General features: G+C 48.2%; 1 protein-coding gene and 1 long non-coding RNA gene across 2 annotated transcripts in view; one reads left to right on the forward strand and one right to left on the reverse strand.

Moving 5' to 3' along the window:
• Positions 1–2,507: 2,507 nt before the first annotated feature.
• On the reverse strand, positions 2,508–31,030 carry LOC146191724 (uncharacterized). Its single transcript, XR_014706683.1, has 3 exons — positions 30,971–31,030; positions 25,414–25,550; positions 2,508–6,986 (listed from the first exon to the last, which is right to left on the reverse strand). It is a non-coding gene; the product is annotated as an uncharacterized LOC146191724 (long non-coding RNA).
• Positions 31,031–37,336: 6,306 nt separating this feature from the next.
• Positions 37,337–72,089, forward strand: part of LOC146191725 (acyl-CoA synthetase short-chain family member 3, mitochondrial) — a 52,703-nt gene continuing 17,950 nt past the window's right edge. The window contains exons 1-11 of the mRNA XM_084600367.1: positions 37,337–37,490; positions 43,681–43,963; positions 45,989–46,133; positions 48,847–49,035; positions 50,483–50,617; positions 52,399–52,539; positions 54,900–55,076; positions 63,268–63,378; positions 64,478–64,518; positions 66,800–66,903; positions 70,523–70,618. Coding sequence (XP_084456493.1) covers positions 37,337–37,490; positions 43,681–43,963; positions 45,989–46,133; positions 48,847–49,035; positions 50,483–50,617; positions 52,399–52,539; positions 54,900–55,076; positions 63,268–63,378; positions 64,478–64,518; positions 66,800–66,903; positions 70,523–70,618 — 1,576 coding nt within the window. The remainder of the gene's footprint in view (positions 37,491–43,680; positions 43,964–45,988; positions 46,134–48,846; positions 49,036–50,482; positions 50,618–52,398; positions 52,540–54,899; positions 55,077–63,267; positions 63,379–64,477; positions 64,519–66,799; positions 66,904–70,522; positions 70,619–72,089) is intronic.

Consider the following 72,089-nt stretch of genomic DNA (forward strand, 5'->3'; position numbering starts at 1 on the left):
TTGACCAGGTCGTCCAGCTCCAGATGAAACTGTTTGTGCGACCGCTCAAGCTCCTCGAGGGTGTCGTTGCGCTCCTCGAGCTCCTGCGTCAGGGCAAGGATGCGGGTCTCCTTCCTGCACCACTCTCGTTCGGCCATGTCCCTCTCGGCGGCCAACCGCTCCGACACAGCTTTCTCATCCGCCAGCAGCTGGTTAAACCTACACGGCTTCTTTCTCAGCTCCGAAAGCTTGGCCCTCTGGTTCTCAAGCTCAACGGTGACGTCCTCGACCTCGGCCAGGAGCTTGCGCTTGGACTTGTCCAGCTTGTCGTTGAGGGACTGCAGTTCCTGGATCTGCCGCTGCTGGGCCTCCATGTCTTTCAGGAGCCGCTTGCGGGTATCCTTCGCCTGGGAGCCACCTCGCCCTCCTCGTCCGCCTTCTTCTTGAGCTCGGCCACTTGCTGCGTGAGGGTGGCGATCTGCTTCTTCAGGTTGCGCTTGGCCTCCTCCTCCATCTGCTCCTGAAGGGCCGTGCATTCGCTCTCCAGTTGGCGAAGACGCGAGCTCAGTGCCAGCTTCTGCTTGGTCTCTTCTTGCAGCCGTTCCTGGACCTCTGCGTTCTGCCTCTCAAAGGCCTGTGTACTCTTGACAGGCTGGTAGGTACGCGACTCTAGCTCCTCGAGCGCCCCGTTGGCCTGGTCAAGATTACTCTGCAGCCTCTGGCAGCGCCCGCTCCAGGTCGACCAACTTCATCCGTAAGTGTACCTCTTGATCGCCACCGTACCACCACCGCCACTTGCCGGTCGCGATGGTGAGGCTCAAAGCGGCGAGGATCGAATCAGGGCGTCCGAGACGTACCTGGCGCCGGACCTCGGGATCCCCGATGGCTGCGAGAAAAGCCTCGGTGCCATTCAAGGCCACGGCGTTATGAGGCGCCCCTGGCAGCGACTGCAACGCCAACTGCTGGATATCTGCGGCGAGGTCCTGGAGGCTTTCCCCGGGACCCTGCCGGCGAGCACGCAGGAGCTGGTATTGGAGACTGGGTAGCGGAGACCGACCGCCAGTCTCGTATGACGCTCGGCGCTAGGCGGGAGTGAGCGCCATCCCACCGCTGCCAATATTAACGAAAGAAAAGTGCTTCTCTCTTACGAACCGACTGTTTTTCTCCGTTTCCCATCCGCTCACAGCTTTCACCGCAGTCCTTTAAGAATGTTCTGCCTCTGCCCGCGTTGTGCGCGCCGCGTAGGGTTTTCGTTTTGCGCTTCTGAGCATCCCATGTAGTCGTCACAGGAGAATTGTGACTCGCAGCACAGACTTGTTTTGGCACACCCCCATCACCGGCAGTAATCCTACATTCGCCTGGTCTTTCGTTGCGATTCAAAGGGACTCCAGCAAAAAGCGATTCCCTGACAGTGACGTTTCATTCAGGCAATTTCCTCTGGTTTCGTGCAGATAACTACAAGGGGGAATCTGGTTTGGTTTATGGGGTTTAACGTCCCAAAACCACTCAGGCTGACACCGTAGTGGTGGGCTTCGGAAGTTCGGAAATTTCGACCAGCTGGGGTTCGTTAACATGCAATGACAACGCACAGTACACTGGCGCCTTGCTCTTCGCCTCCATCGAAAAGCGGCCGCCGCGGCCGGGGTTCGAACCCGCATTCTTGGGCACAGCAGCCGAGCGTCTTAATCACTCCGCCACCACGGAGGGGTTCAAAGGTAAATCTGGCGAAAGAGGAGTTAGATTTTTGTCTCGGCGTTTCATGAAATTTTAAGAACCCAAATTGCAAGATAAATCTCGATGCATAAAACTCCAAATGGATGCAGTTTTAAGCTACTGCTGTAAAAAAAAAAAAGGGGGGAGGGGGGGCTGAATAGAAAATTATGCATGTAAATTTTTGGTTATGAAACATAGCAGTCGATGGCTCACTCTTGGTTCTGCGAGTGTTTTTCGGCAGCGAAAATGCGCTTTGAGTGCGAAGGAAACTGAATTAGAAACGAAGTATTTTCTTCTTGTCACTCAATTAGAATTCGTGACGCAGCGCTCAAAATTGACTCCTAAATTCTTGCCGAGGAATTCGCGCGCTAGAAGCCCTTGGCGAATTATAATTTGCTTCTAAAAATTTCCTTCTTTGAGCTCATTAAAGGAAATTTTCTTCATGTGAAAGTAGCCATTTCGCCATAGGACTAGGGAGTTTACCAAAACAGAACAAGCTCAGTTCGTCCCCAGATTTCTTTTAAGACGTCTCATCGGTGCTTTATCCGTTCTTACCTGAAGTAATCGCTGAAGTGTGCTTTGTAGCACTCCATGTGGTTCAACTATTGTCAAGGTCTTCGCTGCAATGTTTCTCTTTCTCTGCATTCATTCTCTCCCTCCTTCATTGTTTCACTAATGAAACGCCCTCATTTACTGCGCCGTTTATTTCCAGATTCAGAATGTGCAACCCAGAAAACACTGCGAACCCTAATTATCCAATTCTTGGTTTCGTCAAGCACACCAATAGGATCGAGTCATGTGTTTTTGGACTTTATTTCGAATAAAAACTTTTAAGGGTAGTTTTATTGACAGATGCTGAAGCTACATAAATTCTTCGTTCAATCATATATTAAAAACAGCACGGTACACTTGATATATTCAACTTTAAGTCATATTGACAAAAATAATACTATTTACGGAAGAAAATAACACAATGTTCACAACATAACACAAAAATCCGAATATACATGCGCTACCTTTATTAATGTATATACACCGACAGCACATCACTAAAAAACGAAACGTTAACATATTAACAACGAAATATTAATATCTCAATAAATTAAATCATGTGAGTGCACTCAAAGTACGTGTGTCTAAATACAACCGATGTGCAAAATAATGACGCACATCAAATACACACAATGGCGCCACAGTGAACGACAAATAAGCGAGAACTGTCCTACGTCACCTTGTACACCTTCTTGTAAAGTTTTAGCATCGCCTCTATTTTTAGATAATCCGAAACCTGACCGTCGGTCAGCAGCATCGGGTCCTTGTCTTGAAGACCGCTGTAGAAGCTGTTGAAGTGCAGCACCTCATCTCTTGCGGCGACTAACTTGTCCATCGTGACCCTATAGGTATTCCGTATGTGCCTCACCTTACACGTGAACTCCCTGTGAACTCTACGCTCTCGCATAAGCAGGTCGCGTGGTGGAGCAGAAGTCCTCCGTTGAGACAAGCCCCTGCCCTCTTGAGAACTGCGCTTCCTTTCGCCCCGTTTCACGGCTTCGTGGATGCGGCGCAGACCTCTCTTTAGCCTGGCTTCAGCCTTCATTATTTTCCTCTCTTTAACTTTCTCGGCTTTTTTAATCTTGATGTCATAGATGTCGGTGACCAGGCATGGGCGCTTAAAGCTATAGGACGAGGAGTCACTCACCAATTCGCGATTGCGACTATTTTTGACCGAGACATCGGCAGGCAGTCGCAGATTGTTGCCGCTATCGTAGGAAGAGGAGACGCTTGATGTTCTGCGCTTGCGATAACTTCGAGGCGGCCGCACCACATCTGGGCTTTTTGGGCGCATCAAACTTGGGCATTGGTTGGACTCTGTGATATCTTCTTGAGGCTCTGAAATGCTGGTGCTTTTGCAACCGTTACGTATGGGCTTGCACCGTTCTTCACATTCTAGGCTTTTACTGTTAATGTCTCCCTCGATTTCTTGCTTTTTCAGCTGAGAAAGTGCATTTAAAGGCTCTGTGCTTGGAGCTTGAGGCTGTTTTCCAAGATACACATTGTTTCCAGGACCAGTATTGCCAGTGGCAATGCTTGGCATTTTAGAGGAGAGTTCTTGGGACTCGTTTGAAAGGAGTGGTTTTTGACGTATCTTAGCAAATATGTCGTCGAACAGCACCTGGCATTCATTTCGGAAGCCCTCTTCCTCCTGGCTATCTGACACCACTTGCAAATAGAGCATGGAAGAAAGGGGCACCATTGGTTGATCCAGGCGCGTTCTCCCAGTGTAGATATGAGGATAAGGAGGAGATTCGGAACACTCTTCAGAGTCACACGTTTCCCCTTCGCTCAGTGAAGTCAGTGTAAAGGGCGACAACGGACGGAAACTGCCAGGACTATATGCAGAACAAGAACTTTCGGTCGATGATGACCTCGAAAAGCGAGGTGGATGAATTGGGGAACCGGAGTGATGTTCGGAGCCTGTTATTTCACCGTCTTCTAATTGATACCATGAGTTCGGAGATGAGGGAGGTCGTGTCATGGAGCTGCAGTCCGAACCTGCACAATGACGAAGCGCTGTGAAAAGGTCTACTTTACCCGTTATTTCTTTCAGGTCTGGCCTTAACGGCCTTTCCGATTCACATGAAGATGAAGCGGTTAGCGTCGTCGGTAACCTAATAATTGCTGTTGTATCTCTGCCAATTTCATCATCGTCATCAGAGCTCAATATTTCGCTATGTTGGAGCAGATCTTCAGCAGGAACTATAGGATTCGCTAACTTGTCAATGTCAGACATATGTTCAAGGTGGAGTCCGAAAAGCACAGATTCCATGTCGTTAAAGAGGTAATCATCATCACAGACGTCAAGTAGCGCACATATATCTGCATTAGGTGGCGTTGAACGTTTAGGAGAGTTTGCCTGGCAGAAGAATATATCGGGTTCATCTTTTTCAGCTGCTGCTGCCAGCCTAGCACCTTCTGAATCTGCATCCGCGAGGCCGTCAGGTAGAACACATGTGTCTGCAGTAGGTAGCGACGTTGACTCAGAAGTCATAGGCAGTCTCTTTTCACAAGTATCCTCACGAACAGAGGGTCTTAAGGTTTTATCACGCTGTACCTGGCCCTCAACCGAAGCTGAAGGTTCAGCTGCCTTGTCAACGAATGAGACATGCTCAAAATGGCTAGCAAAAATGTCCGATTCTGTCTCATTACAAAGATTCTCGTCCACACGAACGTCCAGGAGCGCACACGCATTTGGAATAGGTGACTTCGAACGTCGAAGAGATTCTGCTCTACATAAAGGTGTCTCGAGCTCAGCTTCGTCAGTTGCTGCACATGTTCTAGCATCTTGTAAATCTACATACTTGAAGACGTAAGGTGGCGTGAGGATATATTGTTTAAACGGTGGCAGACATCTAGGAGGTCTATTTTCGCGAAATATCTCGGGTTTATCGTCAGCTGCCGCAGCCGGCGTACTAAAATCTTGAAAATCTGTGCCCTGGAAGACGTCTCCGAGTGCGGATGCTCCGTACTCGGAAAGTGATAACCTTGTTAGGGAACAGTTAATGTTTGTGTTGTCGCAAATGCTATTGTTGAATGAGGAACTTAGGGTGTGATTCTGCTGGAGTTCGTCTTCCGTAGAATCTACAAGTTCAGCCAGTTTGTCAATGTCAGAGAGAGCTTGAAGGTGCCTTTCCATGAGTTCAGGTTGAATTTCAATAAAGCCACTGCCATCATTAAAAACATCAAGTAGCGCACAGTCACCTGACGTACGCGATAGACGTTTAGATGACCTTTCCTCATGAACAAATATACAGGATTTACCTTTGTCAAGATGTGCAGGCGTTTCAGTGTTTAGTTTATCAGCATACTGAAGGACTTCATGTAGTACGCATGCGTTTGCAGAAGGCGGCGGCATTGACTCGGGAATGGTAACTGTCGTCGCAGAAATGTCATCCTCGCCTATCTCGGAAACATGTTCGAGCTGGTTTACAGAAACTCCAAATTTAGTTTGACGAAGACGTTCGCCATTTCGGCTGCAAATATTTGGCAAAAGGCATGAGTTATTATCCGCCTCCCAAGTGATGTGGAGATCCTCCAAATGAGTTTCCTGGCATGCCGAGAATTTGCGATGGATGTCGAAGGTCATCTTCACTGTAGGCTCATCGACAGGGTCCTCAAGCCTTACGTCCACAGGTGAAAGCGGTTCGGCGCCTTCAGCGTCGGTGTTAATGTCAGAATTCCTAAAGCAATGCTGAGTTTTCTGATTAACGAAAGAAGTGCTGGCTCCCGATTGCTGCGGTTCGTCTGGAAAACATCGAGTGCCAAAGTTGCACGCAGCAACATAAGTGCTGGTGCCACACTCTTTGTAAGGAATGGCGAAAAACGATTCGGCTGCACGCTCGCAGCCGTGAACATTAAAAGATTCCTCACTTTCGCTACTGTCTATAGTTATCGGAGAACCATGTTCAACGTTACTCTGCCATGATTCCTGATGGCAGTCTTCAATACCAGGGGCACATTTAACGTTACAGCTGTTGCTGTGAGCCCGTTTTAACACGCTGCAGCCCTTGTTTTGCTCTAGGCATATATTTGCCGCATTTAGAGGTTGGGTTTCGTCGCACGTACTGGCAACATCACCTTCACCTCGTAAACCTCCAACTGACCTACAAAGTCCCCTTACGAAATCGGCATGCGTCCTGCTTTCCGCATCAGTCATAAACTCTAGGGGGAGCCAGGACAGGCTGTCGTCACTGGAATAGAGGTTCTCAGAAACGCCGGGTCCGAGTCCGTGTATGCTCCGCCGCCGCACGCTGTGATCAAAGTAGAGCCCATGGAGAGAACTCTCGCGCGGCGTATCGTCTTCAAGGGTGCCAGTACAGCGTCTTGGCAACAGAGCTGGCCGTGGCGAAGGCGCATCCCACCGTTCGATGAATCCGTCCAAGACAGATATAAATGACGAGATGTCACTTTCAGCAGCCTCATCACTTGCGTGATAATCAAAGTAGGGCCCATGGAGATAACTCTCGCAAGGCACATCTTCGAGGCTGTTTGCAGCGCACTCCGGGAATGGGGCTGGCCGTGGCGAAGGCGCGTTCCATCGTTCCAGGAATTCGTTCAAGACAGATATGAACGACGAGATGTCACTTTCTGTAGCCTCATTGTCTGCGTGGTCGCTGTGACATACGGACACGCTGGAGATGCTGAGGTTTGTCGCCCTTCGGTCTGGTGCCTCAGAGGCCATCCTTGTGGTTTAGCACAGGCCGTTTTCTGCGTCTTCAACGGCTATGGCCATCCGCCTACAAAATAAAAGAGAACGCATAAGTTCTTGTAACTCATGCAGCGCCTAGTATGTACAAATAAGTGAAATACACGGTACAGTTATTTGCCTCAACGCTCGACAACACAGTACACTTAATAAGTGCCGTTGTGTTATGCAGTTGTACTTTCGTTCGCACGAGATACATGAAAGGAATCTCATGAGTTCCATGCCGCTTACAAGCGGCGATTCGTGTGTGGTTGCTTTAGCGGGATATGTTGCATTCGGTGTTGTTGCCGTTGTCAGCACAATAAATTATTGGGGACACTTAAGCGTTGCCTTTAAGGGCATGACGCGATAGCGTAGGCATGCTAATACAAGAAAAAAAAATTCGAGGGTCTCAAAGTCTTTTGAGGGCAGAATGGCGAAAGCCTACCCCTCTCCTATATCATTTGCCTCTCATCGTTAGCTTCTTGTCGGCGCTCGTTGGAGTGCTACATGTAATTATAATTGGCTTACAGGAAAGGAAAAGCGCAGCATCTGTCACACACTCTCCGGCAAGTGTGTTTGGACGGTACACCAGTGCTCGCGTGGCGTTTCTTGGCGCGCGTTCAAGTGCGGGATTGCATACGACAGGAATGCTAGACAACGAGAACACATCTCGCGGAATCTCGTGCACAAATCTCGCGCAGGAAATTTCGTTCCACAAGCCTAGAAATGCTTTCGCTTTATTATAAAATCCCGCTCTAACAAAGCCATATGAATATGCTTGCGTGGCACACGGGTGAGGCAAATGTAAGGATCCTGGGAGGCTGATTTTGATATCATCCTCCCATATGAAAGGAGACGCCACAGCTGGCAGCTCCTGCCACATTAATGTCGGACAACCCTACATCCGGTTAGTACATCGGCCACGTCAGCTGTCAGCTACCACCTGGCAGCGCCATGCTCGGCATTTTTCGGTGGCAACGCCGACGCCGAGTTTTCGCTGAAAAGAACCTTTAACGTCATCGCGTTAGCAGGTGGTAGCCAGCAGATGACATGTCGGGCTTAAGTGGTCATCGGGATGTGTATGAAGTGACGAGGTCCCAATACACGGCTGGGTCAGTACGAGTTCCACCTCGGGCATCTCCTTTGAGGCGCTCGAGTAAGATTAGAATTGAACCTTCTGGGACACATGGATCCTGAATCCGACTCACTCCTAGCTGGCGCAGTCACGTTCGTATAGACCAACACCGATCTGTGACGTAAGCACGATGCGGGGCGCTTTTATCGCCAGCGTGGGCCGACTGGGGGTGAAAAATAGGCTTAGCGCCCATAGAAATACATGGAAGCGAACTATTCCAAAGCAGGTTTCTAATTTCATGGGTCATCTGTAATGTCGTTGTTCGGTACAGAGCAACCATGAAACGCCCTGGAATAGATCGTTGAAGTGTGAAATCTCATTACCGTGGCGAAGTATATTTAAAACACCGCGAAACGTATCGGGGTGCGAGTTGAGAGGGCGACCCATAGAAATACATGTAAGCACAACTTACCGCAACATTTTACTCGGTTTAGCAGCAATGAACCCTTCTCATTTTTTGGTGAGTGTCACGTCCCGACATCATGCTGCATGACACACTACATTTTCTTGCAAGTAATGCAAGTCTGACGACTTGCGGGACGGCTCATAGCGCAATAAACTGACCGCGTACAGTTGCAGACGGCCATGCACCACCCGCTGTCGCTAGCAGACGCTCCGGAGCTGGAGGCGGCCGCGGTGGGTATCGCCAGCTACGCTGTCGTCTGCTGCAATGCGCGAATCTCGTTCGGTCCATAATGTCGTATGGCGTTTGAGAACTGACTTTTAAATGTAATTCTGTCTAGGACGTATCACTAGAGCGACAGTATTATCAAGCTTATTTACCTTATGCGGCAGCATATCAGACTGCAAGCAAAACTGCGCGATTCGCTACACCCAGCTTGCCTTTTGGCGGTGTCTGGATTCATAACACAGGTTATTCGGGGAGTTTTAAAAGTAGGCTGCCTTCATAATGACGCACCATACTTTATCACACACTTCTTCAAAGCGCTGGTCAATGTTTAACGACCGGCCACCACTTGTGATGCTCTGCGAAACGAGAAAAATGTTCCGGTAAGTTGCGTTTACATGTATTTCTACGGGTCGCCCTCCCAACCCGCACCCCAACATGTTTCGCGGTATTTTAAAAATACTTGGCCTCGGTAATGAGCTTTCATATTTTGACGATCTGTTCTAGGATGTTCATAGTTGCTTTGTACCGAATAACGACATCACAGGTGCCCCTTGAAATGAGAAAACTGCTTTGGAATATTTCTATTCCATGTATTCCCATGGACGCTAACCGCTAACTCTATTTTTCACCCCCAGTCGGCTGCGGCGCCGCGAGCGCACCCCTTTGTTTGTAAACACGGTGTTGGTCTATAAGCTATGTGCGCATCTAAATCCGGTGCGACGTGCGCGCCACCAGCGGTTCTTTCGGCAGCGTCCACAGTAATAATGCGCCTCATAGGAATACATGTAAACAGAAGTTATAAACACACATTTTATGATTTCGCAGTGCAAGTGTACGGTGTCCTTCACGAAGAAAAACCCAGTACACCTAAGAACAGACTGAACAGTTATGCAACCTCATTTCGAAAGATGATGCGTTTGAATCTTTAAACATCGCGATACGTGCGCGTGGGAGCCACCCGGCGGCCACTGGTACCGCACGGGAGCGTGACCCGCAGAAACAAAGCATTGTTTTTCCCTTTTCACTTTGTACTTATTCATGTAGGAAACCATTCGTTCATAGTTGACGTGCGCTTTGAAGAGCACTTTGACAAAATATGCACTGACATGTAGAAGCTTTAGTTTTAAAACAGAACAAGTGTGTGCTACGTGGCCGGAAATACCTCTGACAGGTGCTCTGCGAGCTGGCGTTGCACAGGCTTCTCAGTATCACGAAATGCTGTTACGTGCGCTCTACTGGTGCGTAGTACTGTTGTTGAAACTGAGCAGCCTAGATGTTCTACCCGAAAAGCAGCTCTCGAACAGCATGACTAACAGAGCGCCATTGCAGACGGTGGCGCAGACTGAGGAGGCTCGCGCGCCGACGGCGGAAACGGCCGGCGTGTCGTCTGCGCCGTCGACTGCACAGTGCGAGACACTGCAGTGCATCCTGTAGTACAGTGCCTGCAGCGTCGTGACCGTTACCACCATAGCTCTTCAATGCAGTGGCAAAAAGTTTTTGAGAGAACAGCAGTAGAGTTAATTAAGATGGAAAAGAAGAAAAAAAAAAGTGATTTCCAAAAGGCAATGGCGCCAATAGCAGAAAATATCTGTTGGCCGCTTCTAGATGGCGCGACAATTCATAAGCACCCGAAAAATGCATGGAACGTCTAGTCACTTTTTGAAGCGTAGTTTAAGTTGTTTCCATCCATCCATCCCATCCATAAAGTTTGTCGCCACCACCACCACCACCACCTCATATTCAAAAGCTCTGCGTTGTCACAGCATTGAGAATGTCCATCTGTTTCACTGAGAGACAGTGTGGTGGCGCTAATTTAACGCCCACCCTCGTAAGTTTTCTTTTTTTTTTTTTTATGCTTAAGCATTGTATGGCTTCGTCGACAGTTTCGTGAGACCAGAGTTTGCCATTATGATTACGATCGAACGAAACGAGTTATAAGAAAAATAATAGTTGAGTTAGATAGAAGACATCTCGCTGGAGAAACATTTGGTGCATGTGGGTTAATTAGATAATTTATTAGAGCCAATTAAGCATACAGGTTCTTACTCTTACCTATATGGAAAGCTGGAGGCGCTGCATTTCAGCCGTTGTGCTACTTGGTGCGGGACAGTAGTAATTTTTCGTGAACACGGAGTGGCGCTACTAAGCTTTCTCATCACGATCATCATCATCATCATCATCTCGAGGCGCAACCATAGGGTGTGTTCCAATACCCCCTAGCAGACGTCTACTTAATCGATGCAGGCTACTCTGCTGTCTAAACGTGACGGACAGTGCACGGATCGCGTTGAGCGAGTCATGCTTGCGATGTTTGCAGTAGCTCTGCGGTGGTCGTGCTCTTTCGGAGCGCCGGGGAATGCCTATGCACGATCTTTCAAATGTGAGTTGTTACGTCGATGCATATGCTAGCTAAAGGATAATTTAGCTACTTTCATCGTCGTGAGATTCATAGCAGTTTAGATTCTTGAATCGCGCAAGAGGAAAGCGTGTGGTTGAGATTTTTAATTAAGAGTTGGATGCTGTTGGTCTTCTTTTTTTTTTTTTTTTTTTTTTTTTCACTTGACGATGACTGCTGTTTGAGTCACTTGAGTCTTGATGTTTGACGAACTCGTCGCTTCCTGGGTACTTCGCCGGTAGTCAGAACGGTAGCTGTACGGCACGCATGTGTTTCTCTCTTGGTGTAGTAGCCGTGGCAAAATCATTCGTGCATTTTCAGTTATTCTCGGAAGAACGAACTCCCTGACGATGTCGGCTTGTTGCGCATTGATTTTAGTGTGCCTGTATATTATTAAAACGAGTTGCTGTCTTTGGTTTCCTCGCCTAGTGACTGCAGACGACAGGCGTTAAAGCACAGTTTTTCTTTTGCTGTAGTCGGTTGTCACCTTTCGTCCGTAATCCTCTCAAGTTTACAGCCTTTTGAATTTTTCATGCTTACAGCTGTGTACATAGAAAAAGGAAATGTGCAGTATCTGCAAGACTTGAGAGAAGGAGGGAGTGAAAAAGGAGAGAAAGCGGTCCTGTAGTGGAAGGTTACGAATTAATTTGGCCACCTCTGGGCCTTTAACGTGCGCGGACATAGCACATCCCAGGCCTGCCTCTCAGTTTAAGCTAGGTATTGGGGAAAGCAAGGCGCAGTATACATTTGGGGACACTTTAATCGCGCCGTAAGTGAAGAAATAGGGAGTGAAGGAAGGAGAGAAAGAGCTGCCATGGTGGGAGGCGCCGGAAAAATTAAAGAGCTCTGCAGAATCTGCATTGGAGTAATGCGAAAGCACGGATACTGCTGTTGGTTGCTTCTAGTTGCTTAATTCACTTCTTGCTTACCCATTTTAGCCTTTTGTATTTTCAAATGATGCGTCAATCCCTTCCTATGCCCTTTTTCGACTCTACTTCCGGTTGCGGGACGCCACATCATCTACGTCACATTAATTCACTTCTCAATAATAATATCAATAATTGGTTCACAGGAAGGGAAAGGCGCAGTATCTGTCACAGTTGCTATGTGGACACCTGAACCGCGCCGTAAGGGAAGGGATGAGGGGGGAGTGAAAGTGGAAAGAGAGAAAGGGGAGCCGTAGTGGAGGGCTACGGAGTAATTTCGACCACCTGGGGATCTTTAACGTGCGCTGACATCGCACAGCACACGGACGCCACTTTGACATCGCACAGCACACGGACGCCACTTCGTTTCGCCTCCATCGAAACGCAGCCGCCGAGGTCGGGTTCGAACCCGGGAACTCCGGACAGTAGTGGGCGTCTTACCACTGCACCAATTCACTTCTCGTTTATTCATTTTAGTCTTTGGTAGTTTCAAATTGCGCGCCAATCCCTTCCTATGCCCTTTTTCAGCTCTATTTCCGGTTGCGTGACGTCACATCCTTGACGTCACCCTAATTGACTGCCTTAATTAACTACTTTAGTCTTTGCTACTTTCAAATTGAGCACCAATAATTTCCTATGCCTTTTTCCGGCTCTATTTAAGGTTGCGTGACGTCACATCCTTGACGTCCCCCTAATTGACTGATTTAATTAACTATTTTAGTATTTGATACATTCAAATGTGGCGGCACGCTATTAGCTAATGAGACAATTTTCGCCTTTACTTTTTCATTTTTCCTCACTAATTAACTCACTAATTAATTACTTATTAAATATATTGGCCTAATTATTATTTCGGACACAACATTGCGTCACCCTCTGTCGATTGACACCCCTCATTAACCTCTACCTCTTCTCAATAACTCACAACTGCTTCGGACAACGTCTAGACTTTTTGCCTGTAATTAATTACCTAATTACCTAATTGACCTAATTATTTTTACGCAGCAACATTACGTCAGCCTCAATCGATTGACACCACTCATTAACCTCTACAACTTCTCAATTACCCGCAACTGCTGCGGACACGATTTGCGGACGCGGTCTGCGGACAGAAATCTGTGAACATAGCGAAGTAACGCTTTAGCGCGACCACCTGGACCTTTAACCTCCACTGACATCACGTCAGCACCACTGCAGCATTCGAGGAAACCCCGCTGCAGTGGCTGTGGTTAAGACGCCCGGCTAATGAATTGGATGTGGTCCTCGGGTCCGAACCCGATTGCAGGCGGCTGCATTTCGAAGGAGGAGAAAAGGAGCGGCTTACGGGTGCTGTGCGATTTCAGTGCACGTTAATGATTCCCAGGTGGCCGAATTTACTCCGAAACCCTCCACTACGGCACCTTTTTCAACTTTCACTCCAACCATCCTCCTACTCCACTTACCCGCATCCTTCCCCACCAGAGATGGCACCCACTGGACTCATGTCGAGCTCATCATTATACCATCAGCGACAAACTGGCCACTGCCACTAACTGGCCCTCCAGAGGTACACCAATTTTAAGGGTCCTCGGGACCTGTTGCATGGGCTCCTCCCAAAAGACCATGAGGGAGCTCTGCCCCCACCTACATTTTTAATGAACAATAAAGATTACACAATCACCGCCGGAGTTTATGACTAGGAGGAGACTATTTGCCCATGGATGGATGGAAAAACTATTTCTTCAAACAGCACGTCCGGACTGTTACTTGCTAGGTGGACATCAACGCGTGTTTGACAGTGACCTGGGTGGCCCACTCTACAGCCCTGGTCTCGACGAACAGGTCTGAGCTGGCCAACATGGCCTCCCACTGTTCGAGAGAAGGATCACGCATAATATCCGCCGGCGGCGGCGCTATGCTGCACATAAGACGTGGTCATGTGTTGCCTGCTCCTGGCACCATCTACACTCCGGACTAATGTCCTCCGGGTGTATTTTGCTCAATACATAGGGATTCAGGCAAGAGCGTCTCTAGGCTCCTCTTCTGGCGCATTTCTGTGCCTTGACGAATTGCTTGTCCGGAGGCGAATCAATCTTTTGCTCAAGTTTATAATTGTGATGTGAAACCCAGCCCCAGAACACCAGTCCACCTAGTGCACTTCCCCGGATACGCCGGGTCACCTGCTCGGCTGACGAAACCTCGAACGTTCATGTGAGGTTCCTCGTTCCCAGGGTTCCCAGGCTGTGCCGATACCCAGACAATTTCCATCTCCATATAAGCTCTGGTCTTGTGACCTCATTAAGCAGTTGTGCCGCTGTACCAGATATGCTGCCCCACGCCACATTTCAGATGACTGCTTTTGAGTCGCTGAATATCAGATCAGCATTAGTGTGAGATATAGTTAATGACATAGATGCCTCGTCTGTAGTTTCTGAGGAGCAGGTTATTGATACAGAGGTGACTTAGCATCCTCGTCCGTCCACCATCCCAACTGAAAATGCGCCCTTGTCCTTATAATCTCTGATGTCTATATAGACGGCCCGGCCCCCTTTTTAGTTCCCATACTTCGCCTGTAAAGCTCTGGCTCCTGCCTTTCTACGACCTTGACATACCGGATGCATATTCTTGAACAAAGGCTTTATGCAAAAATTTGTTTGTGCATTTTCCACCTCACCTCAACCCATGTTCCCGGCTGGAGCCTCAACCTCAATGTCGATCTTCTGCAATATATCTCTTTCCGCGTTTGTTTTCGAAAGCCTGTCGAGTTGCAAGGTGCGCCTTCTGTTCTCCCAGGGTATTTGAACACCTAATCCCAATGGCCTTTCGGTGGATGCACTGTTAGGGAACCCAAAGGTTGCCTTAGACGCCTGCCTAATTATAGCATCCATCTTGTTTTAAGGCGAAATGCTTTCAAGGGTCATGGAACGAAATCCTCTGCGCGAGATGTGCGAGGGATCTGTGCGTCGGATTTATGCGCTGATGTGTCACTTGTGAATCATGCTGCTGACTTCGCCAGAAAAATAAAAATCCTATCTCCACAGGCAATCAAACCTCCATGCCTCAGATCCCCAGCTGAGCGCTTTAACCAACTGCGCCACGCCCGGGATCGTGAAACGCAAATCATAGTTTTCCTTGTCTATCGTGAAGGTGATAGCACGATTAGAATGATGCTGCCATTACTGATAATGACAATGATGAAGTAGCAATGATAATACCAGAGAATTTAGCTGATAATGAGAGCAACGTGATGCACCGTGTGCAGCAGCAACGCTCCGGCTTTCGCAATTCTGCAGAGTAGATTCTACAGTGCTCCCGAAATTTTTTCTCCGTCGCGTACAAATCCATATAAGGCGACGCACAAACTATTCTACTGATCACGAATGCCTGTACGAGCTGACATACCTTTTCCCACACAATTCTCTTACCATTGGTGATTCTCCTAATAAGCCTAAATAAGTCTAACGGTGGCGTTTACCGCATTCTTAATCTTCCCTAAGGCCTCCCTATTCTTCCTGTTAGTCTACAAATACCTTCTCAGCATCATTATTGTTTGTACCTCAGCGACCGGTACACGTGCACCTTTACCTCTAGAGATGGTGGCGGCATATAGTACCGTGCGTGTATATTTGTTTATAACTAACTACAACAAACTCGGACTAGACTGATAGCACGAGAGTCCTGCCTCTCTAACTAACACATATTGCTACGGGGTGACAAGCGAAGAGGACAGCACAACATGGCAATAGGGTGAAGGATGATTTAATGGTTGGCCTAGCGCGAGGGCTCCTCTCGCGCCACTGCCGATCTTCTTCGCAACACTTCCCGGGGCCACCGAGTGATCGTCCCGATCGGTTCGCTTGAAGTTGATGGTGACGTGACGATGAGGATGTTCAAGGAAAGACAGAAGTGAATGACTTGCTTGCCACACCGATGTCTGATGCATGGGTGATCTGCCTCCCCTGGAGCTGTTCAACCATCTGTCACCAGAGTCCATGGGACCGATGGCTCGAGGTCACGTCGGGCGGCTTGGGCGGGGGTTGCGTGTTCGTGTCCATCGGTTCCTTCGGATCATTCGGGTCTTTGGGGTCCTTCGTCTGGTTGGTCTGTCTGTTCTCCTTGCCTTCAGGTCTGGGCTGGGGCTAAGCTGCTCGGCGATGTTCCTGGGCCCTCGGTCGATGGTCCCGGCTTACAGATGGCGTCGATGCTCCAAGGCGAGGATGGGGCTAACGTACGCCGCACCTCCAACCAAAATGTTACGTGGTGACAAGCGAAGAAGACAGCATTACATGGCGATAAAGTGAAGGATGATTTAATGGTTGGGCCTAGCACGAGGGCTCCTCTCGCGCCACTGCCGATCTTCTTCGTCACCAACACACGCAGAAGAGGTTGCCATCGCACTCGCAGCCTCTGACTCCTCCTCCAAATACATCATAACCGACTCGCGAGGGGCTTGTCGGAACGTCCAGCAAGGGTGGACTGCTCCTCTAGCTTACCGCATATACAAAAATTGCAGTCGAGATTCGGATCCCGCGTACCGATCTCTCGTTTGGGCTCCAGGTCACCAAGGTCTCCAAGGGAATGAGGCAGCCGACGCCGCCGCCCGCGCGCTTTCTCTCCGGGCATTTCCCACGGGACCCGACGCGGACCGGGATTTTGATTTCAGCCCAGTGTACAAATTTAAAGAAATATGTGAATATTACAAATCTACGCACCAAACTCTTCCCACCCCGTGCAAAGGGCTGGGGAAGGCTAACGAGCGGGTGCTCCTGCGCCTGCTCACCAATACAATGTTGTGCCCGGCTATTCTAAAACATTTTGATCCTCAATTCGACGGGCTGTGCTCACACTGTGGGGAGGTGTCTGACATCTACCACATGGTGTGGGCCTGCCAAAAAACCCCATCTTTGCCCCCTATCCCCAACCCCACCCGAGAGAACTGGGAGGCGACCCTGTCCGGCTGCTGCACCCTAGAGGCCCAAAAGGTCTTAACGCAGCGCGCCCGGGCTGCGGCAAACGCCAATGGAGTGCCTGTCTAGGCATCCCACCTAGTGTACATACCTATATGTATTATAATAATAAATGTTTTCACCACCACCACCACCATCTTCTTCGTAACAATATCTACTGCCTGCTGTAGCATATCCTCAAGTTATACGCCGTTACACGTGGTGGCCCATAGGGTAACGCTGTCCGCGTAAAATGTGTTTCAATTTCGGCATTCTTTAAAGCATCGGCGGTATCTTGATCAAGGCTAGATAAAGAGAAACACATAAAACGTTGGAAGGCAAGGGGACACCCTTCCAACATTTATCAACGTTCACTTGCCTCCCCAACGGGAAGGGATCCGATCTCACTTCTCCGGTCGCAGTCCCGATCTGATATACTGGAAGGTTCCACCCTTCGACCCTATGTTAAACAGTTTCCTCAATACTACCCCATGGGCAACGTTATCAAAAACCTTAATTACGTTGAGCCCTAATATAGCCTTGGTGCCCGTGTCGTAAACAGGATCAACCACGTCCTTTTTGAGTCGTGTCATCACCTCCTGCATTGACAAATTGGCCTGAAACCAATCATTCTTACAGGAATCAACTCCTTGTACTCCACATAAGCCCCGAGCCTGTTGAGGACCATGTCCTCCATCACCTTGTCCACGCAGGAGGTGAGCGAGATAGGGCGCAGATTCTCAGCACATAGCTTCTTTCCTGGCTTAGGAATAACTCTAGGTTTTCTTTCCCCGAGCAATAGGGCAAGCAACTATCCGACCTGACGTTTTTGTAACGATCCCGAAGTTCCTTTATAAACTCCCCAATTGTGCATTGATTCTGATTAACTAATCTAGTCATTTTCACCTATTGCGCCGACTTCGTTGCTGCCGGATCTAAACATTGCTTTAACTGCCATGTATTTTGCATCCGAATTTGTTATTCATCCGATCACAAATCTGCCCAAACTGCCTATTTGTGATTGTGTTGGCTCCCGCTAGGTTGCGCGATCGACGACTACCTTTTGCGGACGTGGCCCGGGCGCTGGGTCCCCGATGTCGTGCCGCTGTTAGGCGCTGCCTCTTGCATTGTGATGATGTCAGCTGTGTGTTGTTTTGCTGGAGGTGTTGGCGCGACCCCATGTAGCGCGTCATGACTGACATCTTCGGTTGACGTGTTAACCACACCATCCGGGCGTCTTGTTATTGGGGGCCCTTGACCTTCTCAGTGGGCCCGCCGGGTGATTGAATTTTTCGGAATTTGTTTACATTCACGGGAGCTGGCGAGGTGGCTACCCGGCAGACCAGGCATACTGGCTTCCAATCATGTGATGTCATGCCCTCTTTAGTGGCGCAGACATTCTGGCCGCACAATCCGCAGCGTTCGTTGGCTGGAGTCGGACAGATGTCGGCCCATTTCTCCACACCGCAGCAGGCTGGGATCGTACGTTTGTACTGACGAACTGAAGCAACCTCATAGTTGTAGTGCACAAAGCGGGGGACAATGGATCCCCCGAAAGTGAGCACGCCTACGTCGGTGGTTCCTAGCCTCCGAATGGGTTGAATGGGCGCAAGTTCACCACCATACCACTGAATTTTGGGTTGCAGTGACTCACTCGCTTCACGATTTTGCACTGTAATAACCCCACGACACACATCACCAGTCAGTTTCCCGTGTCCAGGCATGGGAATTACTTCCTGACAAGAGAGAACCCCCACTAACTCCCCTTATCCGCTCGAAGCTGAACACTCCGCGATTCAGGAGCCCGCGGAGCCGAGCCGACACCAAACCCACAAACTTTCCACTCTCCAGGGTGACATACAAACCTGCATCCTAGTCCACAAAGACTACACAGCACAAAAGGTCCCAATTCTATCGATCCCCGAATACTCCTATGTCATAGTCATGGTCTTACCTTAGTGGTGCTAAGACCCTCCGATTCATGTATTAATGTATACTGCTTCAAAACTTAAATATGTATCTTTTTCTAGGCTTTTTACAGAAGCAATGTGCGCTGCTGGACGCGACCCCCTACTCACTGTAGAAGATTTCAATGAACCGTGTCGGCAGTGGAACTACCTTAGGGAGGAATCTCGGTGATGAAAATTGGCAGAACTAATTTCGGCTCCCGGTCTTACCCCCCACACTGATCCGCCCAATACCACTCGCATGAACAACTCAGGAACTAGGGATACATGCTCTCATTTTACTCCTACCCGCAGTATTCAGCACGCCGACTGGCTTAACACGCCCTGGGTAATTATTACTGTATTACTAATACCACTATTTACACTAGGGCATTAACGCCCCAAACTCAAGCCCATATCCCCGATTGGATGAAGTTCCGCGTAACACTTCCCTCTGTTGACATTGTTCGCTCCGGAGATCACCAGTGAGTGACCTCTCTCATGACAAATCTCCGCATCGCGAACAACGCATTCAGCTCACTGACTGCACCCCAGAAGTAGACAACCATGCTCTTCTTCTTCTGGAGGCCCGCCACAGTCTTACCAAACAATGAAAAAAAACACACAAGAAACTCAGACACCGCATTATTGAACTCACCCAAAACGTTCCCATCGCTGTAAAGCGAGGCGCTTTATAGCCGGCGAGACAAAACAAAGTTGAACGGTGCGTGCCCGTTGCGCACACACGGTTCGGGCTGTTCGGTTCGAGAAGCCTGCCACGCTGGTCGTTTCGTTCTGGTGCTCCGCTGCAATCCCGTAAATTCGCTACAGTGGTGACTCCGGCCTATGAGTGACCGACCCCAGCAACCTACCGCCCACAGGCGACCTTCCGCCTGACGCTACCTTGCGCCCACAGGACGTCGCAGCTATCCAGCTCTACCTGCCGACATTCTGGCCCAAGCATCCGCAGATCTGGCTCGCCCAGATGGAAGCCATCTTCCATCTGCACCACGTCACCTCAGAGGCATCTCCGTTTCGTCACTTTCCGACCTGCTAACGGAGGTGGCTCAAGAGGTGGCGGATGTCATCCTTAGATAATGTGGCGATACTCCGTACCAGCGACTTAAGCAGTGCATTCTGGACCGCACCACAGCGTCTCAAACTGCGCGGCACAAGCAGCTGCTCACCTGCAAAAAACTTGGAGACCGTCGTCTCTCCCAACTACTCACTATTTATTTAGAACATACTGCAGGCTGAGCGCCCAAGCAGGAGTGGCATGCCGTTACATACAACTCAAAAAAGCATGAAAGCGCAAGGTACAAAATACATCAATGCATTTAGTAGACCAGCGGAAGCGGTTATTACTAAACATGAGATACGATCACAATAAAAAAACTGACAATCAAAACCGACCCCCAAGAACTGACAGGAGGCAAAATTTCATAGCTTATACTTAATTCCAGCAAATCTAAAGATTGGAGAGAAGGAGCAGGCAAACTATTCCAATCTGAAATTGCATTAGGGAAAAAGGAGAATTTGTATAAGTTAGTCCTTGCAAAATGAGGCGCTAAGGCGAGGGAATGAGAGTGGCGTGTCTGCCTAGTAGCAAGAGGACGAACGTAATGGCTAGGATCAAGTGTGAGTTTGAGATTAAGTAAAAAAATAAAAACATTAAACGAAGGAATTTTCTTCTTGTTCGGAGAGTGGCAGTACCATTTTCTGACATTAGTTCAGATACCGAATCAGTGCGACCGTATTTGGAATAGATAAAACGCACTGCCCGTCTCTGAATTTTTTCAAAAGCATTTATATTACACATCGTATGGGGGTCCCACATAGCGCAAGCATATTCAAGCCTAGGCCTTATAAGAGTTGTGTATGCGAAAGTTTAACATGAGCGGTAGCAACCTTAAGCTTGGCAGGCATAATTCGCGAAGATGTTATGAATATGTGTGTTCCAGCTGAAGCGGCTATTTAGCGTAACGCCGAGATATTTATCTTCCTGCACCTCTGTTAAGCTGCCGTCCTGGGCAGAGCAAGATTACTGAAGGTGGTATTTTTTCCTGGTTATGCAAACCAAGACAGATTCTTCTGAGGTAAGAAGCATGCCCCACTCGTGATACCGCTCTTGTATGTTAATTAGTTCAACATTGAGTGCGTACAGGTCTTCATGTACCACAATTTTATTAAAGGTAACGCAGTCGTCGGCGAAGAGACGAATTTTCACGAGATAATGGATCACATTACCTATATCGTTGCAAAATATCAGGAAGAGGAGTGGCCCGAGAACACTACCTTGCGGAACACCGGAAGAGACTGGAAGATAGAGTTTGAACCATTAATATATACGTACTGAGAACGATAGGTTAAACAGGCGGAGACCTACGCAATGCGAAAACTGGGAAGTCCAAGTTGCGTTAATATGAAAATAAGCTTGTCATGCGGAATACGATCAAAAGCATGCGGCAGCTCCTGGGCGAAAGCAACGCCAACTCGAATGGCGCACTGTTGGGAGAGCTCTTCCTGCAGCGTTTGCCACAGTCCACCCGCCTCGTCTTGGCTGCTGCGGGGGCTTGACCCTTGACCCCCTCGCCCAGCTAGCTGATCGAGTTCATGATGCGACTTCTCATCCGTCGCCGCCCTCTCCTCTCCACCTGAGTCCACCGGCATTTCACGAATCGAGACCCAGATTGAGCAGCTGACCGCTTCTCTTGATGGCCTTCGGGCATCCTCTCATGCCCAAGATGGGTTTTCCTCAAGTCCTTGCCGCCGTACGTCTTGACCGAGAGGTTCGCACTCTTTCAGTCCTCGCAGTCAGCGTATTTGCCAGTATCACCGCACTTTTCAACACCGCGCCCGCCAATGCACTCTGCCATGCAATTGGTCGGGAAACGCGCTGCGAGATCACAGACGGCGGAAAGTGAACTCGCCCTTCACCCTGGCCGCCTTTTCGTAGTAATGGACCGCATTTCTTGCTTGCGCTTCCTCGTCGACACTGGCGCCGAAATCAGCGTTCTTCAATCCACCAAAGCTGAGTGTACTTCCAAGTCACCTGAACGTACTCTCCGTTCAGTCAACTCAACCTCCATCGCCATGTATGGTCTCTGGTCCCCCACTCTGGACCTTGGCCTGCGGCGCACGTTTTGATGGGTCTTCATCGTCGCCGACGTCCATCAACCCATCCTCGGATCCGATTTCCTGACGCATTTTGATCTGGACGTCAGCATCGTCTCATCGACAGCGCGACGCGCCTTTCCATCACTGGCGTTATATCGGCTGTCGCATCAACTAGCATCCACAAGCTGATCTCATCATGCCCGTACGCCCAAGTCCTCGCAGACTTTCCCCTGGTCACGAGGCATTGTAATCTCCACCAGTCACTCAAGCATGGTATAACTCACCACATTGTGACGCTTGGTTCACCCGTCGCAGCTCGTCCGCGCAGCCTCTTCAGTGAATGTCTGGCGATTGCTAAACGGGAATTCGACCACATGCTCCAGCTGGGTATTATTTGCCCTTCATCCAGCACTTGGACTTCACCACTCCATCTGGTTCCCAAGAAAGAACCGGGTGACTGGCATCCGTGCGGCGACTACAGGGCTCTCAACGCTCACACGGTCCACGACAGCTATCCCCTTCCACACATCCAAGACTTCACTAGAAATCTGGACCGATGCAAGATCTTTAGGGAAGTGGACCTTGTAAAAGCGTACCATTAAATTCCTGTTGAACCGGCTGATATACCGAAGACGGCCATCACTACACCCTTCGGCCTGTTTCAGTACGTGCGTATGCTCTTTAGGCTACGCAACGCAGCTCAAACTTTCCAGAGATTTATTGCTGAAGTGACACGTGGACTCCCGGCTGTTTGCTAGATCGACGACATCCTTGTCGCGAGTCGTACTCTACAAGAACAATTTCAATGCCTCCAAGAATTTGGCTTGGTCGTCAACGCCCTGAAATGTGTCTTCGACTCTTCTGAGCTTGAGTCCCTGGGCCACCACATCTCGTCGCAAGGTATTCATCCATTGCCTTCGCACGTCAAATTTGTTAGACTTCACAGCCCCCACTACCATACGCAAGCTCCGCGAGTTCCTGGGCCTACTGATGTTTTCCCGACGCTTTATCCCACACTGCACCGAGCTTCTTCACCCCTGACTGGACAGACGGGCACCTTCATTAATTTACACATATTACACATGATGCATCCCACAACATTCAGAGACGAGTGCCCGGGGTGCGGGAAGACTCCTACCCTGTACCGCATAACATGGGAATGCAGCTCACATCAATTACAAAAAATTGAAAACCCAAATGAAAGACAGTGGGAGGCTTTGCTGGCCAGCTCTGAACAGGAGGCTCAGATCTACCTGGTCACAAGAGCTCGCAAACTGGCGAAAGCCAGTGGTGCCCTGGACTGGGGGCGCCAACCGCTCGTCAGCCTCGGTTCAAGAGGCGAAGAAAAAGATCCCCTAGCACTTAATAAAGTTCTCTCACTCACTCACCCCTGACCGACCTATATATACATATTATAGCGCAACAAACTCACAATGGCAAGGAAATCGTGGCACTGGATTTGAAGAGAGCCTTTGAGAATATTAAACATGAAGTCATACTCAGTCACCTTCAAGATACTAACTGTGGTCAGAATAAATACCGACACATTTGACAACTTCTCACAGGTCGACGGGCCTATATTCAAGACAAGGAATATGGAACATATACCATCGGATCCCTGGGTACACCGCAATGTGCAATATTGTCTCCCGTCCTCTTTAACCTTGCAATGAAAGACCTTCCCGCAAAATTAAGCTTTATGGTTGGCGTCCGATATGCCCTATATGCAGATGATATCTCTACCTCAACAACGGAAGGCAAACTTCGATACATGGAAACGTCCTCCGCTGCCTGCAGGCAGCGGAGGTGACGGACGCTTACGCTGCGTACTCTGGGCTACAGTATTCTCCCACCAAATTAGAATTTTCCTCACCCGCATCTCCTCTCGGAACAACACTTCAATTCACCTCACACTCAATTTGGGTTCAATTAGAGCGGTCAAGCAGATGCACATCCTCGGGTGCACACCGCTTGTTCCTGTGGTTTCTTCCTTTCGTCCCCGTTTGTTCGCGCTGTTTTTTGGGATGATGTATCACCAACTGCCCGCTTAACTATCCTGTCGGCTTCTTTATTCACTAACAATGCAGACCGGACACAACACTGGCAAAACTCTGCATGTATGGCGATCAAGTGGGCCGTATGGTCGGCCGGGTCTCATATACGAAGATGTCATTTGCGGCTGGCAAATACCTTCGTTACCATTATACCTCTACTTCTACCTCCACATGCGCAAACATGACGAGAACCAACTGGAGGTCATACACAGCAAATTCATCGAACCGGCTCTTGACCTTCCCATTGCCACATCCAACCAGCGCTTGTTGGACCTTGGGATGGCCAACACCTATCGGAATTTCCGAGGTACTCACCGTCTCAACCAATACACGCGCCTATCACAAACGTCATCCGGTCGGCGCATTCTTATTGACTACGCATCCAATCCACTATCATCTTTGAGGAATGGGTACCCTGAAGAACCCTGTAGACGCGGTCTCGGGTATGACCCATTCCCTGCAACACAGTCACACTCTGACCATAATGGCCATCGAAAGCCGCGTAAGGAAGCATAGGAGCGACATTATTGTCGACAACATGTATACTACGTGTATATTGCCTGTCCCTACCAGCAACACGCCTGCAGGACTCACGTTTCTCGCCCACAACACACGTGGAGGCAATCCCTATAGTTCTCGCTCTCTCCCTCCCGCAAGTGAAAAACATGATTACCGACTCCAAGGAGCCTTGTCGGAATTATGAGATTGGTTGGATACCTCCTCTCGCCTGGTGTATCCTACAAGATTGCTGTCGGTCCAACGACCCTCCAAATTTAAATCTCATCTGGGCTCCTGGCCATCGGGGACTCCTGGGAAATGAGCCGATCACGTGGCCGCACGCTCTCTTCTCGGGCACTCAAACTTTAATTGCTAGGTAAATTGATCACATTCAAAGACATAACTACATACTATTGTAGCGTGTGCAACAGCAGCCGCTAGGCGGCTCCTCATTGAGAGTCTCGTGCGCGGACTTGAAGAACTGGCCCCGTGGCATTCGATTAAAAGAGGCTGAAGTTGGTTGCTGTCTCTCGGAGCTCTTGACCTGCTCTCCTGTGCCTGCTAGATCAACCCCCCATTAAAACCCAACCTTCTGGTTACGTGGCCTAAATGGCTACCTGACACTATAGACAGCCACCACCGCTTTCGGAACCCTGTGTCTCCAGAGTGGACGAAAGGCTCATTTTCAAAATTTTTACAAATACAATGCTGTGTCCGACAGTCTTGCAACACTTCGATACAGACTTTGCTGGAGGCTGCGGCCTGTGTGGAGCTAACTTCTCGGATGTTTTCTGCATGGTCTGGGCCCACCCATCCAGTTACGACTGCTCGCAATCCTTCGTCACTCACCTTTCTGGGGAGGTCTGGGAGGCGGCGCTGTTCAGCTGTCATGACCAACAATCCCAGCGGACTTTGGTCGCCAGGGCGCGAGCGGCGTTGGACGCCACCACGGCTCCGGAATGGAGCCCACCTAGATTTGTGAGGACCTGGGCGAATAAGGCCAAACAGCTCCTTGCAGAAAACAGCTAATAAATATTTTCCACCAACCATCCCGACTTCCGGACGTTTTGCACCGGAAATAAAATTGTAAATCGATGTATCGGAAAGGAAAAGTGCAGTATATGTCACATTCCTCGATAGGTACCTGAACCGCGCCGCAACCGCCTTAACGTTTCGCGCTAAAATGGCATGATTTTAGTGTAGTTAAAGTAGCGTGTCAAAGCTTTTACGCGTGGATGAAGGTTGGGGATGACGACGTGCAATTCAGAGTACAATTTACCACGTGAGGTGTCGGCTGCAGCTTAAGTTACGACATCCGTATTGGCTTCTCACGAGAAAATCCTGGGCTCGAATTCGCACCTCTACAAAGTCTCCCTCCCCCATCGAGGCAGTGGCTTGATAGAAGATTCGTGGTTTGGTTTCAGAACCGATTACCCCTCAGTTAACTTGTGCCGCGAATAAGCTGACCTTGAGGGTTTTGCTCTGCACTCATCTCGACATCTTTATTCCATCCACTGCTATACGCCAGGGTGGCGGAAACTATTGAGGTACATTCTGATCTTTGGCCAAGCTGCTATTTTTCAAGACCTCGGGTAGGCAGCTTAAGCTGCCGTAACGAGCAGCCAATACGGTAAATGCGTGCTGCTCGGATGTCCACACTTTTATCTCTCCTTCGGTTACGTTCTTGGCTTGCATGCAAATGACACTCGTGCTTCAACCTCAAGATTATACTGCTAAGTACAGTGGCATTTCCTTTAGGCTCCGCTCTATTGTACCCGTTTGACATTTAACGTGCATTACATCGCATAGATAACAGCGATTTGCTTTTCGCCTCCATCAAAAAGCAAGGCGCCCGTACTGAACGATGCCAGTGCACGTTAAAGGAAAACCACGTGGTCGAACATTCCGGAGCCCTCTACTACGAAGTCTATCATGAAGCCTTTAAAACAAATAAACAAATAATAATATTAACTGGTTCACAGGAAAGCAAATGCGCAGTATCTATCCCACTTGTTCTGTTTGGTTTGGTTTCGTTCGTGGGGTTTAACGCCGCAAAGCGACTCAGGCTATGAGAAACGCCGTAGTGGAGGACTCCGGAAATTTCGACCACTTGGGGTTCTTTAACGTGCACTGACTTTGCACAGCACCCGGGCACCTTGCTGTTCGCCTCCATCGAAAAGCGGCCGCCGAGGCCGGGATTCGATTCCGTGTTCTTAGGTACAGTACTCGAGTGCCGTAACCACTGCACCACCCCGGCGGGGCACTTGGATACCTGAACAGCCCCATAAGGGAAAAGCGGAAGGTGGGAGTAAAAGTAGAATTAGAGGAAGAGGGGATGTAATGGAGGGCTGTGGAATAATTTGGACCACCTGGGGGTAACTTTCTGGATGAGAAAACTGGGCGAGTTGGGTTGGGTACAAATGGGCCTGAATGAACAGCGCGAATAACACGAACCAGGTAGGGAAGAACCGTCGTGTTGTCTCACTTCTACCCTGCCTGTGCGTGTTATTCGCGCTGTTAAACCGTGTCTCACCTGGGGATCTTTAACGTGCACTGACACGCACAGTACACGGACGCCTCTCCGTTTCGCCTCCAATGAAACGCATCCGCTGGCAGTCAGGTTAGAACCCGAGAACTACAGCACAGCAGCCGAGCAACTTCACCAATGCGCCACCGCGGCGGGGACTATAAAACAAACCAAACCAAAAATCTTTGACGCAATCACAAATTCGCAGTAATGCTGGCGACTGCTTCTTTGACATGGTTTGTGTATTATTAATGTGAAAGCATTAGTAAGCTACGTTGGTGAGGAGACGGAGGGTGGCTGCTCGTTGCCCTGATGGGGCTGAGACAGGTAGGTCCCCGCCGCTTGCGGTGGGGTCTAGCCTGCGACCGAATATTTATCTGTCGTGGCCGTGATTGCACCCGCCACCGCTTCTGTGGTGGACGACGGCTGTTGCGGCGCGCGTCTTTCTCTCTCTCTTCTTTTATTGCGAAAGCAATACTACTTTCACTTTTCAGCCCTTCGCGTAGCGAGGCGGTAGCTACCATTGACATTTAGCGTGACCTTTGGCGCGCCGCCAAGCACAGCTGCGCAAAAACCGGGGCCCCAACTCGCGCCGTCAACTCGCGAGGCGGTAGCTACCAACCACGGCCTAGCTCCCGCTCCCTCCGTGAGGGAGCGCTACAGCCGGAGTGACGTCATCCCATCTGCCGCAAAAACAGGGGCCCCAACTCGCGCCGTCGGCTCGCGAGGCGGTAGATACCAACCGCGGAGCTGCAGTTGTGCCACATGCTCCTAAAGCTAAGAAGAATTATGGGGCTGCAGGTGGAACCAACGCAGTCTCCAGGGATGCTTTCATTTCTGCTGGCGTAAAGAATGCCGTTGCAGCCAGTGCCGGAGCGGCAGTTGTACATTCTGCCTTAACCTTACCCACAACCAAGTATATCGTTGCAGCCGCGGCAGTCCTTGCCTCGCTACTAGTTATACATAGAATAACCAGGTAGCACCCCGCAATAAACAATAGTTGAACCATATGCCGTGGCCAGAGTGAATCACTGCATAACCATAAGCATACCCACAAGCACCACAACCAGCTACACCACCAGCTGAACCTAGGCGTAGCCATAGCTATTGCTTTCGAAATTACCAGGCTTAACCAAGCTAAGCCATGCACTGCCATTTTTTTTCCTTCTTCTCTATTTCCCCTTCTGTCCGCACGTCCGCCGGGGTGGTGCAGTGGTAAGACGCCCGACTACTGTGCCGGAGTACCCGGGTTCGAACCCGACCTCGGCGGCTGCGTTTCGATGGAGGCGAAACGAAGAGGCGTCCGTGTGCTGTGCGATGTCAGCGCACGTTAAAGATCCCCAGGTGGTCGAAATTACTCCGTAGCCCTCCACTACGGCTCCTCTTTCTCTCTTTCCACTTTCACTCCCACCTTACTCCCTTCCCTTACGGCGCGGTTGCGGTGTCCACAGAAAACAAGTGAGACAGTTACCTCGCCTTTCCCTTCCTATAAATAAATCAGTTTATATCAGGCAGCGGAGGTGGCTCAGCTACAGAGCCAGTAGCAGGCCTGTGCATGTTCTTTTCCTTCTTCCTACAGTATACAGAGGAAATGATTACGTGCTCCCACTGTACGACTCTAACGCGCGGCAGCATATCTCATCTACTCTGGAATTGCCCTGCTTTTTCTACTGGACGCTCCGAGATCGAACCCTATCACCTGAACTACCGTTCCCTTCTAGAAACTGAGGCTAACGCACAGATGATATTTGCCAAGTATGGCTCCCTTAGTGGCTTGGTCAGATCAATATGATTTGAGTGAAGATCTGTGTAACCAATGGAGATTCTGCCTACTCCCCTTTACCCCCCTCCATGGCTCTGAGCCTTCCTCTTCAATAAAGGACGTTCAATCAATCAATCCTACAGCCACAACAGGCCAAACCATGGACGCAAAAAGTAAAGCCACGACGGTTGAGGTGTCCACAGAAAGTGTGACGGTATGACGCCTTTCTTTTCTTGTAAACAAATTACTGACGAACTGTGTAAAATTATAATTAGCGTTGATGGTAATTAATAATCATAATATTAATGTACTAATCAATGATGATGATGATTGGTAATGAAAAATTAAGATAAAAAATTAGAATAACACAAAATGACAAAGAATAAACATATTACAAAATAAAAAGTACAAAAACGTCGCCGCAGAGCTAATGCTTTTGTTTTCTTTCAAAGCTGTTTCTACAGATATCTCTCAATTTTTATCTGTAAAAATGTAGAGCTCCTCCAGGGTGGTGCAGTGATTAAGGCGCTCCACCGCCGGCGGCTGTGTTTCGATGGAGGCGAAACGAAGAGGCGCCCATGTGCTGTGCGATGTTAGTGCACGCTAAAAATGGTTGGTTGGTTGGTTTGTGGGGTTTAACGTCCCAAAGCAACTCAGGCTATGAGAGACGCCGTAGTGGAGGACTCCGGAAATTTCGACCACCTGGGGTTCTTTAACGTGAATAGGTGTTCGAAATTACTCCGCAGTCCTCCACTACGGCTCTTCTTTCTCTCTTCCACTTTCACTCCCAGCTTCCTCCCTCTACGGCGTGGTTCAGTTGTCCACAGCTCTTCTTTCTCTCTTTCACTTTCACTCCCACCTCCCTCCCTCTACGGCGTGGTTCAGTTGTCCACAGAACAGGCGTCCGTGTGCTGTGCGATGTCAGCGCGCGTTAAAGATCCCCAGGTGGTCGAAATTACTCCGTAGCCCTCCACTACGGCTCCTCTTTCTCTCATACCACTTTCCCACCTTCCTCCATTCCCTTACGGCGCGGTTGAGGTGTCCACAGAAAACAAGTGAGACCGTTACCGCGCCTTTCCCTTCTTATAAATCAATCAATCAATGTCCACAGAACACGTGTGACAAATAATGCTCTTTTCATCTCCCGTGAACCAATTATATATAATTAGATAGCTTTAACTCCTTAATGACAATGCATAAGGACTTGCGACATTAGTCGCAGCCATTTTATAGCCAACAATGCAATCCAAAATTCACATAACAAGCCAACCCAGGCCAACACAAGACGCAAGACGCCACTCTGCTTTCGCATTACCACACGAAAGGAGACTTCAGTGCGCCCCTTGAATTTTCTCTCTCTAGCAGACGGCTGTAAAGACGCTCAAGGAGCACTCGAATGTGCTGCTTTTACAATGTTCTTTTCAGGCCCTCTTCTTGGCCGCGAACGAATATGCACCGTTCTGCATTTCTCTGCCGCCATGGTTTGAGCTGCTTATGGCGAGTAATGGAACCTTATGAAAATAGAGGAAGGAAGCGTTTAGCGGAAAACGGTCGCTTTGCATGTTATGAAGTCTGCTCGCCCCTGTCGACAACGGCATGATTATGCAGCCGGTCAAGAACATGACAAGGCAGTCACGTAGCGCGGTCATCCACCCAAGGCAAGCGATCACTTCGACGCGACAAGAAAAACCTGCGAGAACGATTAAGCGTGCTGCCTTGTTTGCAGAAAACTTCGTTGTGTGGCGGGGTTGTGCACCAGACCCATTTCATGACTGTTGCTACAATATCTACAACCAATACGCTATGCCCTTAACCATTTCATGCTTACATCTACCCTCGATAGTATTCAGAAATGTGGCGCAACAAACACAAACACAATGTTATCTTGTGTTTGTGTTTCTTGCGCCACATTTCTGAATACTATGCAGCACCAACTAGCCCCTCAAGCCGTTATTTTGATCTACCCTCGATTACAGGAGAAGTAGTAATTTTTTTCTTCCGTTGATTTGAATTCTAACAAGATGCAGAAACAAATCCCCGCCACACTGCAAATCCCAGAATGACTATAGCTAAACAGGAGAACTGCCAGAGGGGAATAGCAATATTCTTTTACTCACCTGTATTCGCAGGTGAGGTCCGTCATCATTCTGACTGATGCGCAACAGAAACATCTGTATTGCACATGGAAAAACAACAAAGCAACGGTGTACACCCAGCGTCAACAGCAATGAGTACAGAGAGGTTTCAAGTCATTAATAGCCAACAAGTGCGGTACAAGTCACAACTACATATTCACTATATAGTGACTCTATTGTCGATAAGCCCGCAACGCCACAGCCATCAAAATGCCACAATAGAAAAGTTGCACGCGCGTTCACCTCAGAAGGTGAAAGACCTGGCCCTGAGGCGCTTGCAGCCGTACCGGCAATGTTTTTTCACTTGCCTGAATGAGCACAGCAGTTCGCACAGAAACCGCTATTGGCAGTCATCGGGCTTTCTTGCATCTTCGTAACTACTTCGAAGGCTCGCTGGTTATGTTGAGGCGCCCGAAGACACCTAGCTGAAGAACGGCCGCGGACGGCCTCGTCGTTGCTATCTCGCGTTGTTGACGTTGGAATACAGTGAACTAGAGTTGGGGCTTTCTTCTGATGCGCCCGTTCAAATTTCTCCTCTGGCGCGTGACGTCACCGCACTACGACGGCGGGAGCAGCCACCCGGCACCTCCTGGCGGCCGCCACCGCCGTTCTCCTCCCGCGCTGCGAACTTCAAATCATTAAAATGCGGAATGCTCTGAGCCACATTCTCGTATAAAAACTGAAAATAATAAATTTGACTGTTTTACAAGACGTTAGAAATACCTCGCTCAATAAAAACAATGTTCATTCGCCTTGCTGGAAGCTGTGACATTTTAAAAGCTACATTTGTGAAATGTTTGGCAAACTCTTCAAAGCAATCATTTCAGAGAGAACATCGCCACTGCTGTAAACATCATAGTCATCGTGTTGGAGTGTTGGTCAACGTTGTGTTGGTCGTGTTCACGATGGTACAGTCTAGCCACTGTAACGGTGGTCGTGTTTGTGTTTGCACATGTGCTATGGTGGCTATATGTGCTGTCATAGCCTAGGAGTGCGTCACGTGCGTTACATGCTGTTCCTCCGTCGTTCTTTCTTCCTTTGTCATTTGCTGAAGCTTCGTTGCTGGCTGTAAATACTTCTAGGGCAATCCTGTGAAACGTCTGTGAAAGTGAAGTGTGCGCGTGGAAGTTCCTAAGCCATTTGTAAAAATGCCAGGGCACTGCTGTTTTCCCGGCTGCTACGGGAATTACGATGTAGAGAAGACTGTGTGTGTCTTCACTTTCCCAGCTGGTGCTGACAGAAGGAGGTGATGGTTGAAAGTCATTCCACGAGCTGATTTCGAACCCGGAAAGCGGTCAGTGCAAGTAAAAAAAAGCGTGATAATTATTCTGCAACGTTTCTGTTTACATAATGCGCTACAACATGACCTGATGGGCGAGTTGAATATATTGGAAACATGAAATATTGAACTACGCTAAATGCTGCTTCACTTATAGAATTGCCCATCTTAAATATGCTGACTTTGCAGGTCTGCGAACAGCAGTTTAGGGAGTCAGATATTCTGAGTTCTAGGTATGTGGATTCAAAAAACGGGCAAAGTCGTCGAGGCAAAATTGAACCTCGCTCGTCTCAGCTCCGACGCCAATTCCCAGTGTATTCCCGAACTGTCCCACGTACCTTTCCACACCCGCCACTACGTCCCGAGAGGCACCCGCTGAAAAGAGGACGCGCCTTGAAACAGCTTCTTTGCGAGATGCCATCGCCATGCCACTGCAGACACATGAGGAGGAAGAAGCAAAGAACAAGATTGGCACTTTCCAGGCTCTACTCGAGTGCTTTCCTCAAATCAAGGCTTCTATTTTTTATAATGTTATTTCTCGATCCGCCTGCCTTCTTTCTCTCAATCTTGCTGAGCCCAACCCTGTTCAACCGTGATCTCATCGGCCTAGTCGATTTGCTGCCACAATTTTCTCAGATGTCCATCTATGCCGATGATATCTGCATTTGGGCGTCAAATGTGAGTCGTCCCCAAGTCCGTGCGAGACTTCAAAGGGCAGCATCAATCGTGATGTCTTACCTACATTTGCAGGGCCTTAGCATTTCAAGTGAGAAATGCTCTCTTGTGGCCTTCACATGAAAACCAATGTCACACACAGTTCAGTTCAGCCGTTCAGTCGTGTCCGACTCTTCGTGACCCTATGGACGATGTCACGCCACGATTTCCGGTCTCTCACTGTCTACCTAACATCACATAACTTCATCTGCAGTGCCTCGAGGATGCCATCTAACCATCGCGTTCGCTGCCTACCCCTTTTCCGGCGACCCTCAACCTTTCCCAACATCAAATCTTTCTCCAGCGACTCCTCTCTTCTCATCAGATGACCAAAGTAGCTAAGCTTTAACTTTAGAATTTGACCCTCCAATGAGCAGTCAGGGTTTATGGTCGACAATATCGACTGATTTGATCTTCTGGCAGTCCAAGGAACTCTCAAGAGTCTTCGCCAGCACCACAATTCAAACGCGTCAATTCTTCGGCGGTTAGCCTTTTTCACAGTCTAACTCTCGCATCATACATCACAACTGGAAACACCATAGCACGAGTTATACGCATCTTGGTTGGCTGACTAATGTCTCTGCTCTTTACTAGGCGGTCAAGACTAACCATTGCTCTCTTTCCCAGAAGCAGGCGTCTCCTAATTTCATGGTTGCAGTCTCCTTCCGAGGTAATCTTGGAGCCCAAGAACAGAAAATCTGTCACTGCTTCCACTTCTTGTCCATTGATGCTCCAGGACTTGATAGGGCAAGACGCCATGATCTTTGTCCTTTTAATGTTCAGTTTAAGCCCAAACTTCTCACTCTCTTCTTGTACGCGCATCAGAAGTCTCTTGAGTTCCACTTCGCTTTCTGCCATTAAAGTGGTATCATTCGCATATCTAAGGTTGTTGATACGTTTTTCAGCAATCTTCACTCCAGCTGAAGACTCGTCCAGACCGGCCTTCCGCATGATGCACTCTGCATATAGGTTAAATAGGGAGGGCGACAGTATGCAGCCTTGCCTCACTCCTTTCTCAATCGGAAACCAATCAGTAAGACCATGCCCAGTTCTGACTGTGGCCTCTTGTCCTTCATACAGGTTCCTTAGGAGACAGATGAGGTGATTTGGAACTCCCATCTCTTGGAGAGCTTGCCACAATCTGTTGTGATCTACGCAGTCAAACACTTTCGCATAATCAATAAAGCAGTAGTAGATGGGTTTCTGGAACTCTCTTGCTTTTTCCATGATCCAGCGAAGGTTGGCAATTTGGTCTCTAGTTCCTCTGCCCTTGCGAAACCCAGCTTGCACGTCACACTACACCATATCTATAAACGGGAAAGCCATTCCCTATGAAAAAAGCCATTGCTTCCTGGGAGTTGTCATCGACAGGAATCTCTCGTGGAGGCCACATCTGAATGACATGAAAAAGAGACTACTTGCCATTGTCCATATTCTCTCCTTCCTCGGGGGAAAGTCATGGGGCGCATCAGTGCACTCGATGCTAGAACTTTATCGATCATTTTTTATGATGTACATGCGGTACAGCCTTCCGATATTTAATAACATCAAGAAGACGAACATTCGGACTCTCCAAAGTGTGCAAACGCAAGCTCTCCACATCTCCCTCGATTTGCCTAAATGCACCTCAACGGCATCAACTGTTCTTCTAGCCGGGGAACATCCTGTCACTGCCTATGTTGCTGTCGAGACCCTGAGAACACACAATAGACACCTCGCACGAGTTCCCAATCACCACCTGGCAAATCTCCCAGCAACTAGACCATGTACTGACTTTTCCAAAACCATTGAAGCTCTCCGCACTTATCTTCCCTTGCAGTTCACCCCTGCTTCAAGACAGTGCGCACCCATATGGAGCCTACATGAACCTCAGATTTGCCTTTCAATTCCTGGCATAAAGAAGAAAGCTGGGGTACCAATGCCTGCCTTGCAACAAATGACGCTGGATCACCTTCATTCTAAGCACAATCGCCGGATACATATGTACACGGATGGCTCAGTTACGCCAGCCAGCTCCGCGGGGTCTGTAGTAGTACCACGGTCACGGAAGTGCACCAAAGACATGGAAGAAACTATGTCGGTTCGCTACCTGGCCAGGAATGAAGGCTGATGTATGTAAATACGTACGGACCTGCCACGTCTGCCAAGAAAGGAAGCCGCGAAGTGGAGAAAACCGTCTGGCCTGCTGCGACCGATCATGAGCACAAAGCCATGGGAAACTGTGGCGTGCGATTTGATCGGACCGCTGCCGCGCAGCAAAAGAGGGCACAATTTTCTGTTAGTGGCGACATGTCACTTCAACGGAATCGCTGAACTCTATCCGCTGCGAAACGCCACAACGAAAGAGATCCTGACGAAACTCTCAGGATTGTTCTGCCGCTATGGGTTTCCGGAGAGGCTGATCACTGACAACGCCTCGTACTTCACAGCGAAAGTTTTTCGTGATTTGTGTCGCCATGCGCAGCGAACGACGTGTTATCATCTGCAGTCAAACGTGACCGAACGCCGAAATCGTGATGTGAAGCCGCTACTCGGGGCATACACCCGGACGCACAACGACTAGGATGAGCGGCTCGACGCGATCACCTTTGCACTGCGAACAAGCGAGAATCGCTCCTCAGGCTTCACGCCTGCCTTGGTGATGTTCGGGATGGAACTAAATATGCCAACTGAGACCAATTTTACCAAAAGGCAGGATGCTTCGTCAGGCGAAACGGCAATAGCCGACTACGCGCGGCGCATGCGTGATCGCTTGCAAAAAGCAGTGAGCGAGGCCAGCCAAAATCGCGCTAAAGCAAGGGCTAGTCAAAAGGCTGCCTATGATAGCGCGCAATGGAACGTGGAATCGTTCTAAAGTGTAGCGAAGTGCAGAGCGATGCGAGCACGGGGTTCGCAGCTGGTCTTGCGCCTGAATGGAATTGGGCCGTTCATATTTGCTGAGAAGTTATCGCAGCTGAACTACAAGCTGAAAGATCCGAACACGGGTCGACTCGGCAAGCGCATCCACGTCGCGGAGCTAAAGCAGCACTTCCAACGGGAAATGGCTGGCAGGACGGAGGCGCTGATTCCGCGATGACGCGAGGAAAGGTCAGTGCCCCACCTACCGCCAAGGCTCGCCTATACAACACCCGCTCTAGGCGAAAACGACCATGATGGGGTGACTGGCCTCACAACAACACGTCGCCCGCTCAGAATAGCGGTCAAGTAAGCAACCGGTTGTGAGGAAGCGAGCTGGCCACGGGAGGGTCGTATCTAGCAGTACTGTTGATATGTCCCCTCGTCCCAAATAAAGGGGGGGGGGGGAGGAAATGCGAATGGTGGCGAAGATGCCACCAAGCGTCCCCCCTCTCCACCGGCTGCCGTAGGTACCTGACCAAGTGGCAGGTCCCTACGACATTGGTTAGAGGCGCCAAGGGTTGTGAGGAAGCGAGCTGGCTACGGGAGGGCCGTATCTAGCAGTACTGTTGGTATGTCCCCTCGTCCCAAACAAAAGGGGAGGGGAAAGCGGATGTTGGCGAAGATACCACCAAGCTGTCCCCCCTCTCCACCGGCTGCCATAGGGACCTGGCCAAGTGGCAGGTAACTATTGGTTAGAAGCGCCAAGGGAACCCAATCGGAATTCCGTATTTGTTTCCCAGAGGGCGCGGCCGGGCGGTTCGGATTCACTCGGAGCGATTCGTTCGGCCACCACGCCAGTCTTCCGAAATGTCGTCGGAAGAACAACGCCGCTTGGGCCAGCCAGTGAGACTTGACGGAGGCCGCCTGGTCCAGGCTGACGGAAGGGCCAGTTCGCCACAGCAGCAGCAGCAGTCGTGGCGTCTCCGTTGGTCACCGGGACGCCGTCAGGAACCAGGGCGCCGGCAGCCACGGCCTCGGCTGGTACCGCAGCAAGGGTCGCCGCAGCGGGGACCTCGGCGGCCGGGGCCACAGCAGCGGGGAAGGCAGCAACGGGGCCCGCGGCCGCAGCAGCAGCAGCAGCCGCTACAGTAGGAGCGGCCGCGGTCTCCGCGACGAGCTCCGGTGACGGCGGCTGAACCCCGGCAACGGCTGTTCCGGTCCGTGGCCACCTGGACGAGCCAGGAGTGCGCCGAGCCGCCACGACCATATGTAAGTGTGGCGGCGTGGTCGGACCAACTCCAAGTGACGGCGGACCTCGCCCTAGATCGGGTGCCGCGGGTCTTCCGCGACCGCACTGTGCGGGAGAACCTGGCGGCGCGCCTGACTTCGGGGATGGGCCTCGATCCGGGAGCCGTCTATTGCGGCATGTGCGGCGTGCTGGTGGTACACGAGGCCATCCACGGGACGTCTCGGACCGCTGCGACCCGAGGCAGAAGGCGGAGGCGGTACGAGCCAGCATGGCTCGAGACCCTGAATTCACCGCCCTCATACTCCGGGTGGACGTTCCAGCCGACCAGAGCCCGGAGTCCCTCCTGCCTTGCCTCGAGGCCGCGGATGACCGGCTGGTCATTGATGAAGACGAAATGGCCCTCGAGATGGACCTGCTGGGGGGTTTTTAAAGGGAGGCGAGCCCGGACACCCCCTAAGCTGGAAGAAGGAGGCAAGGAAGTCATTGCCGGCTTACCGTCGCCAAAATTCAGGTGACGTTCGGTCTTTATGGAGGAGTGTAGCGATTGTGGAGAACCGCGCATCCCTCCGAAACACCGCGAGCCGCGGAAGATTAAGGGGACAAAAGTATTCCTTCTCTTCCGAGGATGAGTAACCCAAACGGGCTGCTCGACAGCGCCGCGTTTCCCTCTTCCCTCGCCGGGCCTCAGGAGCGCACCACTAGGCGTCGCAGACGCGACGCTCATTGGCCGAGAAAAAACAAAGGACAAGATGCGCCGTAATCGGCGGGAACCGGCAACCGCCGGAGAAAGGACAGCGAGCCGCGACAACGGAAAGACGCAAGGTAAATACCTCCCTGCTCTACTTCTTTGTGGTCGCCATCTTGCCCTTCAACTTTCAGGCCCCATACAAAAAGATAGGGTTGCCAGCAAGATCATCGCCAGCGTTTTTGGCAAGACCCAATAAATATCTGGTCCCGGGCAAAGTCCTGTTCTGTGTTGTGTTGTACTTCGCATTACCACTGCTCGTGGTGTGCGATCGCAGGAGCTCGGTGTTTGCGGCCTAGACCTCAGAAGAGGCTCGACGGCCTAGTAAGAACCCCCACACCTTCGGTAGTCAATGCAGGGAGCTCTTTTCCGGGCACCTCTACTACCATGATGGGGGAGGTGTATTCGCTCCTCAGGAGTGAGCAGAAAGTAACGCTCTATACTAAGGGTGTTTTTCCCGGCGTATCCGTGAAAATGTCCTCGAAGTCTGAAAGTAGCCGCTGGAGGTCCTCCTTTTGTGGCTCGCCGAGATCTGAATCACCACGTATCCTTCCGAGAACTCAAGTGAAAGATGTTGTATCCCTACCGGGAAACAAATAATCGGTCTCTACCTCTTCGGGTGCATTCAGGACTAGCTGGACGACCGCCTCCCTTTGTCTATAGGGCTTCATGAGGTTGCAGTGCTAAATTTTTACCTCTTTTTGTGTACCGGCCATCTTTACCGCATAGTTGGAGTCAGGCAGGTCCCCTGCTCCGCCCCTCTGGCATTCTCCGATGAAGTTCGACCACACTTGGCATTTCCTGATTATTATAAATTTATTTACAGATTTCTCGAGTTTGGTACGTATCACTCGGAGTGCGGCCTCTCCGCACGACACTCCAGTTCAGTCTCTTCGGTCGTCCTCTCTCGTCCCCGCGTCCACCGTGCTCCCTCCGAGAGTCCTCCTCGCCAGGTCCACGGCTGTCTTCGCGTTCCAAGCTTTCACTTTCAACTCCTCGGAGGTTCGAACACTTCCCAGAAGCCGGCGACCGTTGAAGGCACCCATTCCAGCCGCGGGCAGCGGCCAGCTCGGATGACACAGGCATTTTATGGGCCCTGCGGGAGGCCATAAATTTCTTCTTGCTGTCCTCCCGGCGCCGGTTCTCCGGTCCCCACCGCCGCTTCGCTGCTCTGGTTTCGGGAATGTACTGAGTCCGCCAAAGCTTCGCGGGACGCACGGCATACACAAACACGCAAAACCCGACCGTTCGTTCTCCCGGTGCTTTGGGCAACACACAGCGCGCACGACAGTTGGATTCCGAAATTTTATTCACAACCTCTGCTGGTCCCTCCCACTGTCCATCAAGTTTGTTTGCTTTGGATGCGGCCAGCAGCATTACCCTGTCTCCTACCGAAAACAATCACTGCCGCGCGCCTCGGTGGTAGTAGAGTTTAGCTTTCTGCTGGGCGATCGCATGTTAGCTTCGACAAGCTCTTTGCAGGACTGAAGCCGTTCTAGCAGCTGAAGTACATATTCGAGAATGGTGGGGTCGTCACCCTGGACCTCCCAGAATTCGCGCAGCATGCGAAGGGCCGTATACCGGTTCCGGCCGAATACCAGTTCAGCTGGACTAAACCCGGTGGCTTCATGCGTTACGGAGCGCAGCGCAAACATATTAGCCGGCAAACACGCTTCCCAGTCTCGGTGATGTTCGTAGCACAATACCCTGAGGACTCCTTTGAGCACCGAATGCCACGCCTCTAGCTGCTACTCTGAGGATGTCTTACAGAGCTGTGCAGTATGCAAATCTCGCACTTCTCTAGAAGGGTGCTAGTGAGCGCACTCGTAAAAACACTGCCTTGGTCGCTTTGTTGCTCGGCGGGGAAACCCACTCTAGAAAACACCTGCAATAGACCGTCTACAATTCCTACCGAGTTCAGTTCCTTCAGGGCAATCGCCTCAGGAAACTTTGCCGCAGGGCATATGATTGTTAGGATGTAGCGATAGCCCGAAGCGGTCACAGATAGTGGGCCGACAACATCCACCACAAGGCGCCGGAACGGCTCGCTGATCAGTGGCACAAGTTTCAGAGGTGCCTTCTGTTTATCCTGTGATTTTCCCACCCTTTGACAAGTGTCACGTCTGTACGAACCTCTCAACATCCTTAAAACACCCTGGCCAATAAAATTCTATCAACAGCAGAGCCTTTGTTTTCTTGGTACCGAGATGACCGGACCAGCCGCTTCCGTGACACGTGCTTTAGGATACTTGTTCTATATTTTGGTTTGGTTTGGTTTGTGGGGTTTAACGTCCCAAAGCGACTCAGGCTATGAGAGACGCCGTAGTGGAGGACTCCGGAAAGTTCGACCACCTGGGGTTCTTTAACGTGCACTGACATCGCACAGCACACGGGCACCTTGCTTTTCGCCTCCATCGAAAAGCGGCCGCCGGTGGCACCACTAGTTGGTCGTAATGCACGTCTTTGGCGTCTTTGTACTGCCTGTAGATTATTCCTGCGCGCTCTTTCAGAACAATGTTCCTTTTCGTCAATCCTTCACTGACCTGACATTTCAAATTTTCGGGAGTGTCATCGCCGGCCTGTTCAACCGCTATGTCATCTCGGTGCACCCTCATACGCTCAGGGAAGCCGTCCAATCGGGGAGGCAACAGAGAGGTATCAAATTCCTCTCAACAGCTACATATAATCACTTCATGTGTTGAAAATTCGCTATACCTTTTGAATATATGTTGGTGCATTTACATTGTGCTTTTTTCATGCTTTCATTGTTATATTTGCGGGCCACAACACGTCTGTCCGCACACAATCAGACATTTCTGCTTATCTAGTTGGGGGTTAGACGTTTGCTCAATGGTGTCAATAGGTGGCGACACGGATGCAACGAAGATAGATCGAACGTATAGGTTATATTCACGGTCGGCTGCTACCTACATTTCGCTGAGGCCGACGGGAAAAATGAAACCGTTTTTCGCTTTTGGTCCGCCATAGTCTTGTTCGTCGTCGCGTCAACATTTCGTTGGGGTAGTTCGGAGCGTTGGGAGATCCATGAAGCTGTGGACCCTGTTTTCGGTACAAGCTCTACATCAAAACACATTTCCTCGCTTTTAGCAGGGGATCACTGCAACAGCACAATTTTATTTTGTTTTCGTAGCGCTTTTTCGCCGTATGATCCATGCCTTCCGCATAAGCGCATGAACGAAATAGGGTCTTATTGGTCATGCTGCGATAACTACGCGGTCGCCTCTGAAGCGCGGTCCGCCCGTCCGCGGCGAGCATTCACACGGCAGGAGAAAATAGGAGACGACAGGGTGGACTTACTCTAGCTCCTAGAGCACTGTGCAAGGAGCGAGCCTCGCTAGGGCTCGCTGTTTTCCAGATAAGCTGTCAGTTGTGACCGGCGTCGCCTGTACTTTTTTTTTCTCCATGCCTGCTCTGCTGCTGTCCTCAATTGGATAAAATATACAGACAGTTTCGTGCTGTGTAGGCGATCGCACTTACTCACTGAAAACTTCATAAACATATGCTACTTTCAACCCTTGAAAAAGAATCATTCGGTTCGTGCTCGCGGTACGTGTAAAAGCCGAAGCTTATGCAGCGTAACTGTGAGCGAGCTAAAGCACTAGATGTAAGAGACGAATACCTTCTAGCTGTCGCACGGTACCAATGAGCTCTTGCTATTATTTCTATGTGACTGTGGGTAACAAACATACCGCTGCGCGGAGTACAATCATCGGGCTAAGATGATCGGGATGTAGAACAGTGTGACGCCTGTTCGCACGTGCCTACTTCGCGGCCGGACAAATTAGCCCCTTAAACCTGTTTCTTTGCTTTTTCCGGCGTTTTAGTGCAATATATGTTACGTTGTGCATGCTTGGGCACCGGGGACAGTTGGAAAGCTTTCTCTAGGCAAATACAAACAAATAAAGTGTCGCTAATGAAGGATCGGAACTGTGAAAGTGCTGCATACTCACGGACTGCAGCAAAGCAGCGGAAACACTGACGTAGGTGCACGTCAACAGTGTGCTATTACGGTCTAGGTCATGTCGGATCGCGGGAGCGCTTTTGCGATTTGGTCTGTCGTGTGAGTCCACTAGACATGAACAGGACATGCGATGAGCGGACAGCGTCACCCGGTTAGCCCGTTGACACAAAAAAAAAAGTGGCAGACGACGCTACCTCACCGTGCGGTGACATCATGTGAAATGAACCTATAGTATTCGCTTTCTACCTTGCGACGTCACTACCGGTCTACTGACGTCGATTCTCTTGAATTAATCAGGTATGTTGACGTCATTTACAGCCTGGTGGCATCATGTTCCAGGAGCCAATCGCAGAATTTTATGAAAGACTGCCAGACGCGGCCGGAGTTTTTCTCCGATGAGATCCATTAATAACGTTGTCTCTGTCTTGCTTCCTTTTTTTGGCTGCGCTGAGTTGAAAGGCGTATTAATTATCGCAGTCACAATCGACAACTCAACCACGGCGTAACTAAAAGGATTTAGATGAAAGCAAGGAGAGAAAGCGAGTACCCATTGTGGGGAACACTGAAGTTATTATTACCACCCGGGACGTTCATGAAATACGCTGCATGCTGTCATTTGCATTTCACCTTTGTCGAAATCCGTCGGCCGCGGCATCGGGATTCGGTTCTGCGACATTGTTCTCGGTAGCCGATCGGAACGGCAAAAAGAGTTTAATTGTTCTTCGGTCGTTTTACATTGTTACGTTTTCAAACTTCCCGCTAGGTGGCAATATTTATTGTCGTAATTGCCTGTGGTTGTTGTTGTGACTGTAGGAAGAAGGAAAAGAAAATGGACGGGCCTGCTACTGGCTCTGTATGTAGCTGAGCCACCACCGCTGCCTCGTGCAGACAGAAGAGAAAATAGAGAAGAAAGAAAACGAACAGGGAGAGAAAGACGCGCGCCGCAACAACAGCCGTCGTCCACCACCTAAAAATTCGGTGGCAGGCTAGCCCCTGCCGCAAGCGGCGGTGACCTGCCTGCCCCAGCCCCATCAGGGGAGACCCAGCCAAATCTCCACTGCAAATTGCCTATGGAAGTTTTCTTGTATGTGCCACTTCACCTGGTCCAATCCCCTGATATGGGTATGAGTATGCGCCATATGGATATGCGCAGATATTTTAAAAAGGGTTAAAGAATGCAGGTCCCGCCAGGAGCAAACACCTTTTTCAAATTGCACACCGGAACCTTGCCGATTAAAACATTTTTGGAAGGAAAGGGATTATTTATAGCCTGGGGATCCCACTGTTTTATATGCAGGAAGCCAGAAACAGTACAACATGTTTTTTCTTACACTGTTGGGAAGGGGTTTATCTTTGGGATGTATTGCAAAGAACACTATTGAAAGATCTTCCGCTAGGCCCGTATGGTACCCAGTACTTATGCGTTGAAAGTGAGGATGGGGCACCATTTGATTCAATTAGGCTCATGGGCCTCCATTGCATATGGCGCTCAAGAATGGATGGTTACCACTGTGATGAAGACGTACGGCCTGCCCGAATTTATTTTCGGAAAAACTTAGACAGGTTTTTGGGAATTGAGAAAGCTGCTGCGGAACATCTCTAGTGGCTCCCAAGACTAGAGCCTTTGTTGTGTATGCGTGAATTTTAATGTGATGAAGCTCGTTTCATGGTGCCTGATCACGACATGCCGTATGTAAATAGCGTTTTGTGAGATTTCTTGTTGACTTTGTTTTGGTGAAATACAATGCGTCAAGTCCAGGCAATAAAGAAAAAAAAAGAGGCATGCGTCATGATTAAAGAAGCCACGAAGACGAAGAAGAGGGGCGCGACTCGTTGAGTGGTGTCCGGCGTGTTCCGAGCATGCTGCTGCTTCTCCGGCGCGTAGACCATGTCCGGAGGCGGCTACCAGTGCTCTCCGTCCTCGGTTCCAGCGTAACCCGTTGGTCGCCGCCGGCGTCGCTACCATGGGGCCGCCGGCGATGCCACGGCCGTTCGCTGGTGGAAAGGCACTGGCGCGGCACGCCCATTATGGGAGCCGAGTACGCGGAAGCCTACCGGGCTGCGCTGGAGGAGCCCGACGACTTCTGGCCCGAGGTGGCCCGAAGGCTCGTTTGGGAGCGCAAGTGGACACGCGTCATCGACGACCACCGTAGGCCGTTCACGAAGTGGTGAGCGTGCCACCTTTTGGGTACGACGGAACACTGTAATGTGCCTGTACACACAGACAAATGCAAAAAAAAAAAAAAGAACTATGACTGTTCATTTGTTACTAAAACTACGCGCTTTAACCGAAAACTATGTCGCTGATATCCACGTAAGGTTTCCAGTCCAATAATACATCATAGCTCGCAGGCACTGCAAAGGTGGCCGAATTCAAGCTTTACCACCAAGCACAATACATTTAGATGTTCCATTCTGGCGAATCTTGACTATTGCTTCGCATGCACTATATATATATATATATATATATATATATATATATATATATATATATATATATATATATATATATATATGCACCATTGCTGAAGAGTAAATTCGTGAAGTTTAGAAAGGAGCTGAAATAATTCGCTTTATCTCGAAACCACGCTACTACCTTCCCCACCCTCTCTGGATAACCTAAGGCCTATCTCCCAATATTTTGCGTGCTGGGGCAATACATCGCTTAGTTACACCACTAATTGGAAGATAATCACCGCATACCATATTTGATGTTCGCTTTTTTTTTTTTTTACCTCACTTATCTCCCCAAGAAAGGGTGAACAATGACCAAATAAATAGGTACATAACAAAGCGAATATTACTCCCAAAGCCATCCTCGCCTGGGACATCAAAAAGACCTTTGTAGACATAGAAAGACACGGCGTACACCTCACCGAGCAGGGGTAGAAAGGCACAAGTTAAAATAGAGGAGAATTTTAGCCCTCCCCCTTCAGTAGTACATGAAGAAGGTGGAGACTCTCTAAGGTGTGGTATATCTCATTTTCCTTTTCAACACCGCAATCACTAAGCTTCCCTCCTAACTTGATCAAATGGAGACTAAGCTACGACCCCTGTGCGAACGACATCACTATGAGGACTGGCACAGGGTCAAAAGAAGAAATAAAAAAAAAGAAAGACTACTAGCCACTGATAAAGCCAAAGCATACACGTTTACATGTGCCCTGCTATGTGTTTCCACGAAGGATATTCCTCGGATGATAGGATATTTGTCATGAGCATTAACCGCTCTCACTGTCCAGATACTCAGCATGGCTACTTATCGGACATAGAGAATAAGTGTATCACCAAGACATATGGTACGAAAGGGCAGAAAACCATTAATTCATCTCTTCAGGTTAGGTTGAGGGTGCCCACCGCTATTCAACACTGTATATACGCCTAAGCGAAGCACTAAAGGTTCCCCGCGGGAGTTCAGATGTCAAAGCACGTTAAATATACCCTGGTAGTCGAAATTCGCTCCTCCCTTCCCTCAAGGCGCGGTGGTTGAGGTACCACTGAGAAGTGAGGCATTTATTAGGCCTTTCGTTTCTCAAAAACCAATATTCGTTTTTACCTACATGGTCCTCACATCCACTGCCCACGTGCGCAGTTTCCCCCATCTGATTCTGAACCAGAGCCCTGAATCCTGGAGCAAGAAAACACGCTATGGATCGCCGATTGAAAGGATACCTAATGCAGATGCTTTAGGAAAGAAAAGGCGCTATCGCTGCCTCCTTCGCGGATAGTCATTCGAACTGTTGCTTGTCGTAGGTATACAGGAAAAGGCGGTAGGAATGAAATGCTATTTAGAAAATCTGCTTTGAGAAAATAAAAGATGCAGCAGCTGTCGCACTGCTCAGTAGACAGCTCAACCGAGCCGAAGGAAAATAGATGAAAAAGAGAAAAAGAAATAAGAAAATACCGTGCACTCACATCGCACAGCGCACAGGTGAGTTTTGAATTTTACCTGCATTGAGCGCTCTAACCACTGAGCCATCTTGACATACCTCGGTACAAGAGTGTAAAAGGTCGCTTTAAATGAAATAACATTGTCTCTAAGCAACGAATATAGCCGAAAGTTCCCATACTCCGCCCAGTTTGAAATGTTTAACCACACGGTGCTGCAAAAAAAAAAAAAATGAGAAAACCAAGACGTGCGACCGCTAAAAGGCCGCAAGGATCGCGCGATGTCGATTAACTGTCCCTCGCAGGTTTCCGGGTGGCGAGATCAACGTGTGCTACAACGCTGTCGACAGGCACGTGGAAAGTGGACGAGGGGACAAGGTGGCCATCATCTACGACAGCCCTGTCACGGGAACAGTGGCCAAGATCACCTACAAGGAGCTCCTGAAACAGGTCTACTAGCAAGGCGAAACGCTGAGAGATCAATGCATACTCCCCTACTTGTTCGCTATGGCACAACACTGTGCCCAGAAATGGCAAGGGAAAACGAAGAGCCTATTTTATGGTCGGCCATCTGTGATGTTCTGTACGACTGTACGCTTTGTTTTGTTACTTCGAAACATCCTGGCTGGAATCATGCTCCTGCGAAGCAAAGTAGCATTACCGCGAGAACAGGCTGTAGAGCCATCAGCTGAATACACCGCTTGCGATCCCTCCTGGACCTTCCCTGAACAGCTATTAGGTACAGTCTTAGATCGGGCCACAGAATTCCGTTCTGTGAGCCTTGTACATTTACGGCACACAGGAAGTTCCACCTCTTCGAAGGAGAATGAAGACGCTTGTCTCTGCTACTTTCCGTATACGCTAATTGGGGTTAGGTTAGGGAGGGAAGTGGGAAAAGGGAGATGGGGTTGGAGGTAACGGGTAGCCTACTGGAATCGTCCTCCTTGGTGGTGGTGGTGGTGAAAGCGTTTATTGTATATTTGGAGGTTTGACACGGAGCCTTAAGGGTCTCGGCCTTACAATACTGTGTGGAGACCCTAGTCAGATACCCCATTGGCGGTTGCCGCCGCCCGCGCACTCCGCGTTAAGGCCCTTTGGGCCTGTAGGTCGCAGCAGCTGAGCAGGGTTAACTTGCCTCCCAGTCCTCTCGGGAATGGTTAGGGATGGGGGTAAGGGATGGGTTTCGTTGGCAGGCCCGTACCATGTGGTAGGTGTCAGTCACCTCCCCACAGTACTAGCACTGGCTAGTGAAATGGGAGTCAAAATGTTTAAGTACTCACGGGCACAGCATCGTGTTAGTGAAGAGGCGCAGAAGCAGCCTCTCGTTCGCTTTTCCTAACCCTTTGCAGGGGTTAGGGTATTTGCGATGTGAGTTTTGATAAAAAATTGCAATATCTTTGAATGTGTAGGCCGGATTGCAATCGATGTCCTCAGCCGATTCGAGTTCCGAGGAAACTGTCCGGAGAGAAAGCGCGCGGGCGGCTGCGTCAGCTGCCTCGTTCCCTGAAAGACCTTGGTGGCTAGGAGCCCAGACGAGATATCGGCACGCGGGGTCCGTGTCCCGACAGTAATTTTAATATATTATATAGGCTAAGGGGGTGGTCCACCCTTGGGCGACTTTCTGACAAGCCCCTCGTGAGACGGTGATGATATGTTTAGAAGTGTGGTCTGAGGCGGCGAATGCCTGCCTCGGCGGCGGGAGGTCGTTAGTTCGAAATCCAGCGTTGGACAACGATGGATAGAGTACAGCCCCCCGGCCCAGCACCTGGATTTTGACAGACACCGCTGAGTCCTTTCAGGGGAAAACTCAGTTTCGAATATATAAGCCTGCAAGGGTGGTTTGTATCACCGTGTTCATACGGTGGCTCAAGTTCGTCCGCTGTAACCCGCGTGTCTGAACAGACGTACAGGTAGGTTCAATGTTCAAGGGAATCGCCTGATGTGGAGAATACTTGTAATAAGGCATTAATTACTCGTTACCATCCACCCATGTCCAGCCATAGGCGCCAGAGAAAAACTAAACAGCTTTCTTTGAAACATGTAGTTGAATCAAAATTCTTTCTAGTCCAGGGTGCAAACCCAGGACCACCATTTGTCAGGGCGATCGCTCTATCAGCTCAGCTAACCAAGACGTCAGCAGATCTGTGATAGGGCAAAAACATAATGAACAACAACTCGAACTGAGAACGGTGTTGCTCCACTGTTTAGAGGAATCTCCTAAGGTGGAGTAGATTTGTAGTAAGTAATCATTCATAACTAATAATCCAAGACAAGCCATACAGATAACAGGAAAACTGTACATCTTCCTCGGAAACTTCGTAGCTGAAGAAAAATTCGTCCTGGACCAGGGTGGGTGCTCATGGGTAATCGCCGCTCCTTCTTTACAGACGTATGTAACTTACCTGCTACTGCTTAAATTTAGCTTTAAAAAGGACTTCGCTTCAAAGTATCACTGCAGTCCTGAGCCTATTCGGATTTGACCCCAATTGTCTGACTTGGCAAAAAGAAAAATGCATGCCTGTGAAACATTATTCGCTTTCATATACTATAGCTAATGATGAAACATTTCGGTTACGCACATTTAACATTCCGGGTAATTTTGGCACTTCTTCCTTCTTTCTAAGGCCCCCGTTAAACGAACCGCACGCTGTTATAAAAATTACTGGGAGGAAAAAGCTCATGTTGTTTCGTCGACAAGACATGACTCTGTTTTCACAATAATGTACATTAGTTGGAAAGTTTGCGCAATGTTATTTTAGCCATGCGGAAAAACTGATCGATTTGACTCATTTGAATTAACAAAAAATTCCAGCGTCACGGCCAGTTGTTGTGGGATAATTATGTGGAGTCAGCTCTGAACACGAGGTTGTCATGACATAAAACGACGACGAGTCAAAATCTAGCACAGGCAGCCGCCAGGTGCCAAAAAATCTTGGTCGAATCCTAGCCTTGGATGTTAAAACCTCGCATTTGGTTGCAGAAATAGAATAATTTCTCTGGTACAAATTCAAATGCTACAAGTCCAGCTGTACCGCCTGTAAGACGATGTTAATAAAGTGTGGGCAAGAGCTCACTGTTAGCCTATACATATGTATTGTTCATTTTTGTCCCTTGCGTTGAGCATCATCTCTGTATGAGTGAACGAAGTGCTTTTCCACCCAAGGTGTCCCGCGTGGCGGGCGTGCTGAAGAAGTGGGGCATCCGTAAGGGCGACCGCGTCATCATCTACATGCCGATGATACCGGAGACCATCTACGCAATGCTGGCCTGCGCCCGCATCGGGGCCATTCACTCGCTCGTCTTCGGAGGCTTCGCCGCCAAAGAGCTCGCCGTGCGCATCAACCATGCCCAGGTAGGTTTTTCGCGCACGAGCACAAAAAAAGATTCTTCGCACCACATGCGAGGTAATGTGGCGACAACGAGGATAAGTTGTTGGAGATTCTCCACGCTACCACTCAAAATTTATGTGAGCTATTGACTGCAGCCAATATGTCAATATTGTCTGCAGCCTTGTAAAGAAGTACCCTGTCGAAAAAACTACAGAACCGTGTTGAAAATACGACGAAATAATTAGTACTTCTGTCGCAAGCGTCAGATTTTTTTGTAGTTCTGTAGTTTTTTTTTCTGTAGTAGCTTTCTGCTGTTTGTAGCTCTGTAGTAGTTTTTTGTTGTAACTACAGGAAATTCTGATGTTACTACAGAAAGTTCTGTTGTCAAACAGGTTCTCTGTCAAAAATCGAACAGAAATTCTGTACTGAGAATACAATATTTTCTGTAGTTTTTCGAGTGGAATAGTGGGTTTTGAAATGAGGAAAAGTCCGGCGACGCGCGAAACTGTACGCTATTTGTCAATGAGGTTGTGATGAGTTGTCAGGGGCATGCATATCTGCATTAGTATTATTTAGAAAAAAAAAAAAAAAAACTTCGATCGCTGAGTTTTATGTCCGACACATGCCAGACACAGCGTCTTCATCTGGATTCAACCAGTGCCCTATATCTACGCCGGCAAATGCTCACCATAAGCGCCTAACTCCAGCACAGTTGTCCTCGCAGTGTCAAAGCATGAACGGAATATTTCGTTTTGCTTACTCTTAATATATAGCAGTTGCACCATGGAGTGTCGAGTAAGCACTTTTTCGCTCACAAAATGTCCCACCTGGCGCATCTCAACAGTGACGCCTTATTTGCGTGTGATCAAAAATAAACACACTGAGGTATGAAGTTGGGCTAAGCGATTCATTTCCACCTAGGTTTCTCTAGGTGTGACATGTTTTATTCTTTTTGTCATTGTCGAAGTAGAGACAACGCTGCATTCTCTTTATGTAACATCCATGTACACACGTCAACTAGGTAGAGTATATAGACAGCACTTTATTTTCGTTTCGCACTTACTCGAGTTAAACCTGAAGCACAGATTTTTTTTTATACAATTCTGGGGGAACAGCCAAAACGTTGGAGGAATCGCTATACACGACAAGCTAGACTGTGCCTCAGCGAGCGCCTGTCTTCGATAGTATTGAGCTTTAACATTCAGCTAAGCTACACGTTTCTTGCGCAGACTATCTTTCTGCATTTACCCTGTGGTTTCCGCAGTATTGATCGGATAAAACCGTTATCTATGGGCGCTCGAGCTTGATTTTCGTTCGATTTGCAGAAAACGATTTGCAGCCACTATTGAAGGTGAAGAGTAGAATTAAAACTATTAATCAGTCCTAATATGTCTGCAGTTTCGCAAGCTCTCTTGGCTGTGCATCGCCGCAATACCTGCCCTAAGCGCAACATTTCTTTTTCTCCCTCAGGCAGATGCCTGCCTATCAGCCAACTTTGGCATCGAACCAAAAAGGACGGTGCCCTACAAGACGATCTTGGACGAAGCCATAAATATCTCCGATTACAAGCCCAAGAAGTGTCTCATCTTCCTCCGGTCCGGGCAGGCAAGGAGAAATGTTTCGCTTCAAATTTGTCACCGAGGTCTTGTGCCAGCCTTCTCTCACGCGTGCAGGTCGTACCGTATTATAAACTTATCAATGCTCAGCCCAACTTTCAGTATAGAGTACACATACAAATCAATGCTGATGCTTAAGAACTCTGTAAAGTTTGTAATAAATGCAAAAGTAGGTATACACGGATGACGACTCAGCAGGGATGAGCATGGCGGCACCGGAGAATTAGGGTACAGAGCACAAATCTTCTGCCCTTTTATTTTTCATGAACTGTAGTGCCCAATGATGCAGTGAGACTTGCGTCAAGTCTTGACGTCACCTTAATTGACTGATTTAATTAACTATTTTAGTATTTGATACATTCAAATGCGCGTACAAGAAGAGAGTGAGAAGTTTGGGCTTAAACTGAACATTAAAAAGACGAAGATCATGGCGTCTTGCCCTATCAAGTCCTGGAGCATCAATGGACAAGAAGTGGAAGCTGTGACAGATTTTCTGTTCTTGGGCGCCAAGATTACCTCGGAAGGAGACTGCAGCCATGAAATTAGGAGACGCCTGCTTCTGGGAAAGAGAGCAATGGTTAGCCTTGACCGCCTAGTAAAGAGCAGAGACATTAGTCTGCCAACCAAGATCCGTATAACCCGTGCTATGGTCTTTCCAGTTGTGATGTATGGATGCGAGAGTTGGACTGTGAAAAAGGCTGACCGCCGAAGAATTGACGCGTTTGAATTGTGGTGCTGGCGAAGACTCTTAAGAGTTCCTTGGACTGCCAGAAGATCAAATCAGTCGATATTGTCGACCATAAACCCTGACTGCTCATTGGAGGGTCAAATTCTAAAGTTAAAGCTCAGCTACTTTGGTCATCTGATGAGAAGAGAGGAGTCGCTGGAGAAAGATTTGATATTGGGAAAGGTTGAGGGTCGCCGGAGAAGGGGTAGGCAGCGAACGCGATGGTTAGATGGCATTCTCGAGGCATTGCAGATGAAGCTATGTGATGTTAAGAAGATAGTGAGAGACCGGAAAGCGTGGCGTGACATGGTCCATAGGGTCACGAAGAGTCGGACACGACTGAACGCCTGAACTGAACTGAACATTCAAATGTGGCGCCAAACCACTGGCTAATGAGACTATTTTCGCCTTTACTTTTACATTTTTGCCTTTAAATAATTACCTAATTAACCTATTGGCCTAATTATTTTTTCGAACACAACAATAAGTCCCCGATCGACACTAAGGCGAGTTCCCCGTGTATTCTTCTCTCGACGTGCGACTATGACGAATTGCATGCGACATATGCGGCCAACTTCAAAAGAGCGTAGTCTGAACAGCACAGTACAAACACAGCCATAGACTAAAGCGAACACACTATTGTGAATTTTGTTTATATGCATGTTCATTCACAGAGAAGCAACAAAATGTGGTATGCATTAGAATAACAGAATGCAGTGCTAGGGAAATAAAATGTTGGTAGTTGGTGGAGAGCCAGGATGGGAAGTTCTCTGGTATGCGGTTGACGTTACAGTGTTGTAAGCCAGCCAGTGATTTTGGTGGTATAGTGCCAGGCGTACGTGCAAACAAAGACAATTTGTGTCATCATAAAATACCGGCTATGCATTATCCCGTCTGTATGCTTAGGTAGCGATTCGCTCGGGTTTGTGCAAAGTGCAATATATATAAAGGGGTATTACATTCCGCTCTAAATGCTGGTTCGTTCCAACCAGTGGTGAATTTGTGTGCCCTTCATGTGCATTCATGTGAAAAACTTCGCGCAGGAAGACATCCCGATGACTGCTGGCCGGGACGAAGTGTGGCAGGAAGCGGTGCAGTCGGCGCAGCCCGCCGAATGTATTCCTATCGAAGCCATGGAGCCCCTGTACATCCTCTACACCTCCGGAACAACGGGTCTGCCCAAGGTGACGAGGACAGATATGTGCGGGGAAAGTGCATATATGCGCGCTTTCTTCGCGTTTTACACGCAGCCAAATTTTGTGCATCGTGCACTTAAAGTGCGGTATTACAGGATCTCTGTCAGGCTATTGTGCTGATTTACGACGTCAGCACAATAGCGATGAATTCTACATATGTTTGACAGCGTGCGTAACAAAAAAAAATGTTTTACATTCCCTGGCAGAAAGCTTTTTAGCGCGATATTTTTACGCATCGATATCAATATACCCTCAGATCCTCCCTCCACAGGCTTCGAGTTTCTTGATATTAATTTTCAGAAACGCGCCCCAATAATTGTTTTCTCTATGGCAGTATCAATAACTCGTGATGAGCGGAGGACAAATTTCGGAAGCAAATTTTCGCTGCGCATCGGGAGTTTAGAAAATTTTAATCAATATATCCATAAAACCTTCTCACAGCCCGTTGCTTTTCCGAGACAGTTCTAACTACTCGGTGCGACGATAGGGAAAAATGGCACAGGGTTTAACCCTGCTAAATCTAGTTTAGCGAAGCGAAAACATGGTTTCGCCTTGTTTTGTTTTTGTTAGGCTTAGGTTTGTAAATAGGCAGACTTGGTTTTGCAGCGTAAATTGGCGAGACTATAGAGTCGAGGACACCGTCAACTACAAGAGGGAACACGTGATGCTGTATCTGCCGTCAAAGGTCAAGTGGTAGTACACCACAGGTGGTACCATGGTTAAGCTATATAGTATAGCCACGGTGTGACATCTGGCTCCTTGAAGGTCAAACAGCCTTACAGGTTGACCCTGGTTTACAGAGGTCGCGAAGCTTTCGGTTCGGCACAGATCGGACTCTTAGACCTTTAAAATTATCATGTGCATAATATCTCAAAATAACACTCAATTGTCTCGCACTTAAAAGGCGTTTGAAGCCTGGACTTGAGTAATTGGAAGGTTCCGCAAACCTCCTCCGCACAAAGCGCAAAGGCGTTCACGCAATGCGTTTTGCCTGATGGGAACACCAAAGTCTTCTTCCTTTAGACGCTGTTCAATCAGCCTTGTACTACATATTATTCCTGAAGGCATCTTTGGCACCATGGTGAGATTTGCCAGACAATGCTATTACCATGATACGCCTCAGAAATGAGCTACTTGCTCTTTAAAATTATGCCTATAATGCACTGGATGCAACGAAAAAGTGTCATGCACGTAATAAGGGAGGCGTTGACTAAGCCTAGATATTTGAAGAACTTGTGGCCATGGACGGAGAACAACTCGGCGGCCATTCCTGCAAGTGCACGGATTTCGGCCGCGCCCAAAGCGGTGACACCTTTCCACGCATGGAGTCGAACAACATTGAAAACAATCTCGAACATTGTCGGAACTATTATGCACGGTTACAGTTTGTTGGACAGAAATCCAGTTGATCCCACCTTGTGCGGCAAAGTGATAAGACCACGCCTCGATGCCGTTGAACATTATGCAAAGGCAAACTGCTAAGCTTGCGGGCATATTTCGAACATTTTCGCCATTAGTACAGATGTGTAAATGCTTTCACAAATTGTTTTAAGGAATCGTTTATATGATAACACACTAGTATAGGAACTATTGCAAATGGTATGACCTAAGTTACGCACAGGTGCCCCCACTATTCACTTCTCACTTTATACTCCATGAATTATTACAAATAAATTGCTCGTAAACAAGATAAAATATTTATTATAATCCCATTAAATTACATGCAATAAATGAAAATGGGGAAAAGAAAATGTTTGCTGTAGAAAAAGGCCATATGTATCCGACGCTATCTTCGAGCACCTACATTGCATGTTTCGACAGCGAACATTTTCTTCCACCCGTTTTCATCTGTCCCTGAACTCTTAATTGTGGAGAGAGCACGCACTAGAGTCCACGACTCGTAACATCGGCACGCACTGAAACAGGCTAAGCGGTAGCAGTTCTCGCACACAGGTTTTCGGTGGTCCAATTTTCCCTGTTCAGGGCTTTGAGACTGTTAATGCAAGCGGAGTGATTACTAAGGGGTTTTGCTGACTGACCCTTGGCGAATGTCCCGTTCTGCCAGCCTGTTAGATTTGCACTGCTGTGATAAGCATGATTCCGACCATCCTGACTCGGGGAAAGACATCCAGTCAGTATTCGATACAGATGGCAGTTGTTTTACGATACAAGAAAAGCGAACTCATTTTTTATAACGTAGCATGACTCTGTCAAATAACTGTGACGCAATCAAATGTGTTACAACATAACGGATGCATTGCACACACGTGGTCACCGAAATGTACGAGATGGTGTATCAAAGTGGTACGCGGATGTCTTTTAGCCACTCATGCTGCTGGCGCTTGCAGGCTGTGGTGCGTCCTGCGGGAGGCCACGCGGTCAACCTGCTCTACACGCTGGAGCACGTGTACGGCGTCAAGGACGACGACGTGTGGTGGGCCGCCTCCGACCTGGGCTGGGTGGTCGGACACTCGTACATCTGCTATGCACCGCTACTCAAGGGGGTCACCACTGTCCTCTACGAGGTGCGCGCAACGTGAGCTAACTTGGGTCCTCCATGCGTTCGCAGAGGTAAATGGTTGGAGTCCCGGATGTGTTACGACGGGCCGCATTCAGAACCGGCGCGAACAGGCCGCGACTGGAGACAACCTCAGTTCAGTTCAGGCGTTCAGTCGTGTCCGACTCTTCGTGACCCTATGGACCATGTCACGCCACGCTTTCCGGTCTCTCACTATCTTCTTAACATCACATAGTTTCATCTGCAATGCCTCGAGAATGCCATCTAACCATCGCGTTCGCTGCCTACCCCTTCTCCGGCGACCCTCAACCTTTCCCAACATCAAATCTTTCTCCAGCGACTCCTCTCTTCTCATCAGATGACCAAAGTAGCTGAGCTTTAACTTTAGAATTTGACCCTCCAATGAGCAGTCAGGGTTTATGGTCGACAATATCGACTGATTTGATCTTCTGGCAGTCCAAGGAACTCTCAAGAGTCTTCGCCAGCACCACAATTCAAACGCGTCAATTCTTCGGCGGTCAGCCTTTTTCACAGTCCAACTCTCGCATCCATACATCACAACTGGAAAGACCATAGCACGGGTTATACGGATCTTGGTTGGCAGACTAATGTCTCTGCTCTTTACTAGGCGGTCAAGGCTAACCATTGCTCTCTTTCCCAGAAGCAGGCGTCTCCTAATTTCATGGCTGCAGTCTCCTTCCGAGGTAATCTTGGCGCCCAAGAACAGAAAATCTGTCACAGCTTCCACTTTTTGTCCATTGATGCTCCAGGACTTGATAGGGCAAGACGCCATGATCTTCGTCTTTTTAATGTTCAGTTTAAGCCCAAACTTCTCACTCTCTTCTTGTACGCGCATCAGAAGTCTCTTGAGTTCCACTTCACTTTCTGCCATTAAAGTGGTATCATCCGCATATCTAAGGTTGTTGATACGTTTTCCAGCAATCTTCACTCCAGCTGAAGACTCGTCCAGACCAGCCTTTCTCATGATGCACTCTGCATATAGGTTAAATAGGCAGGGCGACAGTATGCAGCCTTGCCTCACCCTTTTCTCAATCGGAAACCAATCAGTAAGACCATGCCCAGTTCTGACTGTGGCCTCTTGCCCTTCATAAAGGTTCCTGAGGAGACAGATGAGGTGAATTGGAACTCCCATCTCTTGGAGAGCTTGCCACAATCTGCTGTGATCTACGCAGTCAAACGCTTTCGCATAATCAATAAAGCAGAAGTAAATGGGTTTCTGGAACTCTCTTGCTTTTTCCATGATCCAGCGAAGGTTGGCAATTTGGTCTCTAGTTCCTCTGCCCTTGCGAAACCCAGCTTGCACGTCCGGAAGCTCCCGATCCACATACTGCTGCAGCCTACCTTGCAGGATTTTTAACATCCCCTTGCTAGCATGCGAAATAAGCGCGATCGTGCGGTAGTTGGAACAATCTTTGGCACTGCCTTTCTTTGGAATGGGGATGTAAACTGACCTCCTCCAATCCTGTGGCCACTGCAGGGTTGTCCAAATCTTTTGACATAATGTATGCAGTGTGTTAACAGCGTCGTGGTTGAGGTTTTGAAGCAACTCAGCTGGAATACCATCAATTCCGCTAGCTTTGTTCTTAGCAAGGCTGGCTAAGGCCCATTCAACTTCACTCTTCAGGATGCCCGGCTCGAGATCAGTAATCACAACCGTCCTATGTTGGGTTTGCACATCCGGGTCCTTCTTGTACAGTTCTTCTGTGTATTCCTGCCACCTCTTCTTTATCTCTGAGGCTTCAGTGAGGTCCTTGCCTCGTTTGTCCTTTATCACGCCCAGCTTAGCACAGAAGCTTCCTTTGATATCTTTGATTGTCTTATACAGAGCTCTTGTGTTCCTTAATTGGCTGTTGTCCTCAACTGCTTGACACTGTATGTTCAGGAAGGCATTCTTATCTCTCCTTGCTATTTTCTGAAAATCCGCATTGAGAACCTTGTATCTTTCTCTTTCCCCCATAACTTTTGCCATCCTCCTTTCCTCAGCTATTTGCAAAGCCTCTTCAGATAACCAGTTTGCTTTTTTGCATTTCTTTTGCTTTGGAACTACCTTAGTAGCAACTTCTTGTATTATATCACGAACATCAGTCCACATCTCTTCGGGCTCTTTGTCTTCTAGATCTAATTCTTGAAATCGATTCCTCACTTCCACAGCATATTCTAATGGAATCTGATCCAGATCATACCTGAAAGGCCTTCTAGTTTTCTGCGTTTTCCTCAATCGAAGCTTAATTTTGGCAACAAGAAGCTGATGATCGGTGCCACAATCGGCCCCAGGCCTTGTTTTTACTGCTTGTATAGCGCTTCTCCATCTCTGCCGGCAAATAATATAATCGATCTGATTCCTGTACAGACCGTCCGGTGAAATCCATGTGTACAGGCGCCTCTTGTGCTGTTGAAAATGAGTATTCGCTATGGTCAGGTTGTTTTCTTGACAGAACTCTACTAGCCTCTGCCCAGCTTCACTTGGCTCACCAAGACCGAACTTGCCTGTAATTCCGGATATTTCTTCACTCCCGACCTTAGCATTCCAGTCTCCTATGAGAAAAACGACGTCTGATGATGGGGTGCGGTCTAAAAGGCATTGTAGGTCCGCATAAAATCTCTCAACGTCAGCTTCTTCAGCAGCAGTGGTCGGTGCATAGACTTGGATAACTGTTATGTTGAAAGGGTGACCTTGGATCCGAAGTGAAATCATTCGGTCGTTTTTGGGGTTGTACCCTAGCACTGCTTTGCCCATTCTTCTGTTTACTATGAGAGCGACCCCATTCCTTCTCTTGGATTCGTGCCCACAATAAAAGACATAATGGTCGCCGGAGTTAAATTCTCCCATTCCGGTCCACTTGAGCTCGCTGATACCCAAGATATCAATGTTCAATCTGTCCATTTCTCGCTTGACGATATCCAGTTTACCTTGCGTCATAGATCTTACATTCCATGTTGCTATGTGATATATCTCCTTGCAACATCGGACAACCTAGACGACAACGAATTATGGTTCATTTTCACTCTACGTGGGGCAGTGCTGGTACGATATGTCATTGTGCTCGGAGCAACCAGCATAGCTGTTCGCGTATGTGGCCCATCAGAGAGGCGCATTTAAATCTGTTAGTTAACTTCGGTGTCAGCTATTCTGACGTTGGGGGCATGGATGAAAAATTCGAGGAAGGCTTGGGCGAGGGCTGATTACTATATAAAGGTGACCGTGATGAAAATAGCATAACAAGACAACGTAAGAGCTACAAGTCACGATATAGATGTGGGCAATTAATATTTTTACTTGCCCCATTATTGTCTTCGTGCCAGTTAACTCTCCCCCTTGATGCGGGCCAGGACATCTTATTTTTTTTTTTTTTTTTTGGGTGGTCCCACCTGAATTCCTATCGCATTTCTCATAACTAGGCAGGCTTTATTCCTTTTCGATCATCTGAACACAGTGTTTTTGTTCCCCACTCGCACGTCGTCATCGTTTCGTGCTAATCCCAGAAGTATCGTCAGGTAGCCCCACTCAGCATTCGGGTCACTCTTATAACAGATACAGCGAGTATTGTTAGAAATCAAATCATTTGTTAGAAAAGAGGCGGTTGTCGGTGCATAGAGCAGCGTGCTGATATGGGAAAAAAATGCACTCCTATTAGTGAAACCTAAAGCAGGCAGCATGCTGTGGTGCACATTAACATATTTTGCAAGAAAAATATATGATCATTAGCTGCGTGATGTATAATCGTGATACGTGTTTTCGGACTGCCAAATATACGTATATGTGAACTACCAAAATAAATGTCGCGAGAGTGAGCCCGGAAATATTTTCACTTTGGTCGAAGAGGGAATCGGTCGCAAGGAGTATCTATCTAGAAGAGGCGGATGAATAAGATAATATTTTATAATACCTCCCGTAATTGGTAAGATTTTGATGCCGGCAATGTAAGATCATGCCATACGCGCGACTGGTCGCTGTGCCGTCGCTCTCTGCTCTAGTGCCTGTAGCCTGGGTGGTTTAAAGTGCGGAAAAAAAGTTATCGGCGGCGTAAGCCCACAAAAAATACAAGTACAGGGACTTTCACTAAAATATAATTTTGTTTCTTGCATTGTTTCTCGTTGAATAACCGAAAGTTGAAAAAAAAAAAAAACGGCAATGCTTTTGAATAAAGTCAATACTAATTCAATGGGATACACTTCTTCATGCTCGAATTCACCGGGAATAGAGTGGATGGCATTGCTTTTATGTGGAATGCCTATTGTTGCACGACAATGCACATCACCGTTGCACAAAATGCTTTGCTGGAGGGACGTTCAAAACAAAGCTTGTTAATAGCGTCGGAGGTAAAGTGTCTCTTCGGAATATAAAATATTGTGTTGAAACGTTAAAATGTTGCCGTGAACAAATACAAATCTCAGACGAGTAGAAGCTTATCTTATGCATCGCCCTTAACAATTCCAAGTTTTGGTTTTCGGATTATCGCGCAGGGAAGGTGCTTTCAAACTAACACAACTTTTTAGCTAATCCTTTGGGGTTGTGCCAACAGCAAGTGGTTTACATGGCGCGAAAATTACTTAATGATTATATCTGGGCTCACCACGTGGGCTCGTTGGTATTTCATTTGGAGCTGGTTATAAGCATGAACGCGAATTTCGAGCAAGATGGCAGTGTCATGATTGTGGTTGGTCTACGTTTGTGCTGTCCTGTAATCCCTCACTCAAGAATTTGTCATTACTTGCTCCTATTATAATGCTGATAGAGGTTTGTTTTTGTTATTCGGCTATTTTGGTAAAGATAATAAACGGTCGGGCGAAAGTCGCGCATATGCTGTTAGTTTCGGGAAAGTTTTGTAACGGTGATTTTCTGAACAAAACGGATATCTATCTTTTGTATCGAAACTGACGTTGCCTAAATCATGTTTCAACGCGTATTTCGAATGCAAAGATAATTACAACGTTTAATACCTCTGCAGGAAGTTTAGCGTGCATACAATGAATTTTTTTATGTTCACAATAAGTTATCAACAGATCGTTCATGCAACGATAATTTGATGAATAGTTCATACAAGCGAAGGCTCAGTTTTTTCATAAAGCTAAACAAAACCTCAGTACACACTTAACAGCTATTCTGTTGTGTTCTATAAGTACAAAATATCTTCCGTTAAACCATTTCAACAGAGTCGAAAAACAATAGTTGTCATTGTCAGAGGACCGAATGTATCGCAAATGGACCTATAAAATAAGCTCCTTCTCACTATTTCCGATAATTAGAAGGCCTACGGACCTTGCGTACCGCGTCCATGGCCGGAACATACTGCGGCAAACTAGGTTTTTTTTTTAATAACGAATGCACTCGACAAATATTCATGCACTATATCCAGGTGCTTGTCTCTAGAGTGTCTTGTTTTGGTGACGATTGTTTTGTTATACTCGTCGCATTCGCCACCTTGCATTTCTGAATCCATGCGCTCACATCTGCACTATACTGACAAGGCTGCAGCCCATGTTGCCATCGTAGCGAATAAAGTTCTTCTAGGGGGCACTTTCGGCCACTAAAGTGCGATGAGGCGAAAGCCTTTGAAACGGCGCTGATTCTTGCTTTACTGCGTCTGCTTCTGTGCGCCTTTCATTTAGCGTTCGAGGAAGCGCCATTTAAATGAAAGGTGCACACGGACGCCAGGGTCGGAAGACCGGCGGCGTATTAGCAAACCATATCCCGTAGGAGCACTCGAGCAGACGACGCTTTCAGCGATTTAAACGGCGATTGTTGCTGAAAGAACTCTCTGAACGCAACCTAAAGGTAACATACATTCACTGTAAACGGGGATTGTTACTGAAAGATGTCTCTGAACGCAACCTTAAGGTAACATACACTCACCGAGGCAGGAAATGATTATGGGGAAGGTATTTGCTTAGTGTGTTACTTAAAGGTGTCTGTAAACGCAACCCAAAGGTAACATAATCTCACTGAAGGCAAGATATAATTACAGTGAAGGCAATTGCAAAAATAATATTCAGAAAAAAAAATGTACAACACAGGAGTCGAACGCATGTGGCATCAGTGAAAGGTGCTTGGTGTTAATCCATTGCGCCACCAAAACTTTTTTTTTCTTTATTGCCGACTTGGGCATTCAAAACAAGACGATTAACAATAAAACATGCCAGCACACTTTCGCGTGACACGGCGGGTTAAAACTTTTTCAGTTTTACCAAACTGTCAAGCACATGCATCCATTGTGGCTGCTCGGGGAGTGTCATATGCACTTCCCTGAACCGCACAACACTGTGTATGAAATGTTCTTGTACAGCATTGACTTGTATATCTGCATTGTTAAACTGCATGCATTCTGGTTTTCCACAAGCTGTGGAGGCCCAGGAGCATTATTGTATCAAAGGGAAACTCCTCTGTATTAGGAAAAGGTAAAAATCGTATGCCATATGCATCTAGAAGTAGCTCTTTTTTTAAAGTTCTCTGAAGCACATCCCAGAAAAAAATGGCATCCCAACAGTCCAAAAACACGTGTTCTATCGTCTCAGGTCTGTTACACAAGAAACAGCTTGTTGACCAAGGGACGAACAGGCCTTTAGCGTGCATCCATGTTTTGACTGATAATGCACTAGTGTGGAGTTTAAAGAAAAATGATTTGACAGGTGGTGATATTGGCATCTTCTTAACTCTCCTGAGTACATCATCTCCTGGGTCTGGACAGTGCGACAAACGGTATATCGGTACAGGAAGCATTGTGTCCACTAGGTCCGCATACAATTTTTTCCGCTTAACATTGCACAAGTACTCCATGGAAAAGCGCACATGCAGCAATCTGTACGCGAGCACCACTTCTCGCAAGTACCCTCTTACTGTACCACCTACATTGAGACACGAACTGACAAGAAAATTAGGAAGGAGTCGACCAAGCCGAACTTGGATTACTGTTCTGAGGAAGACATCATTTTGGTCACGAAGGTACATGAAACGCGAGACAACTTGTCGCAAAAATAAATGCGCCAGACCAAGCCCTCCTTTTTGTACGGAGAGAAACAAATTTGTTCGGCTCGTCCTTTCCCAGGTCGGCGCCCAAATGAAAACGGCAAAAACACGGTTAAGTTTTTGTATGTTTGTCCTCGAAGCACTGAGCACATTCATTACGTACCACACTGTAGCAGTAAGGAACAGATTACATATAATGGCTCGCGAGAACATGGACAACTGCCTTCCTTGCCACGCATCACTTTTTTCCTTGGCCCTCGATGCCTGGTCATGTCAGAACGGATCTGGGTCCCGGTAAGAATCAAGGGGCACTCCTAGATACAATGCTGGAGTGGTTGACCAGCGCATCCGAGAATAGTGTTCGGGTGTGACCTCCCAGCTACCATGCCAGAAACCGCAGCTCTTTTCCCAGTTTATCTGGGCACCTGTGCAGCTGCAAAATTTCTGTACTACATTCTTCACCTCACAAATACTTTCTCTATTTGCACAAAAGACAGCGATGTCATCTTTTGGCCTTTAAATGCGTCCTTATCCGTTTAGACAATATATCCACTATTTGTCGCTTGGTGGCGCTTGGTGGCGCTGCTCAGAGGAATCACACGCCAGAGCGTCGTCTGCTCGAGTGCTTCTACGGGATATGGTTTGCTAATACGCAGCCCGGCGGGGTCGCCTTCAAATACAAGTTAATCGTCTGGTGAAGTTATTAGTCATGACGTCACGTCCGGTCATGACCGATGGCGTCACCAGGTGATGACATCACAATCTCGCGGTACCTCGCAGTATCTCGCGAAGTGTGACACTTCTCGCGGACAGACACTCATGAGCCCGGCTGTCGCCTTAAAATAGGAGCAATGCCACGTGCCGCACGCCGTGACGAAGAAAGGAGTTTTGGTTGCCACGTCCATCCAGCGATTATGCCCGAAACGAGTGAGGTATTCCACCTGTAACGGTGGCAATAAAGTTTCAAATAATAATAATAATTAAACTGTGCAGCTGCGCAAACGCCAAGCGCCGACCGAAAGGTAGTGTGTGTGCTAAAATGACGAGTCGAACTGTGATTTTAGCGTATGCAGAAATGCGGCCAAGATTCGAGTCTTCGACATGGCGACACCGTATTACGTAGAACAATGACATCACGTGTGCATTTTCAATGTTATGCATGCAAGCAACGCCGCTGTAATCAAATGATATCGTGTTGTCGTGGTGACCGCAGGGCAAGCCAGTGGGGACCCCGGACGCGAGCAGCTTCTTCCGGGTAGTGAGCGACCACGGCGTCTGCGCCATGTTCACCGCGCCTACGGCCATGAGGGTCATAAGAAAGGAGGTGAGCGCTTCCGCTCGATGTTTGTTAAGGCGAAAACCTTCCTTGGCTATGTCTGCGAAAATATGCCCGCAAAACGTGGAAGTAAAACATGGAAGCGAAATATGGAAGCAAATGTAACTTGTGATATGACGTCACATTAAGACCAGACTGATAGTCATGAATGTGTATATAACAACAAGTTGAATATAAACGTCCTGTCATATCTAGCCGTAATGTGAGCAATTAGCCATGAGTCATAGTCACTTGTCATGACTCAGTCAAATTGGAGATCCAATGTGCATGACTACGGAGTCCATGACTTATGTAGGTCATTCAAACTCATGACCATGGCTAGTGTCTAGTCATGCCACTCTAGGCGATGTACTAAAGAGCAGCCGATCCACATGCTTTCGCATTTCTCCAGTGCAGATTTCTGCAGTGCTCTCAAAGTTTTTTACGTCAATATGCGAACCTTCGAACGCTGTGCACCCTGCTTTCTCACGACGTGACGTGATATCATTGAAAAGAGAATTGAAACAAAGTCCGGTCTGTCGAAGCGCTCAGGAAAGTGTGAGTGAATAGTTAAAGAAGAACAAAAAAGAAATGCGTTTTATCAATAGTGTTTTTGTTGCATTCGGACAAAAACATATGCATGTTGACAATACAGCATTATGTCGCAATAGGAATGATTTGAAACCCTGCGAGTTTTGTCGTAAGCCCCGCGTGCCACATGAGCAGTAAGCGGTACCCGGTACCCAATCGCATGACGCGCACGCTGTTATTTATCATCTTACCATCTGGGCAATCGTGGCCAATATAAAATAACTCGCATGTATGAGCGTATTTTTTTTTTTTACTAAAAGGTCATACGCGCTATCACTGTGAAATTAATATGCGCCTCAAACTGAATGTTTAGCGAAAATTATATAAACTGGAAAGATGCTCTCCTAATTGGCGGACCATGCGTTTTGCCAAACGGATCGGAATACAGCTGCAATGACTACGTGTTTTGTAGCCAATCATTCAACAAATCAATGGCCACTGTATAAAACTTGCATAAGCTGGGTCTCGCCATCGAATAGCTCTAAAACTACTCATGCGTGTGATTTTCTTCGCGCAGGACCCTGAAGGCGAGATGGGAAAGAAGTTTCCTGGAAAAAAGTACGGACCACAGTTTAATTTGCATGTCTCTTTATTTCACCTTTGCGCCGTGCGGTGATGGTGCTGTGGTTAGGGCGCTCGAGCGCTGTGCCCGAGGATGCGGGATCAAATCCCGGTCGCGGCGGCCGCTTTTCGATAGAGGCGAAAAGCAGGCACCCATGTGCTGTGATATCAGTGCACGTTAAAGAACCCCAGGTGATAGAAATTTCTGGAGCCCTTCTCTGCGGCATCTCTCATAGATGGCGTCGCTTTGGGCGTTAACTCCACAAACCAAAGCCATACCAATTTGAACGCTGAAGTAGTATTGGAAACGGTGGCCGCGTATTACGTTCGTGTACAACATTCTTCCGCGTTGGGACGCAGTCTCTGCTTTTGATATATACAGCTTGTGCCACGGTATTTGTATCGAAGTCAGTGTGGAGCTTCTGCTAGCCTGGTAGAGATCAAAACTTGCTATGGCATTTCTATGTTCTGTGTCCCAACTCTTCGCAAAATGCAAGTATACTCGGTCATGTAGCGATAGATGTCAAAGAATCTTCTTCCAAAAAGATCAAGCTTTCGATTACAGGTGTCTATTCTGCTTTAGTTCTTCTCAACAGTCCTGTTCTTCGCGTCTGTTTCCCTCATTCTACATTCGACAGCGGGTCCGTAAGGTGGTGATGTAGTCTTTGTCAAACGTTTAGAGCCCAGAGGGTTTCCTTCTGAGCCACACCGTGCGGTTCGTAATGCATTCTCAGAGTTCCAACTTTATTGAAGGCAAGGGTAATTTTTGTCCTACCCTCTCCATTGTGAACGACTTCTAGAATGCTCAAGGGGCGCTACTAGACAGATTAGAAACAGACCCCTTGGGCTCTAAACTTTTGACTAAGGATGTACGCATTGCCTCACAGCCAGCTGGATTGTTGGCCTGCGCGTACGTGGCGAAGCACTCGGTGACTGCTTCTATGTACTCGGCTCAAATTTTGTGGCTTGAAAACGACGTGCCAGCTACTTCATGTCATGCCCAGAAAATGTAAGACGACTAGAAGTGGTTTACCGTTGCGCTATAAAAACTTTACCACAAATTAGTAGTTGGCGTAGCAATGGGGCTTGTATGGTAAGAGCAGTTTGATCATCATTCTGCCACAAAGTTCAGGTAACCGGTGGAAGCCAACAGGCGAATTTATAGCAGACCAACAAGTGCCTCTATGCCACCATTTTCCTGTCAACATCTGCTCCGCAAGCTCCTCTGTTCGAGCGCGAAACCAAACGCTTCCTTAGTTCGTGTTTATTGCACGTGTACAGATTACAATTGCCATTTAGTTCCTTCTTCACTATGGCCCGATATCGACATATCTCACTTCTCAATTATCTGCTGTTGCTGATTTTCAAGACGGAACCGCACTGTGGTACCGCGTCCGCAATGACGAGGCGGTGCCACTCGCGTAGAAGCCTCGCTCTTTTCAAGAGCGCGCAAGATAATTTAAAACGCTGGGCGACTGTGGCAATCTACTGCCTCGGTATACGAGATCCCCCGTTGCAGTCTGATTAGAGGTGTAAATCGAAGGCGCGGCATGTAGCGTACAGAGACTTCTGCGCATGTCATCAAAACCTGTCACGCCGAAATTGACCCGGCGACTTCCATTACAGCGTCCTTCTTACCTCTATGCACCTATACAACAAAAACAAATTACGAGGCACTTTACCGACTAAAGTAGTGAAAGGCAAAAGCCTGAGTGCCGCATTCTGCTAAGCAACTGGCACTAATCAGTAGTGAGTTAATTAATTAGACACAATTAATTAGCCCATTATCATTTAGGTAAACTGTTAATTAACAATTCATTAGTTAATTATTGATCTAATTAGTCATTGTTTAGTATTATTGAATCATTAATTAGTAATTGATCATTGATTACCATATGACCATGTAAGGCACGCATTCGCGCATACTGTGGTGGTGCTCTGGGATTGGTCGAGACCTCTATACGTCATCCCGCCTCGGCCAATCAGAGCCGCCGCAAAAGCGGAACTCATTTGTCCACGACAGCATGAGCCATTAAAGGTTTTCGCCTTAAAAGCTCCGTTTGCTGTCCCCAAGCTGAAATAATAAGAAAGAGGGCTTCGTGAACCGTTACAACCTTACTATGGACTGCGCACCTGAGTCATCTCATGGCCCAAGGAAAAGAAACGGACCGTAACATCGTAGGACGCGCAGAGGGCCAAAGATCGCAGGATTGCAGAATGAGTGCGCACGAGCGTGCACCCGGAATGAGCTGCCTTGTGACTGTCCGCCAAAATGCAGGCTACGGCACCTGTTCCTGGCTGGGGAGCGGTGCGACCAGGAGACGCTCCACTGGGCTCAGAAGGTGTTTGGGGTGCCAGCGCTCGACAACTGGTGGCAGACCGGTGAGTGGATGCGGTGCCCGCGCCGCAAGAGGAACCCACATATCGCCGCGAGGTCTAGGCGACGCGTTCACCGAAATGGTGATGGACGATACCTAACGCAGAACAGCGCACCATAACGGTAGCTTGTCGGTGGACTACGAGCGTCCGTCTTGTGATGATGTATCAGCTCAAGCACAAGCATACTGAATAATAAACTGCAGCCATTTCTGCTAATTCTTTCGATGTATCGATTCCGCGATAATTTTGGTCAAACACTCGCGGAGAAGCCGCTGGTCTATTTTCCCGACCAAACCGCTGTGGAGAAACCACGTTCCCCACCATTTGTATCGTACAGTCTGCAGGTGTACAGACAAAAGACACCGTGTTGAAGACCACCTACTTTTGACAGTGTGTTTACCTCCTAAAATCAGGTACAGAAAAGTGAAGTGCTAAAATTAACATGGTCACCTAATTACATTATGTGTTGGCAGTGCGATGACATTAGAAGTGATCAGTTGATGTTTTCACACCGAATTCTGCTTCCTGCTTGCGTCAGCGACTTCTACACGTCTCTCTGCGCATAACGAGAGAATTTTCCGGCCATCACATAGTAGGTGGTTAGACGTAATTTTTCCTAAGGTGTCTGAAAGCGGCGGCACGGACTAAATGAAGATATGTCGGAACGTATAGATGTCACTTTTAGTCTGGTGAAGACACTTCCTCAAGCCATTCATATTTGATGAGTCCAGTAACTGTCAGTAGTGTAATGGCCAGTCACGAGATGGCGCCATGTATCCATTCGTGCGCCGTCGCTGTTTCACCTTTTCAAAGCCACTCGTGTTTTTTTCTCCGTCTCGTTCTTTTTTTTTTTTTTGTTCTGTGTTATTAAACAAAATGGCAGCCTGACAGTTGTGTGTCATTTCGTTAGCTTCGTACCAAATCCACTCAATCTGCGACTCCAAAGGATCTGGTCACCCTGCGTACTCAACAAAACCAACAGTAACACTCTTTCAGCTAATGCATGGGAGCTCTTCTGGCCTGGTGACGTCACTCTCTGCTCGCAAAGCATACTTTTATTGAGGAAAATCACTTTTCCATAGTTAGCCTTCCACCGCTGTTGCTATAAGAGAATAAGAGAGGCACTTTGAGCATGTATGCATAGAAGCAACGGAAAGATCAGTAGGCAGGGTTTAGCGGAGCTCGATCTAAACTTGTTTTGGTAGAGCTTTCGCCCAAAGCGAAGAGAGAACTACTTGGAGGCGAGTTTACTGATCCTCACCCTTGGTTCCCGTTAAGATAATAAGACCGCGGCTCACAGCACCCTCGGCCACGTTCTGTTCAAGCAGGCCACATAACTGGATAAAGGACATACATGGCATCAAAACAAGTCTTGACTGTTGTAGAATGTGCGCATATAATCGCCGTTATTCGCACACAACAGTCATGTCGCGAAAACTTCAGTCTACGTAAATACTATTTTTTAAAGGAAATAATGTACTGCTGAATCCAGATATATAGAATCCGTATATATTGCGGCTTATTGGCTATGTCAAACACACAGATCATGCTTGAAAATTTTTGTCTGGAAGTTTAAGAATGCCGCATTCTTAATCGCAGTAAATATTTCCAGCTGCTGTATATATCGAACTGCAAGCCGCGCATCTGCAAATTACACTTTTAACAGTGCTTTTGAATCACGCCACACACGTGGTAATGGATATTATACGCCACTTTTTACTTGAGTCGTATCCGACTATAGCATGGCTGCAATGTATTCTTACTTGTAGGTTTCAAATATGCTTATCTATCGCCAATTGTTTATATTGTTACGAAGCGGCAAGCCGATGAAGACAGGAGACAGAACATGACCGATGGCGATGGTAGATGACGTTTAATGAATGTCCGCGGTGCTAGCGCGAGCGCTCCTTCCCGCGCCACTGCCCGCTTCTTCTTCCTTGCCGTCCGTAACATGACCCGGGGCCACCGAGCGATCGTCCCGATCATGGACGAGGAAGTTTAGCGATGTTAATGATTTTATGGCATGATGATGGGCGTGTCTGGATGCTTGAAGAAGAAGAGGAAGAAGGAAGAATAGAACGGCTTGCCGGTACGATGTCTGATGCGTGGGTGATCCACCTTCCTTGGAGCTGTCAACCATCCGTCACCAGAGTCCATGGGACCGATGGCTCGAGGTCACGTCGGGCAGCTTGGGCGGGGGTTGCATGTTCGTGTCCATCGGTTCCTTCGGGTCTTTCGGGTCCTTCGTTTTGATTCTGATTCGTATGCCTGTTCTCCTTGTCTTCAGGTCCGGGCTGGGGGCTGGGCGGTGGTAGTTGTTCAGGTCTGGGCTTGAAGGAAGGGCTGGGGCGAAGCTGCTCGGCGATGTCCCTGGGCCCTCGGTGATGGTCCCGGCTTGAAGATGGCCTCGATGCTCCAAGGCGAGGATGGGGATGTCGTACGCCGCACCTCCAACCAAATGTTACGAAGCGGCAAGCCGATGAAGACAGGAGACAGAACATGACCGATGGCGATGGTAGATGACGCTTAATGAATGTCCGCGGGCCTAGCGCGAGCGCTCCTTCCCGCGCCACTGCCCGCTTCTTCTTCCTTGTCGTCCGTAACAATATATCGAGTAATCGATATTTCAACTTTTTCCCGACCCCCTTCGCGTTAGACATATGTGGTTTCGATTATGATTTGCATTCGACGGTTGACGATTTTCTGGTGCGATAGCTAAGTGTTTCGTCTGGGAATTGTTATTTTGGTGTGTTTATTTCTGCGTGCTCTGTTTGTTTCTGTACAATCCGGAATTATGCTTTGTTATTTTTGCATTCTGGGTAATGGAAATAAATTTTTGTGACTTGTCCTTGTGTTGTTTCTTCCGTTTCCCTTTGTGTGTCCCGTCTCGTTATAAGCAGTGCCTTCCTCGTAGAAGACTCATTGCATGAAGTAAAACTAAGAATCAGCACCATCCAATGGAAAAAAATAGCAAACAGAAAAGTAAAGATCTCTATATGACATTCATTTATGGGGCTACGCTGAAGCTGTACATAGAGGGTACTCAGAAAGGGATCCAGTCTTTTTGACAGCTCGAGGGGCGCAGCTCCCATATACTTTACCTATCGTAGCAGTTTGTAATTTTCTAATGGTCTCTTCGCGTAAATTTTCTTCCTATTTTTGTTCTATACTGACCAGGTGTGTTCTATCGAACCTCGGGGTTCAATCGTCAAAAATGCAAGGGTTGGTCCTATGAATGTTACTTATTATAAAACTAACTTCGATGCAGCGTATATAAACGATAGGATGCCTCCCCTATATAAAAAAAAGCAGAGAATTGTCTCCAGAAGGAAACGATGTTTTCTTGGGACATCAAACTTTTTGTTGTGTTGCAAACTATTTCTGCAGCGCTGCAGTATTTTCTACGTGTGTTTTCGTATTATTGTAATATTAGTGTGTGTGTGTGTGTGTGTGTGTGTGTGTGTGTGTGTGTGTGTGTGTGTGTGTGTGTGTGTGTGTGTGTGTGTGTGTGTGTGTGTGTGTGTGTGTGTGTGTGTGTGTGTGTGTGTGTGTGTGTGTGTGTGTGTGTGAAAGTAAAATGAATAAAACCTCCTCTCCATCCTTTTTTTTTTTTTTTTTTTAGAGACAGGTTCACCAGTGACGTCGACGTGCGTTGGCTTGGGAAACACAACGGAGGTTCCTGAAGAAGCAACCGGCCTGCCAGTTCCAGGGTGGAACGGTGAGGCTACGAGATGACAATTTCTCGCATTCAGGAACTGAAAAGAAGTAGAAAGAAATTTTCATTTCACTTTGGAATTATGAATAATTCCTTTACTGGTAAAATATATTTCTAGGCACCGACTTCAGGCGGATGGTCTCAAACGAGTGGTAGCTGGATAACGAGCTGGCTTATGAACATAGGCTAACAAAACTGTGTGAGATAATGGAGGCACAAAATGCAAATTAATGGGTTGGTAATTAAGCGAGCAGAGACTGCGAACGAGAACCGCAAGAGGATCGAGTCGCGGACGGGAGCCTTTAACGCCATTTCGTCATACCCGTATGGGCTTAGCTCGGGTGTCCCACATAATATATTTGCTAAACGCCCAAGACGCAATGCTTGCGAAAGAGAAGTTGAGTCTCTCGAATCTGCACCAGAGGACGCGAGCTTGTTACGAAGTTACCGCGCAAGAATTGGTGTGCCACATTTAAAGCACTGACCTTATGTACTGCCGGGCTAATGGCGCATTCACAAGATGTAAAGGAGGTAAATAAATTAGCAGCAGCTGCCAGTCAATAACAGCGAGCCAATACTACGCCGTTTTCAACTCGTAAAGGATAAAGATACTATATTGCGATAGGAAACAAATCGCAGGGGACGATTGCGATTCATGCGATGAAGTACATGTGTTAACAATATGACACCTGTACAAAGTTCAATTACAGAAATACGGATAAAAAATATATGATTTTAAAACGTCCATTTGCCCACGCACCCAAACCTTCTCCTTCTTGTTGAATTTAAGGGTGACAAATTTATTTAATAAAAGTTCTTTCTTATATACATACTAATCTCTCGTTATAACGATGTTTTTCGGCTCTCCTGCGAGGACGAAGGAGAGAAATCCCTCTCTCATTTTGCCGCCTGTCAACCACGGCAGGTGACTTCCTTTCATCGAGTTAAGTAGGAAGGTAGCGGTAGAAGCTTCAAAACCACGTCGCCGCTTTTTGCGCAAGTAACAGGTGGCGGAGACTCCAGAACCACGAGGTCGTTTTGAGGGCGGTAGCGCAAAATGTATTACTCTAAATAAAGCTGTTATGTACTGCCCAAGCCTCTGGCAGGTGATAGTTAGCAAGTGACATAGTCAGAAACTGATTCACCATCATCATCAAAACGTTTTATTTCCACCGAAATGAGACTGCTTTTTTGGACATCCCGGCACGCAGGCCTAAGGGAGCCCGACTCAGGAGCCTCGCAAATTAAGGTCTGGTGAAGACACATTGTTACTTCACTGCCTCAGCCGCCAGGCGGATGGCTTGTTGCTGTTGAGTGCGGTTCTCGCTCCGCAGCAAGGTCTCCCAGGCTTCTCTATCTATATTTTGCTCGGCGCCAGGGCTGCCAGCACATTCCCAAATTATGTGGTCTAGAGTGCCGCTCTCCCCGCATGTTATGCAATACTGATCTTTCTCCTCTTTAGAAATTGTCACGT

Source organism: Amblyomma maculatum, chromosome 4, assembly GCF_055883805.1.
Source record: "Amblyomma maculatum isolate TAMU_Amacu chromosome 4, ASM5588380v1, whole genome shotgun sequence".
Lineage (NCBI taxonomy): Eukaryota > Metazoa > Arthropoda > Arachnida > Ixodida > Ixodidae > Amblyomma > Amblyomma maculatum.